The sequence below is a fragment of the Punica granatum genome, chromosome 8, assembly GCF_007655135.1.
Source record: "Punica granatum isolate Tunisia-2019 chromosome 8, ASM765513v2, whole genome shotgun sequence".
Classification (NCBI taxonomy): Eukaryota; Viridiplantae; Streptophyta; class Magnoliopsida; order Myrtales; family Lythraceae; genus Punica; species Punica granatum.
In genome coordinates this window covers 11655649-11716596 of record NC_045134.1, presented here as the reverse complement: position 1 = coordinate 11716596, position 60948 = coordinate 11655649, and the positions used below count along the sequence as shown (strand labels likewise).

The 60948-nt window shown below is 37.5% G+C and overlaps 5 protein-coding genes and 1 long non-coding RNA gene across 7 annotated transcripts; 5 read left to right on the top strand and 1 right to left on the bottom strand.

The window, feature by feature from the left end:
* Positions 1-4824: 4824 nt before the first annotated feature.
* On the top strand, positions 4825-6654 carry LOC116189439 (protein MITOFERRINLIKE 1, chloroplastic). The gene is made up of 2 exons (XM_031519095.1): positions 4825-5242; positions 5329-6654. The coding sequence occupies exons 1-2, from the start codon at positions 4906-4908 to the stop codon at positions 6168-6170; spliced, it is 1179 nt and encodes a 392-aa protein (XP_031374955.1). The 5' UTR covers positions 4825-4905; the 3' UTR covers positions 6171-6654.
* Positions 6655-8393: 1739 nt separating this feature from the next.
* On the top strand, positions 8394-10542 carry LOC116186972 (L-type lectin-domain containing receptor kinase S.6). The gene has a single exon (XM_031515535.1). The coding sequence runs from the start codon at positions 8419-8421 to the stop codon at positions 10540-10542; it is 2124 nt and encodes a 707-aa protein (XP_031371395.1). The 5' UTR covers positions 8394-8418.
* A 10905-nt stretch (positions 10543-21447) lies between these two features.
* Positions 21448-24419, top strand: LOC116188148 (serine decarboxylase-like). The gene is made up of 5 exons (XM_031517312.1): positions 21448-21979; positions 22618-22849; positions 22939-23132; positions 23265-23401; positions 23620-24419. The coding sequence occupies exons 1-5, from the start codon at positions 21463-21465 to the stop codon at positions 24187-24189; spliced, it is 1650 nt and encodes a 549-aa protein (XP_031373172.1). The 5' UTR covers positions 21448-21462; the 3' UTR covers positions 24190-24419.
* A 205-nt stretch (positions 24420-24624) lies between these two features.
* LOC116188149 (abscisic acid 8'-hydroxylase 3-like) lies at positions 24625-27483 on the bottom strand. The gene is made up of 8 exons (XM_031517313.1): positions 27278-27483; positions 26796-27114; positions 26565-26717; positions 26217-26483; positions 26047-26133; positions 25530-25715; positions 25268-25386; positions 24625-24879 (listed from the first exon to the last, which is right to left on the bottom strand). The coding sequence occupies exons 1-8, from the start codon at positions 27481-27483 to the stop codon at positions 24789-24791; spliced, it is 1428 nt and encodes a 475-aa protein (XP_031373173.1). The 3' UTR covers positions 24625-24788.
* Positions 25717-27555, top strand: LOC116188150. 2 transcript variants are annotated; one of them, XR_004152208.1, is made up of 3 exons: positions 25717-26122; positions 26206-26712; positions 26801-27555. It is a non-coding gene; the product is annotated as an uncharacterized LOC116188150 (long non-coding RNA). The 2 variants fall into 2 exon arrangements; XR_004152207.1 differs by having other exon boundaries at positions 26206-27555.
* A 19014-nt stretch (positions 27556-46569) lies between these two features.
* On the top strand, positions 46570-47573 carry LOC116187403 (vacuolar iron transporter homolog 4-like). Its single transcript, XM_031516070.1, has one exon. The coding sequence runs from the start codon at positions 46659-46661 to the stop codon at positions 47328-47330; it is 672 nt and encodes a 223-aa protein (XP_031371930.1). The 5' UTR covers positions 46570-46658; the 3' UTR covers positions 47331-47573.
* The last annotated feature ends 13375 nt before the right edge of the window (positions 47574-60948 follow it).

Genomic DNA, 60948 nt, shown 5'->3' with positions numbered 1-60948 from the left:
AAAGATGCTTTTCATCCTCAGGGCACATGCTAAATACGAGTAATTAGCAAGGAATCTCATGTTGTTGATATTTTAGATGCCGAAATTCAGGATGCGGTATTCTTAATCGATTGAGCTAAAACACCTAGACTGGATGGTAATTTTATTCACTTCTATAAAACATCCTGACACATTATTAAAGAGGATTTCTTAGCTGCTATTCAGTTTTTCTTCATCACAAGAAAGCTCAGTAGGGAAATAAATTCTACTATTGTGACCTTTGTGCCTAAGAAGGACAATGCTGATAGTATGAGGGATTTCATGCCTATTTCCCATTGCAATTTATTTTATTAATGTATAACCAAGATTATTGCTAACAGGTTGCAGAAGATCTTTCCTCAGGTCATCAGTCCAAAAATCAGTCTGCATTCATCAAAGGCAGGCGAATTGCAGACAACATATTATTAGCTCATGAGTTGGTAAGAAATTATCACAAGGCTAATCTATCTCCTAGATGTGCTATTAAAGTGGATTTGATGAAGGCATTTGATTCCTTAGATTGGACTTTCTTGTTGAATTCTCTTAAAGCCATGGGATTTTTGGAGAAATTCATTCGCTGGATCTGAGCACGTATCGCATCTCCATTTTTCTCGATAGCCATTAATGGTTTTCTTGTAGGATACTTTCTTGGGAAGAGAGGAGTTAGGTAGGGAGATCCTTTATCCCCATATCTTTTTGTAATTGCAATGAAAGTGCTCACTCAAATACTCAATTGAGCAGCTAGTTCTGGAAGGATTGGCTTTCACCCCAAATATAAGTCTATTGGACTCAACCATTTATGCTTTGCAAATGATTTCTTATCTTTTCTAATGGGTTAGAGTCTTTTCTACTGGCTATTCTGGATATTTTGTGTTGTTTTAATAAATTATATAGATTGAAGTTGAACCATGAAAAGACTAAATTATATCGTGGAGTGTTTTCTACTTCTGATGTGGATTCCTTAATGAGGGTGACTGGTTTTAAGAGAGGTTCATTGCTTGTGCGCTATTTGGGGTTGCCCTTAGGAACGAGGAAACTCTCTCATAGAGATTGTTCTACAATAGCTGAGAAAATAGCTAAAAGAATTAAAAACTGGACTTCTAAGCATTTGTCTTATGTTGGGCGGGTCCAACTCATAAACTCAATCATTTTCGGTTTGGTTACATATTGGTGATATAGCTTTATTGTCCCTAAAATGGTTATTAGTTCACCAAAAATGTATAATGTCCTTGTGGAAAGACACAGATCTAGTTGTGAGAGGTGGTTCGAAAGTAAGTTGAGAAGATGTTTGTCTGCCCAAGTGTGAGGGTGGGCTAGGAATTAGGAATCTTGAGATGTGAAACAAAGTTTGTATAATGAGAAATATATTAACTTTGTTGATTAATGCTGGATCAATTTGGGTTGCTTGGGTCCGAAACTTTCTAATTAAAAATAGGAATTTATGGACGTTAGAAGCTCTTGGGGAATGTTCATGGAGTTAGAAAAAATTTTATGGCTGCGTCCTCTAATCAAACCTGTTGCATGATATGTTGTGGGAGAAGATTTATTTCTGGCATGATACATAGTTGATTGATAAGCCTCACTCACTACACGAGGGGTTTTTTATGCTTTCCCACACTTAGCAAAGAAGCAAGAGTGAGCTTGATTCTTAAAGAAGGAGTTTAGGAGTTGTCTCATTCTGCTAATCCACAAGTCGAAAGTCTGAAAGAGTTAATTTTTGGGTTGCAGGATCATGATCATGTGACATGTACTCTCTCGAAACCTGGCGTGTTCACAATAGCTTCAGCTTGTGAGTATTTCCTACCAAAAGAGGTCAAGGTTCATTGGAGGCAAGCTGTTTGGTTTCCTTGGAACCTTCCGAGAGCTTTTTTCATCAGTTAGTTACCCATTAGGGATAAATTAACCATAAAGAATATGTTGCTAGCTTGGGGACTCACCAACAGTGTAGCCAACTGTGAGTTTTGTGGGTATATAATTGAATCGAGGGATCATCTCTTCTTTACTTGTCATGTCACTCAAGCTCTTTGGTTATACATAGTAGGTTCAAGGTGTTCCAGGAAGTTCAAAACTCGGAATCGGAGTTCGCTTGGGTTTGTCTTCTCAAGGGCAGAAAGCTTGATTCGATTATCCTTCGTTTGGCTTGAACTTGCTATGTCTATCAAGTATGAACGAAATGAATTCACGAGTCTTTCAGAAAAAATTCAGTTCGATTTCAACCTTGATGCAGCAGAAATTGGGCTTCGTGAAGCTAAAAGTTTGTTTCGTACCTAATCTTGAGGCTAAGTTGAAGGCTTCATTAGTTGCTAAAAGTGTTGTATTTTGATCTTCGATGTAAATGTTTCTTATGATTGTTCTTGGATAAGTGAAATTTGTATAGTTGTGTTTTTTTTTTATTAATAAGAAGGATATTTCACTTATCCAAAAAAACAAAAAGACGGGTAGTTTAGTGAGCTTTTGATCAATAATAAGGTAGATAAGTTCTAGGGGTCGATTTATATTGTGATTTGGTATTCGATTTTGGGTAGGATACACTAGACAATTGAGTTGCTTATGTGTTGCTTTTTAGGGGGTATTTAGTACACGGTAACCTATTTAGATTATCAATAATGTGCTATTTAAATTCACTGAGCTCACACATTACCATATTTTGCAACGACTCATTACTAATAATTTGAATGAGGGGTGACTATGTAGATTACCACTCAATTCCATGGTAATCCTAAATCCTAATTTTGTCACTTTCTTCATTACTTCACACATCTCTCCAATATGAACCAATCATCTCATCCTACCACCACGCCATCCTAGTCAACCCTATCGCCACAGTCGACAACCCATCTATAGCTACCACTGTCTTAGCCGCCACTGTCGCCATCCTAGTCATTGTTGCTAGGAGTGTGCATGGGTATCGGGTATACCTAGAACCGGTCAGAACCTACCCGTTAGGGTAGGGTCTGGTTTGTTCATATTGAAAAATATGGTAGGTTCCGAATATTAAAATCAGGAACTGGTGAAAACCGGTTCCGGTTCCGATTTCTGCCTACAGGGTATTCGAAACCGATTATTTATAATAAAAAAATAGAGAGGAAAGAGTAAAGTTACTATCTCCTCTAATAAATTAGAATAGAGACACTTTGTTATGTAAGATCGTATTATGGATGTTTAATTTTGTCATTGGATGGATGAGAATTATTATTTTTTTGTTGTTGTGAATTAATCTAAATTTTATTGATATTCTATTTGGCGTGATTACTAATTATGTATGTGACGTTTTCGATTTTATTTAGCAAAAGAAAAAAATTTACAAGTTCCAACAAGGTATCCGGAACCTGAGATATAATACAGGTTCCGGGTAGGTTTCGGTTCCAAGATTCAACATGGTAGGGTCCGGTTCCAAAATCTTGGAACCTGTCTCTTACAGGGTAGGGTCCGGATATCGTGAAAAGTACATGGTACTCGGAACTGATCACCCATAATTCACAACTGTCGTCGTCTTAGCCACCACTGTCATCCTGGTCCTCCTCCTCCATCCTAGTTAAACATTGATGTCAATAATCTACGTCATGGGTTTCATGATTCAGATTCCAACATAAGTACCATTTAAAGGAAAAACTATAAATTAAATTATAGTTTTAAAAAAAAGTTGCATGCGATATAAGTTAAATCTATCATACTTACGCATATGAAGGGTCGGCGAATGAGGAGCTGTGGGTTTACTTTTTTAGCCGTTATATATATTAACTATAAACTAAGTACATTCCCCCAAATCGTGCAGTTTGGAGAAATTATTTGATTTATGTATTTTTAAATTTATATTTTTAAAAAATTTTATTTTTTTTGCAAACCAAAAAAAACCTTTCATATTTACACATTTTACATTCATTTGCAATTTTTATATAATATTAAATGTAATAAAATTTCAAGAATAAAATAATAAAAAATCAACAAAAAATTAAACCTATGATTATCAAGACTCTTGCGTATTGCGTTGTATTTTTATGATTATTATATGTTTTTAAAATAGATAGTATGCCTAAGTAATATAGGAGAAGATGATATCGTAAAATATATAACTTTGGCTATTAATGAAAGAAAAACAATTATCCAATAAAACTAAGAAGAACAAAATTGTAATGATAAGAAAAGCTAAGTTGATTTGTATAAGATTATAATTATCGATATAACCTACACAAAAAAAATATATAAACAATATGAATAAAAACAAAGTAGAGATTGTCGTCATTGAAAAGAATAAGAGCATAAAAATCATAAGAGAAACGAGTTTGAGTAAGTTGTAGGGATAGATAAATGTAGAAATAATAGTTTAAAAAATAATTTTTTATGTTCGATTTGTAAGACATTTAGTATATTAAATTCAAGAATTCATATATCAATAATTTTTTTAAAAAGTTATTGAGACAACTTTTAATTTTTCAAAAGAGATATCTTATTATATCCACGAATACAAATAATATTACGAATATTAAAAAATTTGTTTGACCGAGCACATATAAAATCTAACAAAACATATTTAAATTAAACCAATGGATCCATAAAACTTTTCTTAATTTATTAGTTCACTTTTCTTAATTTATTAGTTCTTACACTTGTAAAGTCATGCAAAGAGTTTTATAATTTGGATCATGGGACGCAACGCAACCTCGTTATGAATGGTTGATCTTATTGTAGAATTTTGCTTTCTTTTTTTTTTGGCCACTTTTTGCCAAATAATGTCATTCCATTTTTTATTTCTTGCCAAATTAGAAAGTCAATATATTAAAAATAAAAATAAATTTGGAGGAAGACTCTGCCTTCCACTTCCATAGCCAACGGCCCAACAGAGCAGAACAGAGGGAGAAACCGGACAATACAAACCTATCCGCAGCAATGGAGACAAGAACCTCGTCATCTGCAGCTCTGTGTCTCCGACTTCCAAACCCTATCGAGCTCCATTCCCATTCGCAATTCAACTCCCACTTCTCCCAATTGACCTCGTCTCTACTATCATCATCGTCTCCCTCGAACCCTACAGGCCCTTCCCCGCCCAATTTCTCTTCCACCAGCATCTCCCTAAAACCCCCGAAATGGCTCAAGCCCACCTCGAGAAACTCCCCCCGTGCCCAATCCCTCATCAAGAACCTCTCCGTCCTCGAGCGGGCCCTCATCGGAGCTGCCGGCGGCGGCATTGCCGGCGCATTCACCTACGTCTGCCTCCACCCCCTCGGTTAGTACCCACTTCCTCTATTCTTGCTACCATCCCGGTGAAGCAATCGTTCTTGCAGTAGGTTTTACCCATGGTCTCATTCTCAGACACAATCAAGACCAAGCTCCAAACCAAGGGGGCCGCCCAGATTTACAGCAGTACCCTCGACGCCGTAGTCAAAACATTCCAGAAGGGCGGCGTTCTCGGGTTCTATAGTGGAATCTCGGCGGTCATTGTGGGGTCGACGTTCTCCTCGGCGGTTTACTTCGGGACCTGTGAGTTCGGGAAGTCGATCCTGTCCAAGTTCGAGAACTACCCTGCTGTGCTTATCCCGCCAACTGCCGGGGCGATGGGCAATATTGTGTCCTCGGCTATAATGGTGCCCAAGGAATTGATCACTCAGAGGATGCAGGCGGGCGCGAAGGGAAGATCGTGGGAGGTTCTGTTGAGAATTCTCGAGAAAGACGGGATTTTGGGCCTCTATGCCGGTTACTCCGCCACTCTGTTGAGGAATTTGCCTGCCGGGGTACTGAGCTACTCATCATTCGAGTACCTCAAAGCCGCTGTCTTGGAGAGGACGAAGCAGGCCAACTTGGAGCCGATTCAGAGCGTGTGCTGTGGGGCCCTTGCGGGGGCGATCTCAGCATCCCTCACGACCCCCTTGGATGTCATCAAGACCCGGCTTATGACTCAGGTCCGTGGAGAGGCTGTTAGTAAGGTTGCAGCAGTCATGTACAGTGGAGTCAGGGCGACGGTGAGGCAGATTCTCAAGGAGGAAGGGCTCGTTGGATTTACGCGAGGCATGGGCCCGCGAGTCGTCCATAGCGCTTGTTTCTCGGCGCTGGGTTACTTTGCGTTTGAGACGGCGAGGCTCTCAATCTTGCATCAGTATCTCAAGAGGAAAGAAGAGTCCTATGGCATAGAGGCTGCTGATGCTGTCTCCAATTAGCTTTTGATGTACTTATTCAGTTGTCATAATCCTTTATTGCAGGAGTTCATGCTGAAAGTAGGAATTTCTATGGATAGATTGTTGAATTTCGAGGTAGTTCTGTTTAAGTAGTGGCAGTAAGACAGTAGAGGTTATTCTGGTTCATTAGATTGGAATCAATAGAGCAGCATGAAAACTGGGTATTCTGTCTCAACTTGCTTTATGCAATTAAAACAAGAGAAGCTGCTTGGGAGCATATTCAAGGCCTAGAGAACACCATCTGATGTCCCAACAGACACTCGAGGTAGCCTTGAGCTTTATCTTCTTTTCTATGATATACATGATATGTGATCGCTACATGGTTTGCAAAAGATCCTCCATCAGGGATCAGTTTTTCTGTAAGTCAATGATAAATATAGATGGGGGAACTGAAAGTTACTGCCATTTGTTTCGGTGGGAGATAAGCAGAACAAGGTTTGTTCTTTTTACTGTAAACTGCATTACATCTCATATATGGTCAGCTTAATATCAAGCACCACTTGTGTTGGCCTCATTACAAAAATTCTCGTATCGCTAACAGACGTCAAAAGATTTAATTCCTGCTGACTGCTCCAAATAATGCCTGAAGTTTCAGCCCAGTTATCTGGGTCACTTTCACTGGTCATCATTAATCCTCTGGGTCATTTCCACCGGTCGTCATATAAGTCTGTCAGTGTTTCATCTTCACTGTTTAAGCGAGAAGGGGTTCGGAGTCGCTGAGGATAAGCATATGAGCTGCTTGTTTTGTTTGTGAGGTTTCAGGTTTGATATACCAAGTTTGTCTTTGTAGGATTAATGGACTAAGGTAAAACCTTAGTTAATTTTCAGAACTTTTGAAAGGAATTTTAAGCCTTCTTTAGCACTTCCTTTTCCAGGCGGACGAGGGAAATGGTAAAGATTGGGTTCAGTTCACCAGAGAAACCAGCATTGAATTTAAGATGGCTTAATCATTGGCACTGAATTTCGATGCAGCTTCATATCCTTGATCTCTATCAGATATTCAGGTTTAGCCATCATCGAGACGGGTGAAACTCAATGGTGTAACCAGAAATGCTATATAGAACGTTGTCTGTATTTGATCAGGAAAAGTGGAGAAACAGAAGTCATGCTTCATCTCCTATGAAGACTGCTTGTATTTGGCTTCAGCATATGCCCAATTCCCATGTTGGATAATTACCCAATTCAGCGTCCAAGCAGATCGACGATTCAAATCGTCGAACCTAACTGTGAACTGCTTTCATGGAAAGCTTGTCAAATGTCCCGTACTAAATGGGAGGGCTTCATGAGATGCAGAGAATGAGCGAATATCCGTTCTCCGCTGAAATTTGAATGTCATTCCAGAATCCTGTGCAGCTGTCTCTCTGCTATGGGTGCAGCCATTGATCTCGAGATCTTGCTAGCAGGATCATAGGTTTAAAACAGTCTAAAACATGACACTGGTCTTTCCGGCGATAATCTTAGCTGTAGGTAACACATCTTGCAAACGAATTTCGGACTCCGGCAGTGTTTCTTTGCCAATTTACTTGGCTTCAGCACAAAGTGTCTGTTTGAAAAAGCGGAATAAATAAACATCAGAATATCTGCTGAAAGCAGTCATCTGTAATCAGATTTACGCTCTAAAATTCAATAAATCCGTGATATTTAAATTGTGCGTCCAGAGCATATGTCTTCCGGAAAAGGAAGAATAAGGATGGACATGGTCATTGCGTCATCATATTCTTCGTCCTGTCGACTGTTTACTCATTCTCCTTGAAACTTGGATGGATCCTTATCACAACAAGAATGCACCTTTACTATCAATTGCGTAAACATTTATGCGGAATGGCATCGACTCTTCCCTGCGAACGGGACTACCCGATCTTCTGTCTAAGAACCCAAGGAAATCACTAGCAAACCACCATCCCCAAAGTATCTAACCGAGCCTCTGATTCTGGTCTTCGCAGACGAAAATGAAATTGATAAAACACTACTCCAGTTGCCAAAGCTTTTTCCGGGGAAAATGCTTACTGGGAAACGATTTTCCGCGAAATCATCGGAGCGAGGTCCCTGTTATGGCCTAAGCAGGACATATTATTAGAGTACATAGCCCTTCAGAACCTTATTGACTGCCCACCCAGACCCATTTAACTAAACTAACTGCCACTTTCAAGAATTATTATCTCCTTTCTCTCTTCCCAAATAAAGAAAAGAAATTCAAATGCCCACTCTTTCTTGAGTAACAGCCAAAGCCATGAAATTTTGCTCAGCTCCTCTCCCATGGCCGTGGCCACGATTCCTTCTCCTCCTCCTCCACCTCTTCTTCTTCTTCTCCCTCACTTCTCCTTCCCTCTCCTTGCATTCTTTGCACCCAAGCAACCTGACCCTCTACGGCGACGCTTACTACACTGAGAACTCCATCAGCCTCACCCAGAACACCAGCTCCTGCACTCCCTTCTCTCCTCCTACTCCGTCGTTTGGGCGCGCCCTCTACTCCCGCCCCATCCGGTTCCTCAACCCGCCGAACAACTCCTCCGCCTCCTTCTCCACTCGGTTCACCTTCCTCATCACGGGGTCTCCGCTGTGCCCATTTGGGGATGGGCTCGCCTTCTTGATCACTTCCGATGCAGACTCGTTCAGCCCGTCGAACGGGTACATGGGCCTCCCTGCCCCTTCCTTTGAGATCCAAGACTCGTCCTACGTCGCAGTGGAATTCGACACGAGTTTCAACCCCACTTTTGGTGATGTGAATGGGAACCACATTGGGATTGATCTGGGCTCTGTAACTTCTTTTGATGCAACCGACGCGGTCTCCGGAGGGATCGATCTGAAGAGCCGCAGGCACATCACAGCCTGGGTAGAGTACCGGAGTGCAGTGAAGTTGCTCCAGGTTTGGGCGGCGCACTCGAACTTTCGGCCTCAGAGTCCCGTTCTTGTTGCTCAAATAGACCTCTCCAAGCACTTCAGGGAGTTCATGCACGTCGGATTCTCTGCCTCTAACGGGCAGGGCTCAGCTAACCACATTATCACTAATTGGCGGTTTGGTACTTTTGGTTTCACGTCTTTAGGTGTCCCTGTCAATTCTCTCGAGGGAGGGGACTGCTTGATGTGTTTCCCGGAGCAATCGAGCATTGAAATGGATGGCTCTGATCTGCGCAAGAAGGGATCGCAGGTTCAAGATTTGGCCCTAGGATTAGGAGGTTTAGCAGCGCTTATTATCTCAATAATCTTGATTGTTGGAGCTGTCAGTTTCTACTTGATCAAGAAATCTAATAAGAGCAAGGAGAGGAGCAGCGACAGAGGAGCGGAGAACTGTGTAGTTGAAATAAACAAGGTCCCAACGAAACTGTCACTTGCTGAGATTAGGGAAGCGACTATGGGGTTCAACAGGAGCAAGATCATCGGGGAAGGAGCCTCAGCTACGGTCTATCAGGGGACGCTCCCAGGTGGGACTGTGGCAGTCAAACGGTTTGACCGGGAGAACCGGCTCGAGAATAACCGGACCCCCTTCACGACTGAGTTTGCCACAATGGTGGGTTGTTTGCGGCACAAGAATCTGGTCCAGCTCCAGGGCTGGTGCTGTGAGGGCTCAGAGCTTCTCCTCATATACGAGTATCTCCCGAACGGAAGCCTCGATAAAATCCTCCATGGAAGTTCGGGAAGTTCATATAGTTTTCTCACATGGGAGCAGAGGAAGAAGATCATCCTCGGGGTGGCCTCGGCTCTAACATACTTGCACGAGGAGTGTGAGAGGCAGATTATTCACCGTGATGTGAAGACTTGTAACATAATGCTCGATTCAGAGTTTAATGCAAAGCTGGGGGATTTTGGGCTAGCTGAAGTCTATGAGCACAGCTGCCGCACAAGAGCAGTCACTATACCCGCAGGTACAATGGGTTACCTAGCACCGGAGTATGTATACTTTGGTGTCCCGACTGTGAAGACCGATGTGTATAGTTTTGGTGTAGTGGTGCTGGAGGTGGCCACAGGGCTGCGGCCAGTAGAGGAGAGCGGCGGCGGGACGATTTTGGTCGACTGGGTGTGGGACTTGTGGGAGAAGGGGAGGACAATCAGCGCCTTGGACAGCAAGTTAAGGGGGAAGTGCAACGAGGCAGAGGCAGAGAGGATGCTTATGGTGGGGCTGTGCTGTGTGAATCCTGCCCACGATAAGAGGCCGAGTATGAAGGAGGCTGCCCGAATTCTGAAGGGCGAGGTGCCAGTCCCCCGCCTGCCTGCCAGGAAACCAACTGTCAGGATCGGTTCCGTACTGCTAGAGCGGTCTGAGGAGATACTGAACCTTGGCCTCAGAGACGGAGATGAAACTAGCTCGGGATATGATGATCTGCCTTACATGACCCCTAAGAGCCATTTCGGCTAGTCTTTCTGTAGCTAGAAGGAAAGCTAAGGATTTGCCTGTGGAAATTAATGTTCTTTTGTGTTGTTTGTAAAGCTTATAAGAGTTGTTTCATCAGCAATTGTTCTATTAGATTCTTTAGTTCATCATGAGATATGGATGATTGTCATAATTGTCATGAGAGTTTCTGCAAGAATGCGTATGCAGATATATCCGAAGATTTGCCCGAAACGAAGTCACATCATACAATACCTCTGGCATTGCACATGGTTCGGTTTTCAGGACGAACTCTACTGATGAATCCGGGACAACACAACCGTCTCGTTTTTCGGGTATGAAACTCATCGTTCTAGTGCAGAATTCTTATGACTCAGCAATCAATAATCGTCCATTAATAAAACAAAAATGAGTACAAGGTAAAATATTCAATGTGCTATCATTCATGTACATTCACGTATACTTCATTTTCTGTAGATTCGTTTACTTCGTTTATGTGAAAATTCTTCACATTATTTATCCAAAAAAGAAAAGGAAAAAAAGGATTCTTCACATTCCCATTTGTGAATAAACATCTAAAATATAGTCTGGTCGTGAAATTCAACCGATTTCCCGAACATTTTCCTCATAACTGTACTTGCAATTTTCTTCTATAACCCATTATAATATTAAATGGATTAAAAAAATGTAGAAACTTTGATATGGTTCACCAAGCAAAAAAATGATCAGATACACAAAACTTATAATTCTGATTAATATTTATTTCTACAATTTTAAAGCATGAGACCATTTCGTCTCACTTTTAATTTTCCAATGTGCCCAAATTAAATATACTCTAATTTATTAAAATCATTTGTATATAATACATAATTGTTGGGATGTTCATCATTTGTCCAAAAATTCGAAATAAAAGTTTCTTATTCACCGACTCTTCGTATGCCTAGTATTTCCATAACTTCCACTAAAATTATTATCATCGTCATCATCATTTATATATACATCCATATATAATTATTATTAAGTCAAATCTATATATAATATATAATTACTAGGGTGTTCACCACCATTTTGTCCAAAAATTTGAAATGGAAGCTTATCATTCCCCGACTCTTTGCATGCCTAATGTTTTCGTAACTTTCACTAAAATGATGATGATGATGATTATTATTATAAGTACTACTATTACTACTATTATTAATGTTATCATATATATATATTTATCCATATATAATCATTATTAAGCCAATCTATATATCTATATATAAGATATAATATATAATTACTGAGGCATTCATCGTTGTACACCATTTGTCCAAAAATTTGAATATATATATATATATATTATAATTGCTAGGGTATTCACCATTGTATGCTATTTATCTAAATATTTGAAATGGAAGCTTTTCATTCACTGACTCTTTGTATGCTAATGTTTCCATGACTTCCACCACCACCATCATCATCATCTTCATCATCAAATATATATATTTATCTATATATAATTATTATTAAGCCAATCTATATATATATATATATATATAATATAATAATAGTGACATTTACTGTTGTATGCATTTGTCCAAAAATTTGAAATGAGAGTTTTTCATTCACTGACTCTTCATATGCCTAATGTCTCCATAACTTCCACTAAAATGATTATTATTTGTATATTGTTGTTGTTATTATTATTATTATTAAATATTATATATTATTATTAAATTTATATATCTATATGTAATTATTATTAAGCCAAATGGAATAATTGTTGAGTAGATTAAATCAAATCTATATATCTATACATAATATATAATTGTTAAGGAGTTCACCGTCATTTGTCTTTTTCGATTACAAAGGAGGCCAAATGCCTAATACAATGAAAGATAAATTTAAATAACTAATAAAGAGGTATGGATAGTCCTACTAGGTACTCGAACTTGTGATATTTAGATCAACAGGCGAGGATGTGCACCATTGCGCTACACTATCTTTTGATGAAATAGGAGTTTCTCATTCATGAACTCTTCATAAGCCTAAAGTTTCCATAATTTCTACTAAGATTATTATTATTTGTATATAGTTATTATTATTGTTATTGTTATTATTGTTATTATTGTTATTATTATTATTGTTGTTGTTGTTTTCATCAAATCTATATATCTATATGTAATTATTATTAAGCCAAATAGGATAATTATTGGGTAAACTAAATCTAATGGGATAGTTGCCGGGATGTTATAATAATAATTATTATTAAGCCAAATCTAAATATTTATATATAACATATAATTGCTATGATTTTTGCGATTGTAAGCAATTTTCCAAGAAATTGAAATGGAAGGTTCTCAGTCACCGACTTTTCGTATGCCAAATATAATAAACTAGGCAAAAGATCCGTGCATATGCTCGGGCTAAAATTTATTATTATATATACGGTATTATTCATTTATTGTAAAACATTGAGCAATTCCATTATTGCAAGAGCATACTTTCTTAGTTTCTGTTTGGGTTTGTATCAATAAATTTTGCCGCTTAAGTTCCTTTCCTTGTTACAGAACACATTCAAAACTATGTTATTTTTCTTTGAATATGAGCTCCATTAAATTTCAATATCAAATTCATTTTATTATAAGATAAACATATTATAAATATGTGACTTATGATCTTCCATTAGAAGTGAAGTGGGAATATAATATCGCACCAATTGTCATATACTTATCGGTGGTGATTCGAAAAGTGACACAATCCAAAACCTTCTTGATCCTAGGTGGCATATCCTAGTTCTTTGCCCTGCCTTTTATAAGTCTTTATAATTTATATAGACTTATGTAACTTCCACAAAAAAGGGATATACTTCTTGACGACGATGATGATGATGATTATTATTATCAACATCTCCATTCCTCAAACCTATAAATTTTTTCTTATTATTATGATGATGATTTGTCAACTGTCAAAAGGGAGAAGTTACGGACATACATTAGCTGAATCAGCAGCCCCAAAAGAGAAACTTTTTTTTTCCTTAATTTTTTAATTTTTGCTTTTCATTCCACAGCCATCATTTGAAGCGCACTCAAATTGAGAGCAGGACATTCCAACTAAACCTACATTTACAATTTTATTTCTAAATTCTTTTACGACATTTTTTCCTTTTATTTGTTCTCAAATTTTTTTACTTAATTTTCTATTTGAGTCAATCAACTTTGAAAAATAAAATAAAAAATTAACAATTTAATTAGCTAGATTAACCATGAATTTGATTTACAAGTCAATTTTTTAATTCTCAATGGGAAAAAAATATATTTTATGGGTCATAAGCTGCATCTAAAATCCAATTGGCAAACATATAATAACTAAAATTTTGAAATAATTAATTTGTTATTCTTAATTCATGATGATTCTGGCCAAACCTGCCTTTTATAGTTTCATTTCCAAATTATTTTGCATGATTTTGTCTTTTTATTTGTTTACTAATATTTTTTGCTTAATCTTTTATTCAAGTAAATAATTTGTGAAAAGTGAAAACTAAAATGTTTATCGATTTGATTGACCTTGACGTATTTTGAATTTTATTTTACTGGTCATTTTTGTCAATTCTTAGTGAATGAAAATCTATTTATGAGGTAGAAGTGACATGTAAAATAACCGATTAATCTATTATCCATAATGCATAAATGTACACTTCAATAACCGACATTATTTTTATTAAAAATTTTACTTGAATAAGAAATTAAATAAATATTAGTAAACAAATAAAAAGACACAATTTTGCAAAAGAATTTCAAAAATAAAACTGTAAATGCAGGTATTTAATTCAAAATGCGTAAATAGAAATGCTAAGAAAATCGCGCCATGTCTAGAATAATAGAGTAAGTAAATTTAATTAAAATATTTATATTATTTTAAGATGAGTTTAAATCTACGAGGAATTATTATTGTACAAAAGCTGTTAAATTTCAAAATCAATGTATCTTCAACAGTTTCGATGTTAAATATTAAAAATCAATTTTAAAAAATTAAAAAATTAAAAAATTTCAATTACTAATCTTAATTTTAATTAAAATAATTTTATTCATTTGCTTCTACTAATTTTATTTATAAAGTATGTGAAATAATGTATTTTAAGTGAATAAAGTAGTGCTTTGTAAATAAAGCATCTAAAAATCTAATTCGATATGATGAATTTAACATTTTTTTGCTCATCATCGTTAGCTTAAATGTCATAAAACAATTAATTTTACTATAAAAAACTAATTCATATTTTTAAAGATCCAATTAACTAATAATATATATATATATTTATCACAAATAATAATATGCACAACTAGCATACGTCATTTGTCTAAAAAATTGAAATGAGAGCTTTTCATTCACCCTATGTTTCCATAACTCCCAATGGAATAATGATAATAACAATAATAATAATAATAATAATAATAATATTATTATTATTATTATTGTTATTGTTGTTATTGTTGTTGTCGTCGTCGTCATTATCAAATATATATATATATATATATATCTAAAATTATTACTACTACACCAACCAAATCCCCCCCCCCCCCCCCCCCCCCCCCCCCACAACCATTTTTTTAAGAAAATAACATGCTTGGCGTATTGAATTAGTACCGAGTACAAAGAGATAATGTCTATCTATAAAACAATTAATATTAGAACTCTTGTCTATAGGTGGGCGGGTGTTAACATTACATGAATGAGTTTTCTATATTCTTTAACAAGTAAAAAAGGGAGACAAAAGCCAAAAAAGTTGGTGGTGTACTAATATATGATCTTGTATTCAAATCCCACAATTAGCTTTCTCATTTTATTATGCTTTTCTTCTTTTATATATATCTGTGAAAGTTTTTTTCTTTTTTCTTTTTCCCATTTATTTCTTTCTCATCTTTTCTTCCCTTTCTTTGTCCTTTTATTATCATCAATACCTTCTTCTTCTTCTTTTTTCATATTCTCACATGCACTTTTTCACAGAGAAAACTATCAAATTCAATACTACCGTTAGATAATCCAATGAACCATAGACAAGGATGCATAGAATTGTAGAAAATTGATAAATATCTATTCTCTTATTAAATTTAGCACGTGAACATTCGTTTTGTTTTCAATATAATTTTTAATTTAAGTATAGCATGAATGGTACTACTTTTCACTTTTTCCTATACAAGATGTACGTTAATTTCGTATATATATATATATATATAGATGAATAACTTTATATACAATTTCGTATTTTTATGTAAAATAATTTTATTGATATAGCAAAATTGGTCTCAAGTAATTCATAAGAGGACCACGTGTAACTAAGATTTTTTTTATTATTAAAAAAAATTATAAAAAATATGACCATAATTAGTTTTTCTACCACAATTTTAACCTTTTAATGATTGGTAATATATCTAAATCACTCCAGATTAATCTTCACTCACCTCATTGATACTTTTATTATCATTTTTTTCTTTACAGAGTTGCCTCAGAAGTTTTTAGGGAAAAAAATGAAAAAGATCTTCGACTCTAAAAGAATATTTTATAATTTTATTATTTATTTACATCCTTGAACAAATTAAATCTATGATCAAATAAAAGTTCATAAAATTTGCATCCATAAGATAAAAACAGAAAAATAGGTATTGCCCCAGCGAAGCTGGGCTCTTGTGTACTAGTATAAATAGATAACTATAAATTCAAAATTTTTCATTTATGCATTATATTATGATTCTCTAAGTACTTTTTTTATAATTTATCTCTATGCGATTAAAAAGATTTGCTTATCCATTGTTAATCCTAATATTTGAAATATTAATCAATGTGTATCTTATACATTTATTTTTTATAATTTATTATAATAAAGTTTTTCTCGGAAGACATTTAATTTTATTAACAATTGTAATTGAAACTAAATATTGTGATTTTCCTTTCCTTCGACCCTTAGTTCAATAATTTTTCTGTTTGTCTTAAATATTATTGATTTAAATATCGATTTTGATTTAAATTTGTTTTCATTTAAATTACAACTGTACATATTTGATCATTTTTAAAATAATAATGAACTTTTAATCAAATCACGGCATACCATTAATGTAAATTAACAACGATTGAGAAGATTTTAGAAAATTATACACCAATAAATTTCTTAAACAAACTAAAAATAAATTCCTTGCAACCCGCATGCTTATAGGCTAATTAGATTAAGGCTCTTATGATAGATATCAACGTTGTCAGAATCGCTATTCTACCTAAAATAAGTCGAGGGTCGTAGAATCGTGAATCGTAAAATCGAATTGTGAATCGTAGAATCGAATTGTGAATCGTAAGATTCTACGTATAATTAAGAAAACAGTATATATATATATATATATATATACTTTTCATTTTATGAAATAAAGCAATCTTCATAAATTGTTATAACATCTCATGGCTCGATATTAGCTACTTACTAGTACCGAAACAAGAGTGTCAGCAAAAGCGGGATTTTCATCGCAAGGAAGTCAAGAATATACAGGAAGAACGAGTCCTACCAAATGTCATCTCCAAATGAATCACAGTTTTGAATCGAATGTTAATCAGATCGCTGATGCTTCAAAGTATACTAAATCGAGATGCCAAACCAAACTAACCATAAAGGAATGGAATCCCTGGACAAAACAAGCTAGGACTAATCAAAAGCCGCACAGAACCAAAATCCTATGGATTTACCGAAAGGAGCATCCTCGGAGCTCAGAGCTGGAACTCCATTGTACAGACCCGAGAAGAGGCGATGGGAGTAAGAGCTCGAGGACTGCGAAGTAGCGAAGCACCTGAAGCTGCTGGTGGAGCTGAGCTGGCGCCGTTGGGTAATAGTAGATTGTCGGAATTCAGAAAATTGGAGGTCGAAAACGATCAAGTTGGACCTCTACTTGTCGAAGCCTCGGAGGATTTGGGGCAAATTCGTCGAAGCCTCGAAGGTACCCGGAAGAAATGGGGAAAAGCCGACAGCCGATAGGAAGAAAGAAGAACTAGGAAAAGCCGACTGGAAGGAAGAAGAAGAAGAAGGGGGAGGGAAAAAAAAAACCAGGAAAAAGCCGACTGGAAGGATGAAGGAGGGGGGGGGGGGGGGGGGGTTGGGCTCATGGGCTGGGCTTCGGTTCGACTGGGCTGAATTTGGCCCGACAGTTGGCTGAACCCGAAATCGGCTCGATTTACAACTGATTCTACCTTTTCGATTCTTCCCGTGGAATCGGAATTGGTGCCTCCCATTTGAATCGTGATTCTGACAACCATGATAGATATTCTAATAATTTCTACTATTATAAAGCACAAATACCATTTTCATCTCACTTTTCCTTTCAAAAATTGCCCAACTTATATAAATTTAATTAATTGAAACCATTAGATTGATGCTATCATGATAAATTTTCTTATAATCTCTACTATTATAAAGAATGAATACACTTTTGACTCACTTTTCGTTTCCAAAAATTGCCAATTTAGATAGATTTTAAATAATCGAAACCATTAGATTGATATTATTATGATAAATTTTCTAATAATAATTATTTCACAATCACTGTCATATCCCTATTTTTTTCTCTCAATTTAATAATTCTTCTGCAATAAAAACTCTATGATTATTAATGTTTTCTTATATTGACTATTTATAGGGTGTTTTCTTTTTGTTATTTTATTTGAAAAATATTGATTACCTTGCAATTTTGTAATATATATTGATTAGAATGAAATAAATTAGTAAAGTATTCTCACGCTCTTAAAATCTCAATAGCAATCAAATGCGTTGGTAAATTTAATTACTAAATCTCTTTGATTATTTTACAATCACGATTTGTTATTTACATAATTCATCTATGGTAAAAGTTTTACTTTATATTACTAATTTTGTACTTAGATTAATTACGAAGTGATTCATTTTTTTTGCATTAAAAAGGGTGCATTTATTATATCTCAAGGCAATTTTACTATATATACATATGTATATATATATATAAACTAGGATATTGAACCAGTGCATTGCACATATTTTGTAAAAAAATTATTATAAAACTTATTATGAAATGTTATATATTAACACAATTATATTAATATCTATTTTTATGTTTTTATACTTTGTAAACTTTTAATACTATAAATTTCATACCCACGTTAGATAGTATTAATTTCAGAGCTCAGAAGCAAATAATTCATGTAAAATATTTTATAGATATTATCTCAATTATCAATCTAATTTATAAGAAAATCATTATAAAATTCATAAAATAAAAAATTTATAGATTTAATTAATGAAAGAAAGATTAATAATCACGGTCTATAAAATTTTAACATTATGTATTCGCAATTGTCTTTTTCTCATTCATATTTCATACATTAAATTTTATAAATTTAAATAATTTTAGATAAAATGATTAATCATATCGATGAGAGATTTATTTAATATAACTTTTATAAGTCAAATAATAATATTAAAATTAATTAAATAAAGTTTAATAATTCTCAATTTCTTTAAAATTATGTTTATTTATTTAATAAAAATGAAAATTACTTATAAAATAAAAATATTTAATTTAACTTTTATAAGGCTAATAATGATTATTAAAATTAATTAAATAAAGTTTAATAATTCTTATTTTTTAAAAATTATGTATATTAATTTAATAAAAAAATTGCTTATAAAATAACATTAAGTGATTAGAATTTTTCTTTAATGTTTCTTTTAGATAATTACAATAATTCAATTTCTATATAACATACTAATTTATTAATACATTGACTATTCTATCCCTATTAAATAGAGACATTTACTATTTTACCCCTATTTAATATGTTGTGATACAACTTTATATACACACACAGGAGAAAGAGTGAAAAAAGAAAGATGATGATCCAATTTACTTAATCATTAAGTCAAAAATCACTTAACGAGTGAATAATAAATGTTAATTTAATAAAGTTTACTCATTGGTGCCTTTTGCTAGTTTATTGGAGTCCTTAAACCCTTACAAAATATTTTTTATCCTTATCCTTTTCCCACTCTTTCTATAAGTTTCTTTATTTCTTTTGAATTCAATTTCATCATTTAATTTAATTATTTTTAAATATTTAATATTTATTTCAAAAATGGTTATAATCCTACTAGAAATATCAAAAGGTATTACATAGTAAAATCATGATGTTATTGAGATAAAAAAAGATATTAGCATGGTATCGCGCGTAGCATTAGTACGCGACGTACAATTCTTTGGTTGCTTTTACATAAATCTCTGGAGATCTACCGGTTAAAACACTGTCCTAATTATGATAGTATGTCTTTTGGATGGTGAAAGAGGTTAGAGGCAGGCCTAGAAAGTGAAAATAACAAATAATTATTCCCACAAAAAAAAAACAAATAACTAAAAGAAATGCAACAATGAGGTGTAAGAGCCCCAACAGAATTGCTATGTAGAAGCGTTTGAATATGGCTCGGAGGATGTTGATGGAATTAAAGTCCCGATAGGGCTGCAACGATTATTTTGCCATTCAATTTGTGCAAGAGTTCACCGGAACGTAAGTCGTGCCCGACTCATTAATAATTTCTGCCGTATCCACTTGTGCTCGTGCAATTGGCTGTCATGAGTGGACCAGTGGGGCCCACGGCCCTTTGGGGGAAAAATCCATTTCTTATAGACGAAGACTTGGTGACACGTCATCACGAGGTATCCAACCAACTATCGCCAGCAAAGCAAACGAGAATCTACTCATTTTTCCGATCCGATGGTGGGCCCAGGAGAATCTGGACCTTTGACCCGCCCCGATTCGTACGTTGTCGTTTTCCAGCGTCGATTTTTTTTTATCAACGCGTGTTTATTTAATCCTCTCACGCGCGTCGAATCAAACGCTGTCGGCTGTCAGAGCGCTGATTGGATTTAGATATTTGCCTTTGGCTCTGATTTTCAGAGGAAGGATTATCACCTGCTACGCGACTTCTGGAAGAGGAACCTTTCTTTCCTTGACAGCCTTAGGACCGGAAGCGCTCGCAAGGTGTCACGATCCAACGGCCAAGATTGTTTCAGTTGGTGCTCCTCTTCCAGTGTGATGCGGTGACCCGCCGCCAGGCAAAGGAATGGGAATTTGGCATATGATGATTATGACTATGATATTATTTATGGATACATTAATCCCTCATTGGCGAATAATTGATTACTTCTTTAATCCAAAAAAAAAAAATCAACCGACGTGCTCTGATTTTTCTGTCCAAAAATAGTAGGAAATTTGTTGTTTTTTCCTAAAAGTAAGAAATGACACCTTCTACTATCAAATCTACTGCCTTGCTTCTCGGCTCCCTACAGCTCCAGCCGCTTGCCGATCTAGCTTGCTCTTCTCGAGTGGCTCGCACCGGGGGTGGTGCGGCTGAGCCAGAATGGGCTCAGTAGTGGGCCTATGTTTTCGGGCGAATGCGTAAAGGTTTCTAATCGTTCTTAGACAGTTGAAATTCTTCAAAGATATGAGAAATTTTTAGGTAGTTGTGCTTTACCACGTGATTACATGGAAATAGGAGAATCAGTATGAATTTAGTTTTTTCTCAACACATTAACATGAGATTGGACCATTAATATTAGGTTGTTCAAACAGTTCGATACTTATTTCTCTTAAACAAGATCTTGAATTCGAATATTGTAAATGAAAAAATTCTTGATTGTGAGGATTTTACTCTTAAATTTTCGAATACCAAGTTATACACCGTAAAATTGTATTTAATTCTTTGCTAATAAATTCTTTTGTTTATTAAAAAAATTCCGTCAAGTAAAAAAAAAAATATATATATATATACGCAATTACTTTGCCTCCATTTATTTCATCTGATATTCCCTAAAATAGAATGAAATTAAAGAATAATTAAAGACAATCTCCCACATTTCCCTTTGTCCCAAAAAAAAAAAAAATTCCGACCTCTAAACCTTTCTATAAATGGGGAAGCGAGAGGCATCGCCCATTTCCACTCCTTCCTACCCTTCTTTGCAAGACTGCAACTCTTCCTCCGCCGATTCCGCCGCCTCTCCCCCTCGTTCACTCAGATCTGACGCGCCTTCACGCGCAGGCATTTCCTCCAAGGCTTCGGTGGACGTGAACGGTGAACCTCCATCCTTCCATCACAGCAGACAAGGTCGCTCGAATCTCGGTGAGGATATGAGCAACGGCGCGGTGGAGACGTTGTCAGAGGTGTTTGATCCCGTGGCCGCCTTGGCCCCGGAGCCGGTGCCACCTGTGGCCGGCGGCGGCGAGGCAAATGGAGCTCACTCGGAGGAGACGATCAGCAAAGGAGGAAAGAGAGAGATTGTCTTGGGGAGGAACGTGCACACGACGTGCCTGGCCGTGACGGAGCCCGAGGCGAACGACGAGTTCACCGGAGATAAGGAGGCTTACATTGCCAGTGTTCTGGCCCGCTACAGGAAGACTCTCATGGAGAGGACCAAGTACCATTTAGGTATCACTCCTGTCTCTTCGATGTTCGATCTGCTTATTCCTGCAAATTCTATTGTTGCTTATGGAGAATTTAGTCTCTGATTTTGCTTACTTTTCAAGTATACTGGTGTGTTTGGTTTCAGACTTAAAAAGTAACTTTGGTTTGGATGGTGAAAAATGACAAATGATTGTAGTGTGATAAGTTAAAGTTAAAATTTTTGTGGTTTTATCTGCCAAATTAACGTCGCAGCAAGTCAGGAAATGTTTATAGTTTGTATTGTTGATGGGGCTTCTTCTCTGGATTAGTGTCTCGTAGAAACGGATTATGCAAACTCCGTAATCTATTTCAATTATTAACTTGGCCGATGTTTAATTTCCTTGTTTCGGAACAGTTATCGATGGAATAAGATATTTCCTTGTTGATTTAGATTATCGGGCCTGTGAATGTGTGCCTGGAGATGTCAATTACTTTCCACTTGGAGACGGAGACATGTTTGTTTGTCAGCAGAAAGTGGTTCATAAAAGAAAAGAGGGAAACTTTCTAATTGATACTGTTTATCAGCAGTGGATTAAATGTTACACTATGCAAAGAACCTCTGACAAGTAATTTGTTGCTGAATTGTTTCGTGTTCTCATATCGGGGTTTGATTCCTTTTGCAGGTTACCCTTATAATTTGGACTTCGATTATGGTGCTCTGGGGCAGTTGCAGCATTTTTCAATCAACAATCTGGGAGATCCATTTATTGAGAGCAACTACGGTGTCCATTCAAGGCAATTTGAAGTCGGTGTTTTGGATTGGTTTGCTCGTTTATGGGAACTAGAGAAGAATGAGTACTGGGGTTACATAACTAATTGTGGCACGGAAGGCAACCTTCACGGAATTTTAGTTGGGTTAGTTGGAGAAATCTATCTGGAACATGATTTGTTGAAGTTGATTTCCTTGAGAGAACAGTGAAATGACAATAGTTTTTATCGTGCAGGAGGGAAGTTTTTCCCGATGGAATCCTGTATGCTTCACGTGATTCACATTACTCTGTTTTCAAGGCAGCAAGAATGTATAGAATGGATTGCATTAAAGTGGCCACCCTAATTTCCGGTGAAATCGACTGCACGGATTTCAAAGCTAAACTTCTGGATAACAAGGATAAGCCTGCTATCATCAATGTTAACATAGGTTTCTTTCTCTTCCACTCGCTCTCTCACCCCCTCTTCTTAGTGATTATGTGTTTTATGTTTATAAACCTATGACTATGTCTTCGATATATACTAAGTGGTTCCCCTTTTTTTTTTTCCTTCACATTTGAAGGAACCACTGTCAAGGGAGCTGTTGATGACCTTGATCTTGTGATTAAAACTCTTGAAGAGTGTGGATTCACACAAGACAGGTTCTACATACACTGTGATGGAGCGCTATTTGGGCTTATGATGCCCTTCGTCAAACGGGCAAGTCATCCTATTTGCATTCTCCTGTTGTTATCTTGTGTGTGTCATCATGATTGGTTAACATACGTAGTATTTTTCATTGAGCAAGACTCCCACCATCTCATACTTCTGTCCAATGACATAACTGCCATCCTCATACTTCTGAGCTTGTTCTCCTGCTCTTCTAATTTAGTTAAATAAGGTGGTTTACTTTAATATGTTACTTTTTGCATGAACAGGCACCAAAAGTGTCATTTAAGAAGCCCATTGGGAGTGTCAGTGTTTCTGGTCACAAGTTCGTGGGATGCCCGATGCCTTGTGGAGTTCAAATAACAAGAATGGAGCACATCAATGCTCTCTCGAGGAATGTTGAGTACCTCGCATCACGGGACGCCACAATCATGGGAAGCAGAAACGGTCACGCTCCCATCTTCCTCTGGTACACCTTAAACCGAAAAGGCTACAAAGGGTTCCAGAAGGAGGTCCAGAAATGCCTCAGAAATGCCCACTACCTAAAGGACCGCCTCCGCGACGCAGGGATCAGTGCCATGTTAAATGAGCTCAGCAGCACAGTTGTGTTCGAACGTCCTCTGGACGAGGAGTTTGTCCGAAGGTGGCAGCTAGCTTGCAAGGGAAATATTGCACACGTGGTTGTGATGCCAAATGTGAGCATTGAGAAGTTGGACATGTTCTTGGATGAGCTCACTGAGAAGAGATCAACTTGGTACCAGGAGGGAGGAGAAGCCCAACCTCCCTGTGTTGCTGCAGATATTGGGAGCGAAAATTGTGTCTGTGCCTTGCACAAGTGATACAGTGACTTGTATCGGCCGGGAAAAACTCCTTGTGTTGGTGCAGATATCTGGAACATCATGTTGTTGTCTTCGAATTGTGTTCTTTTGAGCCATGTGCTAGTTTAGGGCTTTGGTCCTCTGTTGTGTCCTGTGCTTTTTTTATTTTATTTTATTTTATTTATTTTTGGCTGAATGTTGTGCACTGTGCTTTGATAGTTATAAAAGATCGCCCCTTTTCATGTCTTAAAGTTGACCTCTTTCCATTGATTTTTTCGATTACTAATTTTTCGTTCAATTTCAGGTTACCATCTTAATAAGTTGAAACCCTCGCCTCGTTTTTAGGCATTGCTAATTTGGTTTTCCGTGGATTGAGCTTCTGCTGGAGTCCCGGCTGAGTTCTGATTTAATTTCTCTCCCTGCAGGTAACAAGTTAGCAGGTATTGATTCACGGAAAGCAGAAGCCGGAACTCTTTATTTAGACATACAAATCCTTGTTATTATCGGATCGGACTGGGGCAATAATTATGATTTCTATCTGGTCAGTATAAGAAAGGGCAGCCTATGCAAGATAGTCCGCTAATCATCCAACTTGTGTTTTATTGTGCTGCCGTCCAGATCTACAGCTCCTCAACGAGGACTGCGTACTTATTCTTTGGCATCCGGACTAGCGTTGGCTGAACTGAGTCATCTTTGTCCAACGGAATCCATCTGCAAGGACAACAGCAAGGTCAGCTGGGGAAACTCACTATATCAAACGACGTTCTATGCTAACTGTCTTAATTGATGTGATCTATTGAAGGCAGTTTGCAGATTCCTGTATCTCATAAGATATCAGAATCCGGCAGGGTAAGGATTTGTTGCCCTTGTCGGAAATTACTCCAATTATCTCATACTGAGGAACAAAAACACAGAAATTAAATGTTGAATTGCGCAATTTCAATCAGCAATCCTGCCAGCATATCCTGAACTGCACTTCGAGTTCGACACTTCTTTCTCTCATTTTAATTTCTTTTTGCTGGGAAATGGATCGAAAAACTGTGAAAAAGTCTTCAAGTTCTCCAAAACTAAATGAATGTCGAGGGCAGATCATTCTTACTTGTATCTGCAGACCAGGTGATGGATGAAGATGGAGATCTCTAATTTTGCGAGGTTCATTCCAGGACACATTCGAGGTCCGCTCCCAAACCCGAGAAAGGTGTAAGGCTTTGGGGGTGCCTGTGGTCGATCATTATCTCATCATCAAGTAATGAAAGTAAACACTATATCATTGTATAAGGCCCCAGGGCCTCCTTTGTAACCCAAAAAAGAAATGAAACACTGTGAATGACTGATTATGATGAGACTTAAAAGGAGCTCACATCAAATCTATGGGGATTGAACACTTCGGGTTTAGGATAAACTTCAGGGTCATGGTGGATGGACACCACGTCCAAGTTCACCGACCAACCCTTCTTGATGTTGGAGCCATCAATTTCGAAATCTTGAGCAGCTTTCCTTGAGAACCAAGGTAGAATTGTTGCTCTTCTGAGAGTTTCACTTATCACCTGAACTTTGTCAGAGGCCCAAAGGATCAAACTTGGGGACACAATTTATGCAGAAAGCTCTGATACCCGAAACCGGAAATTGAAAGAGACCAAACAGTGTACTCATGATATCGAATTTCTATGTTCTAATAGGACTTATCTAAAACATAACGATATAAAAATCATTTAAAAATCTATATGTAACATAAGTGAAATGGAATCTGAGAAAAAATCTGCCATTTCAATAGGTTTATATTAGATCTCGTGTTGTGGCAGAAAAGCTGGATGGGAATGGGACCAGTTCCCATTCGGACTGGTTGATTTTAAGACTAAGCTTAGCATATCTGCTTACTTTGGTGGTGTAGGGCATGTTGTTAACTTCGGGCCAAGTCAAGTTCTCTCCACCTTTCCCACTTTCTCGAATCCGCGTATGTTCCCCCTGCAAGAACACTCTGTCATCTATATTATGCCATTTACGTGTTGAAACAAGTATAAGAGCCATTGTGTGCAGATATGTATCACCCTTAGCTGATCGAGGACATCGGTATTTTCTCCAAGAAACTTGATGAGCCAGGTCAGAGCAGCAGTTGTCGTGTCATGCCCGGCAACTAGAAGAGTAAGTACGTTGTCCTTCAATTGTTTGTCTGTGAGCTTATCTTCGTTGGCTTTTTCATCCATTCCTTTGCTGTGTTTCATTATTAGGGACTCTAGGAAATCATCCCGGAACTCGTTCCCGCTCCTCCTCATGGAAATTACGGAGTCCAACATGTCATACATCCTATCGCGAGCCTGACACGTTGGTTCGCTTTCAGATGGTTTGTCATTTATACACATCTCTCCCAGAATAAACTAGAGCTTGCAAAAACTAACCTTTATGCCACGATGAAAGGCTGTTCCTGGTATTTTAAACGGTAGGGATGCAAACGATGAAGAGATGATCTTGAAGTTGGCCCGGAACTTCTCTTGCTCCTCTCCACTGGGCTCCAAGCTCATTATCATGTGGCCGATCACTTTCAAGGTAAACTGCAAAATCATGAGATCCAATTGTTACGTATCTGGGGAAACTGAACAGACAGTAATTCTCTGTTTTTGATACTTAACTGTAGAGGCCTCTTCAAGGACCAGAATTTTCCGTCCCGACCACTGATCTAATGTTTCAATTGCGAGGTTGTTTATGAACTGGAAGTACTTCTTCAATCCATCAACTGATAGCGGTTCAGCTATAAGCCTCCGAAGCCGCTTGTGCTCTTCTCCTGTAGTCTGAAGCAAGCTGGTTGGGCCAAGGACCTGCTGTCCCGTGTAGAATAGATTTAGGCTCACCAACCCATCTTTTCCCGTTAACAAGATCTTGCTTGCTTCTCTACCAGTCATGAATATCGTGTACCTTCCTAGGACGAATGACTTGAACACCTTTCCGTACCTACAGTTGAAAAGTATCGGTGACCCTTCGTCGCCAGATGACGTGACAAAAGCACCAATAGCAGTGCAGCATAGGGAAATGGCATAAACCAAACTGTGAAAAAGGACTGTCGAAATATTTTCATTTCATTAAAGTTTTGTTTATGGACTGGGATTAAGATTACCTCTGCTGCCTCTTCTTCATGAAACTGTAAATACCCGATGGGCTTGAAAAGTCTGACAAGAAAGAGAAGCTCTCGCCGACAATAGGCCATCCCAAGGTCCCGGGAATCACCTCCATTTCTTTTGGTGAAGTCCATACACGCAGAAACAGTGCTGAAACCACAAAGATGAATAGCAGCGCTAGACCAAGAATGACTCCGAACTCCATTGCAGTTCTTTAAGCTAAGAAACACACTTGAAACGATATGTCTTGAGGCGTGATCCCGATATTTAATTCTGATCTCCCATGGCCTTTGGTATATTCTTTCCTGTCCTTCATGCTATATTTAACAGTGGCAGTGATCTAAAGAACTCCAAGATGTATGTGTTGCTTTGGTTAAGCTGATCTGACAAGGACATCTCATATTTTGCACCATCGATGCTACAAAGCCCAGGAAACAAACTTGCATCGCTTTGAACGGAATTGGCATTATTCGTCTAAGCTCCAAGCTAATATGACAAGAACAACGCTAACGTTGTACAGGTTCTACAATGTTTACTACACAGACAGCCTTAATTCTAGATGAAATCGGCAACATTGGTCTAAGCTTAGGATATGTACCCAATGATGTGAATTTTTTCAATAAAGCCAAAAGCTAGATTACAATTCCATGCTTGTCGAAGGTATAATCTTCTCTGCTAGATGATTGGTAAGTTGGCGAATATATGGAGCCGTATAGAATACTCTCTCGAAGTGGCCTCCCAGTTTGCTGCCTTATGTTTGTTGTTTCTGATTTTGCTGCTATTTTGGTACCATGTGTATGAGCAAGCAAAGAAAGCCTGCGATATCAATCGAACTTAGAATACAATGGAGCTATGTTTCTTAATACCAAACTATGATTCTTTGCCGTCCTTGGCATTTTGCACACTGATCTAGCAGCTTATAACTTTCGTATTGCTGATGTCTTTTGTTACAGGCCTGAGAATCAGACCTTGGTCACGCGTTTTCCTTGTGCATGCCACGAACCACAGGTTGTGCATGGCGTGGACTGTTTCAGGGAAACTAATCATATACTTGCTTAACGTCCAAGTCAAGAACAAGAATGGGTCGAATTGGGCAGACCTGGTTGTGCATCGCACCCTCACTGGACCTCGTGGGGCCACTCGGCCTCAGCCATCCTTATAAAGGATTCATGGGCATCACCAAATTGGGCCCACAAACCTGGTCCCCAACATCTTTATCAGCAAGAAGATGTCCCAAATAAAAACATATATGGAAAAAAAAAAACAAGGGGGAAGAAGAAGATTATTGAGGCCAATTCCCCGTTGGAGTGCAAGTCAATGCACTAGCCTTGAATGAAGACATATACTAAGTAGTACCTAGGATGCGATATGGCCATTAACGGATGAAACGGCTGATCGATCGGGCCTCTGAAGCATCAAAAGCTCTGTTTAGGCCTTTGAGCAGTAGGCTTGAACCGTGAGTTTAACGTGTAACTGGATAGAAGCCTTGAGTTGCACGGGTTTGTGAAGCTATTTGATATATTGGGAAATTTCTTTTGTTTTTACGAATAACTTTTAAGAATTTGTTTTTTGCATATTGAGGAAATCTTTTATTTTTCAATAAAACTTTTAATCCTTTTTTTTGGGATAAGCAAACTTTTAACCTTTTGTTTGTAATTTTTAATATAATAATTAAATGTCATAATTTCATTAACAATAAAAACATGGAAAATTGATAGATTAATTTATAATTTTTGTATGTGTTTAAAACGGATAGTTGCCTAAGTAATATAGGAATGAAATATATAAAAAATTATAATGTAAAATATATAATTTGTATATGTAATGAAAAGAAGAATTATCCAATAAAACAGAAAAACATTGAAAATGATGAGAAGAAATAATTCGACTTTTATGGGATTATCATTGTCAAGGAAGTTTATAAAAAAATATTATATTTCAGAAAAGCATATAGTATACACAAAGTATGAATTAAAGGTATGACAGAAATAATTCTCATTTAAAATATTCATCAATTATACTTGTGTGGCGTACGAGATCACACTCTTAAATTTTTTTATTGTCAAAATAAGAAAAAGAAACAGTTTTGGTCCTCGTTTGGAGTTCTTATTTGGTCTTAATTAAACTTTTTTTCTCACGCTTAATTTTTTGCTTTTTTATCACTTTGGTTTGGTCGTCACTTTTTCCATAAAAGATAATCTTCTCTGTAAAAACGATTTTGATATTTAATTCAAAATTTTAAAAAAATTGAAAAGAAGCAAAAAACATAACGAGCAGAAGGGAAGGGGGCAGCGACAAAGTCATCTCCACCCAATCGAGGTTGCCGATGACAACTAAGGTCGCTGGTGACCCAAATTGGAGGGAGACGGTTGCTGACAAGTGCTTCACCTCCCTAAATAATAATAATAATAATAATAATAAGACGACGAATGAGAGAGAAAGGGGAGGGGCAGTGATCAAATATTAAAAGTCATTTTTCGGATGAAAATTTTTAGTTTTGACGGAAAAAGTGACGTTTGGTCTAAAGTGGCAAAAAGAAAAAAGGTTGAGGTCGAGAACAACAAAACAAAATAAGTTTAGGACTTAAGTGACAAAAACTCTAAAGATCAACGATCGAAAATGTCTTTTTCCCTTAAAATGGCCATATGAAACCCAAATTTGTGTTCCATGATAAAACATTAATTTCAGTCATTAACTTTCACCAACTTTTAATCTCATCCGTACATTATTTACATATTTTGTCCATAGTATTTTTAATTCTTTATATTTTCATTTTACAATTTTCGCCTACAATACTATACTACTGTTATCGAATCTTCCCGTCACGTTTACCAATCGCATTCCCCCACGTCACCCTTGATCCCCACGTCACCAATCTCGCCACAGCACATCAACATCTCATCCGCGTCACCGCCACTAAAACAAAAACCGGTTCAACCGGATTTACAAATATGATTGATTTAACCCCAAATCAGTTTCAAGCTATTTACAAGCAATTGACAAATGGCTTCCGACGATGCAATTTTTAACGATGACGTCCAACTACGCCAACATGCCAATGTTTGATCGGTGATTATTTTCGACGATTCGGTTTGGAACGATCATGTCCAGCTCGATCTTTTTCTTTTTCCATTAGTGGCTTTATCATTTGCTCCATTAGTCCAATGCGATAGCCAATGACTGTCAATGGCCGCGATCATTGATGGTCGCCTGAGGCCATGTCCTTTTTTTCGATTACACTTATGATTTTTATCCTAATTTTTACTCCCTAATCAAGGAAACAAAATCTGTTCAAAGGAAATTACTTGGGCTCCATAATTACCCCCTTTACTAAGAAAATCTGACCTAATTTGTCGGCACTCATATCGGTGCTAGTTCAAACCAGCTATTTTGATTTCACTCAATCGCTTTTGTCCTTATCTGAAATTGGGCGGGATTTCTAATTGGTTCCAACCAATTAACATATTGGTTTGAACCATAGATATGTTTTTCTTGAAATTCTCTAAGATTTATTTGTCAGTATTTATTCCCCATAATGACGGCCATTGTGCAACAACTTTCCCCTCCCAAATTTTCTAACTAAATTCTTAACACGACATACTAGTTGGCCACTAACAATAAAAAAAGATGATCAGTCTAGCAAAGAAAACCTATATAAATCAAAGCTAATCCAACTCTACCCATTGCATTCTTCATTGTACAACCTTATTGTTTTGAGCCAATGTAACGGGATAACATAGCATTCCGGGACAATAATTTTGATTTATGCAAGTCAAAGAAAATTCTGAAAACCGAAAAGTACTAATCTTGATCACATTGTACATGTACTAGCTCTTGGTTTAAATAAGCGTCTTTTCCCGATGATTCATGTCTGTCCAAATCCTACCCATTGCATTCTTCAATTATACAACTTTATTGGTTTAACCCAATGTTACGTGATAACATAGCATTCCAAGAGAACCGTTTCGACTTTTTTCTCATCATAAAAACTCGTAACTACAAATCTTGATCACAATGTACATGAACCGACTTTGAGATAATCTGAGCATCTTTACCTAATGATTCATGTGCGTTCGGCCGATATAGTAGGTTAGTTAAAACCAATTATACTCGCTATAAGTTAAAACTTTGTTTCGTCCTTTATTAGGCCTAACTCATTAACTGGGTCAAGCTAACATATGTAGCTGGAAAATAATAGAGTAAAATGCAGTTTGGACCTCACTATCGAGCTTAGTGATAAAGTGCCCCCAAACCTTTAGACTTTTGTAATATGCCACCTGACCTATTTAAAAGAAGCAAATTGCATCCCGAGTTACTTTTTCGACCACTATTTTCGGCCAAAAATTAATTTATCATTAATTTCAATTCCAAAATTTTAAAAATAATTTCAAAAATTAAATAAAAAAACAAAAGAACGTAAGAGAGAGACCCGCTGCCAGTTTGCTAGGTGATCGGGCGGCTAACCACCACCTCCCCCTCTCAGCCCAAATCTCTCGCATATAAGATCCTTGCTCTTTGTGTTTTTTTTTTTTCACATAACTGTGATTCAATTCAACCTATGTTTCTCCTTACAATTCAGCCTTTTCGAATTCATCCTTTTCGAATTCATCCTTAATTCAATTGATCGATTAACCAAAATCCACAGTGACAGCTACTTTGTTTGGTTGCCCCCACGTAGCAGATTGTGCCTGCATGCTTCAGCTTCATTAGGTTATAAGGAAATGAAATTTGTGCATAACCTTTTGATCCTCTATAACAAATCAAATACCTGCAATTTTCGTATTGAGCTCGTGGGTGAGAGTGTAAGTATTGTCTTGTTCGTGAATGGTTGCGTTTGTATTAGAGAGAGATTTAGAAAGAGAAGCTCTCTTTTCCGTTCATGATTTGGGGTTTCTTCCTTTAATTTTAAATTTTAAAATTTCAAATTACATTTTAAAAATTGAAATAAATAAATTGATAATAAATTAATGTTTGACCGGAAGAAGCGATTGGAAAAGTACCTGAGATGCACTTTGCCATTTTTTAAATAGTTTAGGTGGCATAGTCCAAAATTTTAAAGGTCGAGAGGCATGGGGGTGCAAACCACATTTTACTCAAAATAATATGTACTTTATACGTTGGTCTGAGCCCGCTTTTTATTTAGATCAAACGAACATCCTTTGCAAAAATAAAAACAATTATTTTTCGTAAATGGAAATAAGAATAACTGATTGCTAGTATTCCCTACTTTTAGGGAGGCTGGTTCCCAATTTTTTTATGGGAAGTTATTATCCCTTAATTTACGGAGGTTAATCGTGGAAAGTTATGATCTCACTGAAAAAAAAATCGGAAATTGAGAGAGTGAGGGAATTCACGGCGGACTCAGGTGGCCAATACCGTTGACCCCACTTTGTTGTCATCGCCTTCGTCATCATACGCCACCGACAACCAGTGGTCACCGCTAGCCTCGCCGGCTGTCTTACCTCAAGATCGATTAAACCGGTTATATGAACCAATCAATTGAATCGTAAATCCAAATGATTGAGTTTTTATATAAACCGATTGTTTTACAAGAAAACCGGCCTACAAAACCTGGTTTTAAAAGAGCTCCTTGTCCTAGTAATTCATAAGATGGAGTTGATGGCTTATGAAATTCAAGCCCGTTTATATTTTTTGTTCATAAAAGAGTAATAAGTGAATTTAGGTTCATGTACTTCTTTGTTTGTGATTATTGCCGCCAAGATGTGCCGATTTTGTGATCTTCATTTCTGCTTATCACATTTCGTGAATTTCATTGCAAGAAATTCAATTGATTTCAATTCTTGTAAGAAATGATTTGAATTCAATTGATTTCAATTCAATTCAATTGTAATCGAATTATGTTGTTTGGAGAATCAATGGATTTTACTTAAATGAATTGAATAATCTTGTTTGGAATCCATTAGAATTGAAATGAATTATTTAATAAATTTTAGTAAATTCACTTTATATATGTATATATATATTGAACGTAATCAACTTGAGCTTGAGCATAATCAACTTGAGCTTGAGATCCCAAGCCATGCCATAATAAAAAAAAATAATATTAATGTAAAAATAACAAAGATATTATTGAAAAATAACTTCCTAGAACCTATCCTAAGCTTCATAAATAAAAATAAACAGAACACTCCTTGTTCAACCCAATTTCTTGCTCAATCAGTCCCCTCGTAGATGTGGAGGACATTTCAAGAAAAAATCTGCTTGTTTTGGATCATTCAGAAGAAATTCAGCTGTTTCCAACAACGTCGATGAATCCAATCTCCTGCAGCTCTTTAAAAATTTCTTCTTCTTTGTTCACACGACGAACAACAATAACGAGTTCTTTTATTGCACTTGTTGCTTCTCTAATGACCTCACTCAAAACATCCGATGCCTTTCTTTTTCCCTTGCGAGTAGAAGATTATGATTTGGGTTGACTAGATGATGCCGGCGGTTTGGAGGATGGATGAGAATTGCTTTCAAATGGTGCTGTACAACTCTCAAGACGAACTTCATCTTCTTCTAGTAATCTATCAATATCATTGATTTCAGTGAGCCTTTCCTCTTCCTCCCAACGCTTTAGTCTTTCTTTTGCAGTTTCAATTTTTTCACCATTAGCTCGATCTTTTTCAAATAAATCCTGAATGAGATCCAAATTATGTAGTTCATTTCCTCTAACGAACCTCATTTTATTGTTTCCAAACATAACAAATTTGGGTAATACAATAAGTAAATATTAAACGTAACAAATTGGAGCAATAAACTGATATTAAAAACTAGATATGGAATAAATGAAATAGTACTAACGTTAATTAATATCTTCCCAAACTGCACGTTCTGCTTCAACCTTTTTCTTAATGTCATTCCAGCTAAAACCACTTTTTCATTTAATAAATTCTAACGCTAATCCCATTTGCTCTTTTAAAGTTTTCAAGCGGTTAACAATCTTTTTTGAATTGATATTCATATTAAATTGCTTGTTAATCGCCTGAACGGAGACCCGATACACTTCAACTGTGAAGCCTTTATCATCCTTCTGGCCTTTTTCCTTTTGCTCCTTCAAAATTTCCAAGAGAAATCCGTCTAATTCGGAAGTCCATCTAAAGTACTTATCAAGAACTCCATGACCGCCCGCAACAAGTTCATCCACATCTTCATCGGCATGCATCTTCAAATATCAGATACACAAAATTTTAAGTAGTAGTATATACTAAAAAAAAGATTCTCCAAATATAACATAACAAATGTGTACTATAAATTAAAAATAAAAGAAAATGAAAAATAAATTCATATTTCTAATTACAGTGGCAAATAAATCTAAAAAACATCAAATGACAATGGAAATTCAACTATGCACTATTAACAAGGTAATCTTGCCACATCACTTGAGCAATGCCATCTCTTAGGCGTTCTCCTTCCCTATTATCCGCATCAAAAACTCTAGATACATCTAATGTATTAGTATCAGGATCACGATTCATAAGTTCTCTATCAACTTCAGCAATAAGGGCATCATAAGGATCGATTCCCATCAAGTAATTATGCAAAATACAACATGCTAGTATGATTGAATGCACCGTATCCACATGATATTGGGGCTACGTTCCACTTGCAATAATTGGGAATCCCGTTTTCAGCACTCCAAAAGCTCGTTCGATTGCGTTTCTTAATGATGAGTGCCTTAAGTTAAATAACTCTTTGGCATTTTGCGGGCAGTAGGGGGGGTGGGGTTTGGGGGTGGGGCAAGAATACTCCTTCAAATGGTATCTAGTACTTCGGTGAGGAGTAATGAACGTAGATCGTAGCATATATCCAGCATCCACCAAATAATATTTACCTAGATCCACATAAAATTTTAAGTTATTATTTTGCTATTATTTTATATGTAAAATAAAATTGATATTATATTGAGGTTTACCCATAGGAACTTTCAATTTATCAATTCTTGTTCTTGCATCATCTAGAATTCTTGAATCTGATGCAGACCCTTCCCAACCAGGCAAAACATAGGTAAATTCAAATCGAATGTACATGCAGTTAGCACGTTCATTGTTGGGTGTCCTTTTCTTCCTCTATATCTTGGCACATCCTCATTAGAAACCTTGACCCGAAAGTGTGTTCCATCTACGACACCTGTACAATTCTATATATATATATATATATATATTTCATATGTTTAAAAAAATTTATATATAATTATTTGCACATTAATTTGAAATAATCTAATAATACCTCAGAATGGGGATAAAATCTTCCTCCACTGTATAGTATCTCCTCTGGGATTGTTAATCCATCTGGTTGTATGTCCGTGCCTTTCGTCTAGCTTTCGTAAATATGGAGTAAAGCTTAGTTAGCTACAAAATAAGTTTTACTTAATTATGAAAAAAAGTACAAAAAGAGTCTAATTTGAGTCCTAACACTAATGAGCAGTGAAAATTTGATCCAATATAATTCAATCTTATATGTGGTGGAAAAATATATGCTTATACAAAAAGAAAAAAATTATATGTGGTGGAAAAGTATGTAAATAGGGAGCATTACAACGAGACTCCAAATGCGTTAAGTAAATAAAATAAATAAAAATAAAAATTTAAAATGAAATTAAAATAATATTATAAAAATAACTAAAAAATTAAAATAAATTAAATTAAAAATTAAAAATATTTCAAAAATTAAAATAAAAATGAAAACGAAAATTGAAAAAAAAAACAGAGAGACAGAGAGAATAGAGTTGATCGGAGAAGGGGATGGGAGCGCCATTGCTGGCCCCTACTCCTTGTAGGAGTCGCATCCTCTAATCTTGACATGTCAATAGCCGTGTAATAGTCAAGTTAGCAAAACTTGATGGAATTAATCCAAAATTAACAGTTTGTCTAGCATTGGAATAAATTTAAGAAGTTACATACAATATTATTATAATTTTTAACTTTTCATGCCAAAAGCGTTATTCTTGTTTGACAAATACTAAAGTGTTTCTCGAAAGAAAAAAAAAAACCAAAGTATCATTTTAATAAAAGATTTTGTAGTTAAAGAATTCGGCGCAGAATGGTTGAATCCTCACTAATGAGGTGAGATGTGTATATTCGATTATATAGGCAATGTATATGACTATCAAGGAAAGTACATAAATGTGTATTGATTACATGCCTAAAATACAACAAGTATACAAAGAAATCTATGATTTCACATCATCCTTTATTACTTCCCTACAAGCCGAACGGGGAATTCTCCACGTGAAACTTGGATCGAATATCAGCAAAGTCCATCAGCTAGCTGATCAGTGGAGTCGATAAAATGAATAAGAAATTGCATGCATAGGAATATCTCTCGCACAAAGTGATAATCAATCTCAATGTGCTTAGTTATGGCTTGAAAGATGGGATTCACTATAAGATAAATAACCGAAATGTTGTCACACTAAAGAGTGGGAGGGTGATGCTGCGAGATTCCCAGTTCTTGAAGAAGAGATTGTAACCATAAGATCTTAGCAGTGGCGTTTGCAAGACTTTTATACTCAGACTCAATACTGGACCGAGCTACGAGTCCGCTGTTTCTTGGAGCTCCAAGATACTAGATTGGAGCCAAGAAAAATCACAAAATCACTAACTGAGCGACGATCATCAAGATTCCTGGCCCAATCAACATCAAAGAATCCATGAACAAGCGACATAGAACTAGGATGAATATGAAGTCCATAAGTGATGGTTCCTTTTAGATACTACAAGAGATTCTTTTCACGACCTGCCAGTGAGTGGTGTAGGACGATGCATGAATTGACAAACCTGATTAACTGCATAGGCAATGTTAGGTCTAGTTAGAGAAAGATACTACAAACTGCCCATTATACTTCTGTAGAATGAGAGATCTTCGAAGGAGCATCCATTATGAAGAGATAGTCGAGATGTTGTAGTGACAAGTGAGCTAATAGGCTTGCACTCTAGCATAGAGGTGCGAACAAGAATATCATGGATATACTTGAACTGAACTGAGTGAGATAGAGTCCAGTGGAATTCCTGCGAGCCTCCATGCCAAGAAAGAAATTTAATGAGCCAAGGTCTTTCATAGCAAACTCCTTCTTCAAGGCAAGTGATTATGGACTGAAAAGGTGCTCCTGGAGTCCCGGTCAGAATGATATCATAACATAGACCAAGAGGTAAACAAGATATTGTTGTCCCCGGAGTATAAAGAGAGAGGAGTTAGCCTTGGAATCAAAGAAGCCAATATGATGGAGATAGGAACTGAGTCACTGAAACGATACATCAATAGAAAGAATTGTCCGAATAGTAACTAGCTTGATGGCTGGACTGAAGTTCTCTGAATAATCAATCCCTTATCGCTGATTGAAATCCTTTGCTACTAGGCGAGCTTTATACCTATTAATGTTGCCATCGGCCTTCTGCTTAATATGGTAGACCCACTTGCAACCAACTACATTCTGAAATGGTGATAGTTGAACACGATAATATGATTATGAAGTAAGACCATATATTTCTCGTGCATTACTACTCTCCAATGATGATGTTTGGAAGCTTGAGCAAACGTCTATGGTTCCTGCAGATCAGCAGGCACAGTGAAGGCTGCAGGACGATGAGAAATAGTAAAACGAGGAGGAGGTAGAGTTCCATCCTTAGATCGCATCACCATCATATGGGTGCTATGTGGAGCAAGCATGGCATCAGTACCCGAATCACCCTTAGACAGGGCTTCAGAACTTGTAGACTACTCATGAATCTCAGGAGCGAGACCTATATGAGTAGGAGGTGTAAGAGTGAAGTTATGGGATGCAAGAGGTTGGGATAAGGTTGGTGGAACTAGAATATGAATAGAGGAATTGGATGAAGAAGAAAGAGGTATATCAGGAGCAGATGCAGAACCTGAAGAGAACCTCTCCACTTCTACCGAGATAGGCATACCTGTCCTGTGTGGAAAACAAGACTCATCGAAAATAACCTGAGTGGATTTAAAGACACGACCAGTTTCAGGGTTAAGACACCGATACCCTTGATAGTGATAAGGATATCCAAGGAAAACACAGGGTTGATACCGAGGTTCTAGTTTATGCCATGTGTCAGGACGCAAGTATGGATAGCAAAGACACCCAAAAACTCATAAATTAGAGTAATCGGGTTTATGATGAAGAATCTCATATGGGGACTTGAAATTGAGAGATTTTGTGGGTAGCCTATTGATAAGATATACAGCTATTTAAAAGGCATAATCTCAAAATTTTGTAGGAGTGGAAGAATGAAAAAGGAAAGTCAAACCCATGTCAACGATGTAGCAGTGTTTACGCTCAGCTGAACGATTATGTTGGGGTACATGAGGATAAGAGATTCTATAGAAAATTTCATTGTTCTGCAGTTCAGCCTGAAAATCTACAGTGAGAAATTCCTTTGCACCACATGACTGAAAATATTTGATTCGATGTCCTTAAATATTCTCAACTTTAAAACGAAACGTGCAAAATACGTGAAGTACATCAAATCGAGATTTTAGTACATAAAACCGAGATAATTTATTATAATCACCAAGAAAATGAATATAGTAATGATGACCAGTATAAGAGGTAATTGGTGCAGGACTCAAATGTCGATATCAACAAGCTCAAATAGGGAGGTTTTATTGAAAGTTGGTGGAAATGATGTATTTATTATCGTTTCTTATTGACATGCAGAACTTACATGATAAATATGATCATTATTAACGGAGCAAGAAGAATTCAATGCATGACGAACTACAGGAAAAGATGAGTGACGAAGGCGTTGATGCCACAGGACGCTAGAACGAGAAGTAGAAAGGTGAGCTTGAGGATTGTCAGAATGCATGCCTCTCAGGTGGAAACAGTAGAGGTCGTCCTTAATTGGTCCGCGCATAAGCTCCTGGTGAGTGTGAACATCTTTCACAAGAAAACAATCCGGGTGAAGCTCAAAAAAACATTTATTATCCTTGGAAAACTTGGATATAGAAATTAAATTTTTGAAAATATGTGGTGCATAAAGAATATGATTCAAGTGCAAAGAACATTGGGGAAATTTAATGGTGGAAGAGCCAGATGCTAGAACCAGGAGTGTTTTACCATCACCTATGAAGACATGATCCGAAGTGGGGGTATCATCACGAAGGTTAAGAGTGGAAAAATCGGATGTCACATGATGAGTTGCACCTGAGTCCATATACCAGTCAAGTTCATGAAGCCATGGAGAGGAACCATGGGTCAAATGAGCATGAGCTCCACAGACCTGACAAACGGCGCGGTATGACCAGGCCAGTTGCACATCTGACAAAGGACCATGGATTTAGGCCCAAAATACTGAGTTTGGCAGAAGGAGGAGCTGCCAAATGGGATTGGGCCGCGAGTAGGTATGTTGGGCCTGTTTGAGAAAGGGCCCAGCGAGGAGGCGCAGGTCACGAGCCTGACCCGTGTGCACTTGACCCGGACTGGAAAAAATAGTTGACCCGAAACTCTGAATCTTCTGCCCATCCGACCCGAAACCTTCTCCTTGTCTACCTAAACTTTGATTAGCGTGATGTCCTTCTTTGCTAAATCCTTCACCAGAGAAATTTCTCCTAGAGCCGCCCGAGCCACCCTTGCCCTTCCCTTTTCCTTTGTCGTTTCCTTTACCGCCTCTATTTCCATGACCTCCTTGATTATTACAGTCACTAGCATAATGAACTTAAGCTGGAGCCGAACCAAGAATTCCCGAGAAAGAGGTTGACGAGGTGTGGCAATTTGTGGATTCTGAGCTGCAACATAGGGACGTCTCTCCTATGGTCGACTGAAGAGATTGGAGCTCAGTAGTGCTCATCGTGGGCATTCATTCCGACTGGGCAAGCACAATCAATTCCCAATTGGGACCAAGACCCACGTAGATGCGTCAGTTGATTTTAGTAGGTGACTTCGGCTTTCCTCTCTAAGCATATCTCAAAGCTGGTTCCTTTACTGAGCCGATCGATTTATCCATTAATTGGTCTCCCTTCTTTAGGTCTCGCCACTGTTGATCAAGAGTGTCTTATTGCACTGCAGTTTGGTCAGGAATGAGGTGGCTAAAGACGTCCAGGCTTCATGGGATGTCTTAGCAGAGAGAATTATCACCGTAATTTCTTCTGTGACTGCTAGCATTACACAGGTAAGGGCAAAGTTATCTCTTGACTGCCAACTGAGATACTCGGGATTGGGCATGATTACTCCATCTGTTCCAGTAATTGTTTTGCTTGGTGCCACGACTCTGCCTTCGACATAATCAAGAAGTCCATAGGTAGTAGGCAATGGTGTCATTACTCCTTTCCAATACATATAGTTTATGTCGTTAAGTTTGACAGGTATAGTTGGAAAGGATGAGGGAAGGACAAGGGACATTGAGGAAGAAGAGGGAAGGATAGTGAGAGTTGAGGAGGATGAACTATCAACCATTAGTGCCGAGAGGAGAGCAGATAGATCGGGGAATAGATAGATGAGTTAGGGGAATGAGTGTAAGCGAGCTATCAGTTGGGAGTTACTCGGTGTAGCTCTGATACCGTAAAGAATTGGGCACAGAATGGTTGAATCCTCACTAATAAGAGGAGATGTGTATATTCAATTATATAGGCACTGTACAAGACTATCAAGGAAAGTACATAAATGCATATTGAATACACACCTAAAATACAAGAAGTATAGATGGAAATCTATGATTTCGTATCATCCTTTATTAGTAACAACTATGCAATTTTACGGAATGTAGTATAACTTTGTTCCTTTACGGTATTTAAAAATTTGATCCCGTACATTCTCGGTTATTTACTAATATGTTATAATTGATGCCGGTTTCAATCCCTTTGAAAAGTTCATTACCAAAGCAATTGGTTCGTCATGATCAGGAAGTTTCAATTGCCCCTTAATCATCTCGATACCTTGAATTTGACATATCTAAAGGAGACGCGCTATCCTGAAAACATTACATAAAGACCTGGTGATCCCGAGAATATTGAATTCCCGAAGAAACAATTTGTGGAGAGCACATCAAACTATATACGACCTTTATAAGATGTTCCGCAAAAATATTTTCGTCTGAAGAAGCCCTCTAAATTATAAAGCATAATCCGATATCAAAGGTGCTTCATTAAATCCAAAAATTACTGGTAAGGAAGGCCCTAAAGATCTGGACAAATAATTCAAGAATTCTCATAGAACAGTTGCATTGTTAATGATAGTATAGTCTTACAGATTATTAAATTAGTTTCAGTGGCATTTTCATCAGGAAACCACACTCCCCAAAGTATTTTCAATATTTACTTAATTCCCACTTTATGCGTGCGTGTGTGTGTGTATATATATATATATATATATATTCCTTCCCTCTGATCTATATTGGATTGGTGCTCTTCTCATCAGACTCCATTAATCGTCTCAACGTTTTCAAAATATAAAATGGGAAATAAAAGAAAGTGGCCATTTAATTAATGAGCACGATTAGAGAAGCGTCGTATAGAATATATAGGATGATGAAGGAATTGGGTGGACAACTCCTCTTTTTAGCAGCAGAATCCATCCATCCTCCCAACTTAATTTCTCTTAAAATTGTGGCCTAAATATGACACAGCTGGGGAAGGATGCCGAATTGGAGATAAACCGGAAACATAAGAACTATGGATTCCATATATAACGTGGAGCAATTCTTAAAACCTAGGGAAACAATCGCGGATAAAGTAGGGGGATTCTCTACTGAAAAGCCGAAGATTACAAACTCAGAGGTATCATTCATCTTTCTTTCAACCGCCGTTACAAAAATCCAACCCAAGAAAATCGTCACAATCATATCAATTCTCTCCATTTTTTTACTCTACAAATCCAATGATTCCAATCAAGAGAGTAATCCAATTTTTCAAGTATACTACTTGGGATTAATTCCTACGTAACGTCTAAACTCGATACCAAACTTTCCAGTGCCTCTCAGTACTTAAAAATTCAGAACCCTCAAATATATCTGAAATTCATCCAAATGTCTCGTAAGATATTTCCCAATTAAACTAGAAAAAGAGATTACAGGGAAAATCCATCGAAATAGGAAACTTTTTATCCATGAAAATCGCCCGAACATCCTACGACCGCTGTCACGGTCACTTTTTTACTTCTGATCATGGTCAAGGCCATCAGATCGTGGTCTGGTTGCTGATTCCACGCCTGGCCTTCGTGACCAAAGTTACCACCTCTGTTGTCTCCGCCTAGATTTCGCTCCTTTCGCTTCTTCTAGTCGATTTTACCTTTTTTCTTCCGTGTCTTTGAATTTTCTGATCTTTGGCTGAATGTGGGACACCTCAACATAACCCTATTGATTCTAAAAGATTTTGCTCTTTTTTGCAATATAATGACAGCTTTTTCTTTGGTGCAAGGGATGTCTACGGACCTATTAATAGGAAACGTGATATAGAGGCTTTTATAAGTGATAGTATAGGAAAATGAATAAAATATAGAAAGGGAATGAGTGAGGGAATTTACCTCGTTGGACGGGCATTGCATTAGATCAGGTCCACAGTCACCAAATAAACTTGATAATTAGGGTAGAATCCGTGCCTTGCTGTGGATCAGAAAATTATTTATTAATTTTTTTTATTCATCATAGTAATTTATATAATAATCGATATAGAGTATAACTACAACTAATAATAATAATATTTATGTGTAGAACTTATGAGCTCTCCATTAATAGTAAATAATTCAGATTTTTCAAAAAATATACTAATTAATATTTCATAGGTTGTTAAAACTAACATTTCTTCCAATTAATTTTAATTTTAATTTTTCCATATTTCCGATTAAAAAATCATGATTGTAATATAATAGGCCTTAAGTGGCCCTCGAATTTTAAGCGAACTAATTTTATTTGCAGTAAGGTTAAAAATTCATTAAAAAGCATTTCGTAACCACAGCCAAGTCAATGCCTGAGCGAAAATTAGTCTCAGTCAACAGACTTGCGTAACTTTGAGGTTCATCGAAAAATAAGAATATCTTTATCATCATAAATAAAAAAGACTAATTAAATTGATGACAAATAAAAATAGACTTTTTTTCCCGACGTGGGTTAACTTTAGGTGATTCGGTATCATTCCACTAAAGTAAGATTTCAAGTGCGAGTCTTGTGGTCGGAAAAAATCTACAATCATGAGAGTTCTATCCCTTAGAGGGCTGACGTCGCTCCAACCTAGATCAATTGTACCAATTAAATTTTCGAATATCATGTGATGCATATCAGACTCAGTGTCCTGACAAAATTCGAATCTAGATTAATTAGACTGATTGAACTTCCGAACACCAGTTGATGCATATAGGGGAAAAAAAGTGCTTGTATAGCTAAATGAAATCAAAAATTGAAAAAAATTGAAAATCAAATTCTTTTTTTAAAAAATTGAAGATTAAATTAATTAATAGAAGAGGAGAAGGGTGGGTCCCTACGGGTGGGAAACCCACCCTACTCGCTCCAAAAGAGATTTGACAAGAGTTTTAATTTAAGGGCTTGTATAGTTAAATGAAATAAAAAATTGGAAAAAAAATTTGAAAATCAAATTCTTTGAAAAATAAAGAGAAATTTGAAAATTAAATTAATTAATAGAAGAAGAGAAGGGTGGGTCACTGCGGGTGGGGAAACCCATCCTACTCACTCTAGGGGGAGGTTTGACAAGAGTTTTAATTTATCTTATGAACTTATGATTTATGATTATGATTTTATGATAAAGATCTACGTTTCTTCTTTATTTTCCTCCTTAATAAGTTGACAAGTACAACCATATATAAATTCTTATGACTTCTAGAATAGACTATTATTTATAGGTCCCTTGGACTTGGTTAGGCCTAACTAAGGACCACTTGGACTCAGTACAAGAAATATCAATGGAAATCTGTCTTCTGCAATAACAGAAAATAAATTATTGGGATAAATTTTTATAGCTATATCATATGAAAAATCTGTTGGAAAACACTTCTATTTTTATACGAATAGTCAAAATCTGTTGGAAAAGACTACTATTAACAAGACTTTTACCAATGACAAGTATATATTGATTTCTATAGGAATAGATTTTCAAAACTTACACAGGAAACTCGTGTTGATAAAAGTCCTTTCCAATAGAGTGTAATTGACTGTTGATATAACCTAAAAAATCTATCTCAATAGACATCAACATATGCTTCTCAATATAATTCATTAGTAAAGGATACATGTATACCAATGATTTGTAAATATGTTGATATAAGCTCTCGATACCAACGGTTTAACTTCTCTTGGTATGTGTTTTTTTTTTTTTTTGGTCTCCACTGACTATGATTAATGACCTTGGAGCTAGTTTGTTGATTGATACTAAGATAAACCGGAGGAAAGATTAAAGATTGGACACTCTGGAGTTATCAAACTTTATAAAAGACTAAAATCCATAAAATTGATAATGGAGTTCTAATGCAATGACACAAGATACCAATCTAGAATCAAAAGGTTTTGGGCCAATCCTCACAGATAGAATTTATGTACTCCTTTATTTCTTATGTCTGTACTAATTTCTTGGGTCTCTTTTAACGATCATAAAAAAAACTAAAATCTATTAATTTAATTTAATTATTCTCGCATGATCGGCCTCCTCCGGTTGGGATGAGCTCATCTGCACGAGTAAAGCATCGATGAAAGAGTTTTGGATCGGATCGCACTTAAAATTTACAAGAAAAGAGGTGTGAAATAATCTAAACTACCTCATATTAATAAAGAAAATATGTGTGAAATAATTTGAACTAACTTATATTGATAAAGAAAAGAGGTGTCAAATCTGAACTATCTCGTATTGGTAAATATATTTTATTTTCAAGGAAGGTAAAAAAAAATTTATAAGTAAAATGATGGGCAGTAGTAGTGGTAACATTGTTGTCCCCGCTATGCAATGTTCGGACTCTCGTATTTAACCGCGAACATATTGGACGAATTGAACAATCAACGCGAACACTGGCTCCGTCAGCATAACACCACCCAAGGCCTATTATAGTTTACAAAAAAATCCGATGTCGCACAAGCCCAAGTCAAAGGGCGCACAATTAGCAAATGTTTTCTAACAAATGCACTAGAGAGAGTTTGAACTGGGACTTTGGGATTACCAAATCATATGGGAGCAAGTTTGTTAATCACTAGACCCATTATTTTTGGTGGTTGAGAAAGGTAAAATTAGTTTGTCTTTTAAGGAAGCTTTCTCCAGATAATACACCTCTTTTGATTGAGGAGGTAAAAGTAGAGTCCCTCTTAAACTCAAAATCGGTATTACTGCGCTCCAAATTTACAATTAGAAGAGGGTGAAAACAGAGTCCCTCTCAAACTGGATTGATGAGTCGCCTCCTATAGAATTGAAATAGTCCGGCCCGTGAATACCCTGGTATACACACCAAAAATAGAGTCCTCTTAAACTCAAGAAGTATTACTGCGCTCCATATATATCACACTGAACCCTTAGATGGATGAGTGAGAGACCTACCGCATTGAACCCTCATAGCGTCTTAGATTATAATTTCTATTGATTATCTTCTCTCCCGATTCAAATCCTTTATGCTAGGTTCTTCAATAAGTTTACCTTCTTCTCAATCTCAAAGATGTTCACGTGAGGAAGATGAAATATCGATCTCGGATGAGTCATTGCTAGTTGAAATTGGCTGAACGGAACAACTCGAGTTTTCAAAGATATTAAGAGAAGATTCTACCGGATTAAAAGATATTAAGATCCTATACAGCTAACCATTTAATAATGTACCAATATCGATCTATTGTCAATGAAGTTTTTTCTTTTTCTTTTTTTGGTATGCCACTTGATATGCTAGGTAGAGGAAAAGGGATCAGAGTAGTCTACCCATTGTTGACTCAAAATCATGAGGTTCTGAGTTTGATCCTCGTCAATAGGACTTCTGAATCCATTTATTTAGCTTCTCTATTGTTATACTATATTATGAGCCTACTCTATAATTGAAAAACGAAAAAGAAAACTCCATCATGACTTTTGTAGTTTTTTCATTGCACGTACTTTTCATTGAAATCACTATTAATCGTTAGTGGCCATCACCTTTGCTTCCACCACGTTTAGGGCCTCTTTTCCCTCCCTATAAAATACCCGCTTCAGGGGAGTGTGTCCGCCACACTTTTCCATATTTATAATCTCGTCGGCGTGGCTTAGCGTTGGTGATAATTGCATGTACTTTTCATTAAAATCACTATTAATTGTATATCCTTAGTGGCCATCACCTTTGCTTCCACCACGTTTAGGGCCTCTTTTCCCTCCCTATAAAACACCCGCGTCAGGGGAGTGTGTCCTCCACACTTCTCCATTTTTATAATCTAAACCCTAATATTCTTAAATCCACCATCCTTCAATATCTCTTCCATTATGGCTTCCAATGACCAAACTTCTCGCAACAGTGCCAAACTCCAGGTACCCGCCCTCGACATCGAGGGAGAGCGGTCCATCATTGCACTCGAGGACGGCAGTGATGATGACTTCGACTACTCGAAACGATCTCAGTGGCTGCGAGCGGCTGTCCTAGGGGCCAATGATGGCCTCGTGTCCACCGCATCACTCATGCTGGGTGTTGGCTCTGTGAAGCAGGACATCAAGGCCATGGTCCTGTCAGGGTTCGCCGGCCTTGTCGCCGGGGCCTGCAGCATGGCTATAGGAGAGTTCGTCTCTGTGTACTCGCAGTTGGACATAGAGCTGGCCCAGATGAAGAGGGAAGGAAATCACCGGGATGCTTCAGGAGCCGAATTGGAGGCTGAGGACTTGCCGAACCCGCTGCAGGCTGCCTTAGCGTCAGCGCTTTCCTTTTCAGTGGGTGCGCTGGTGCCACTACTGGCAGCATCATTCATAACTAGGGACCACAGGGTCAGGCTCGGGGTGATCGCTGCGGCAGTGACCGTCGCTTTGGTGGCATTTGGGTGGCTCGGTGCAGTGCTAGGGAAGGCACCCGTGGTTAGGTCTTCGATCAGGGTCATCTTCGGAGGATGGCTCGCTATGGCCATCACCTATGGGTTAACCAAGTTGGTAGGGTCGAATGCGCTTTGAGGGGGATAATGCAATCCTATCTATCTATGATATAATAAAAAAAAGGGTAAATAACCCAAAAAAATGTTGTTCTTGTCATGTGATCATGAAACTGAAATTTGTAATACGTACTTATTGTAATGAGTCAACTGTACGTCTATGTGCTTGTTATGTTCATGCATGTATCATCGAGCTGAAATATTGAAGTGAAGCTCGTCCCGATGATATGCCTAATAATTGGTGTAACATTGTGTTGTTTAATTTTGTTTTGGTGTAACATCAAGGTTTTAACTTATTAAATCCACTCTATTTACTGCATGAGTGGGTCCAAGCGGGTTATCTAACATCCATCTACTCCCGCATATGATTCATGAGAATTGTTCATTACTTTTAGAGCCATTCCAACAAAATCTGAATTTAAGACTTCAACGAAAGAAATAAGCTCTCTTACTATATGAGTCAATTTTTTTTTTATATTAATTGATTCTTATTTTATTTATTTTGACTTTAGAACGTAGATACTCTAGCACTGCTTCTAATTTTGTGAGCACCCTTTTGCTTGTTGGCCAGTATTTTAGGGACTATATCGCGTGCTACTAGAGTTACATTACATGACGAGTCCTATTCCACACCAATTTCTCTTAATGCTATTATAATTTGATTTTCTTTTATTACTATAGAGGCCGTCCTTAGTTTGCAGAGATAATAAAAAGGAATACGTTCACCAGGGAAAAAAAAGAAGGAATATAAAATAGTACCAGAAGTCTATAATCAAGATAAGAAAACTTATGATAATTAAAATCAGAATCTCAAAATAGTGCCGGGTGAAGTTGAAGTGTTATTTTTTTTTTCGGTTATTAGAGAGGCTACAATAAAATAAGAATCCAAATAATAATTAATAAATGGACATAGATAATTTCACGTATATCGAACTTGAAACCCATTAATTAATAAGCGAAGACACGTGCCAGAGAGGAGCGTTATCGGCCTATTGAACAATGCGTCCCCGGGATTGTATTATCGGCCTATTGGGAAGCTGCTCCCCAGAGAGGATATCCCGCTGATTGTCAGCCCGGGAGTTAGGGCATGAACCCAATTGCCCGGCCCTCAATCCAAGGTTTAGTGCATTCTTCGTGGAATGAGTGCAGACAGATCGGGAGAGTTGTGATGGGCTCTCCGTCCACGAACTCTTCGCGACAGATGGTGCAGTTAGTACCCTGGCCAATATCTAGGGCACACACGGTGACATAATTCGCAGTGAGAAACACGATCTAATAACCTCCTCTCAGACACTGACGCTGACAAAGATAGCGAGATTGAAAGAAGGCCGAGGTACGGTGATTTCCGGTGATCGGAAGGAAGAACGGAGTTTTGTTCGGACGATATAGGTCGAGGGAGAGGGGGGAGAGAGAGGGAGAGAGGAACAATTGGGCAATTATGGGTTGTTAATGGGTCTGTCATTTCTCATTCGGCTTTGGCCTATTTATAGTCATTTGAGCACGGTCTTTAATTCGAGCCTGTCTACACTAATTAGTAATTTGAACCCATTCCATATTATTTGTTCCCTACTTTTTGAGCGAATTTATTCGTTCGAAAAGAAAATATAATGCTACGTTTGGCTTATAAGTAAATTTTTAAAATTAGATTTTAATTTTAAAAAAGAGTGGTATAAATGGTTATGTATGTAGCCCACTTTTTGACTTTGCATGAGTTATATGATTTTGATTTTGAAAAAGAATGGCATAAATAAGACTCACACTTTGACTTTGTATAAATTATTTTGTTTTGTTATTGGTAAAATTTTGTTTTGTTATGAGTATAATTAAGTTAAAGTAAAATTTTAAAATTCAACTCAGAATCCAAACAAAGCATACATGTAAAAATTTTGATTGGATACGCTGTGGTGCTGTCCCCCTGTTCTTGGGGTGTAACTTATTTATCGGCTAAGAATAATACTTCATTGTCCCCTAATTTTTATACGTAATAATCTAGGTAATGCATTATTGTCTCATAGCTTAGTTGTCCCCTGCTATTGAAAAGTTAATTCATTATCGTTCAATAATATTTTGTAGAACATATATTACAATGAATCCGTTCTAGTCAATTCGTTTAAGTAAACGAAATGAAGAATAGGAATTGGAGTGACTTTACTATGCTATGTAAGAAAAAGTTGCTCGGGATTACTAGGTTCAAATAGTTGGTGAAATGGGTCGGGTCCTGAAAGTTTAAAAGGGTAACCTTAAAGTGCAGGTATGGTTGCTCAAAGGAGTGTAATACTCTTACATACCCATAAATGACTAATATGCTTACGTTTTTATTCACTTTTAATCATCGTCAAGGCTAATTCGCACATAATCTGATGTGGACTAGGCAAGTTATTGATATAGATTGGGCTTCCGTAATGGGCCTGGACCCAATAAGTCAAGCCCACAGACTCGATCTATCCAGGCAAAGACCTTGCCCCGACTTAGTTCACCCGACCCATTGACTATAAAATGTAATCTCCCAAAGAGGCAAGCAGCTTTCAACCACCATTTTCCCGCCTTCAATTCTCTTTCTAAAACTCTCTCTCCATCCCAATCTTCTCCATTGGGGCCAAGCCGGAATCCACATCTCTGACAACTTTTTGGTGCTTGCAACATCAAGATGGTGCTTTCATTGAGAGGTTGAAGCCGTTCAGAAGTGGAATGTTGATATTTTTATGACGAATTCCTTATGATGAATATAGATATTTTTGCCTAGAAGCCCGCTGACTTGCTAGATATCAGTGAAGATGTAAGCACACATAAGCTGGGGATCCTACCTATATACAAGCCTATCAAGCAGACCAAGAGGTCGATGTTGGTAGCCTGCTTGAAGGCTATAAAAGAAGAAGTTTGTAAACTTAGAGAAGCAGAATTTATCGGAGAAATCCACTACCGCGACTTGGTGTCAAACGTCATTCTTGTAAGAAATTCGAACGGAAAGTGGCACATGTGTGTTGATTTCACTGATTTGAATAAAGCGTGTCCTAAAGATTGTTACCCACTGCCTCGAATAAATCACCTAGTAGATGCTAGGTCCGGCTTTGCATTATTAAGTATTGAAAGTATGGCATAAGAATGGCTGAATCCTCACTATTTAGGTGAGGTAAGTATATTTTATTATATAGACACTGTACCTGATTACTAAAGGAAAGTACATAAATGTGTACAACAATTATACATGGAAATCTATGATTACTTATCATCCTTTATTACTCCCCGGCAAGCCAAACGGGGAAGTCTCCACGTGAAGCTTGGATCGAATATCAGCAAAACGGGATGAAGATAAACCTTTTGTGAGTCCATCAGCTAGCTGATCACCGGAGTTGATAAAACGAATAAGAAGTTGCTTGCTCATGAATCTCTCTCGCACAAAGTGATAATCAATCTCAATGTGTTTAGTTTTGGCATGAAAGATGGGGTTCGCTGTAAGATAAATGGCCAAAATATTATCACACCACAGAGTGGGTAGATGACGTTGCAATATTCCCAGTTCTTTAAAAAGAAACTGTTGCCATAAGATCCCCGTAGTGATGTTTGTAAGACTTTTATACTCAAACTCAATACTAGACTGAGTTACAATCCACTATTTCTTAGAGCTCTAAGAGACTGGATTTTTTCCAAGAAAAATCACAAATCCACTGACTGAGCGGCGATCATCAGGATTCCCTACCCAATTAGCATTAGAAAAACCATGAATAGACGAGGTAGAACTAGGATGAAGATGAAGTCCATAAGTGATGGTTCCCTTTAGCTACAGCAAGATTCTTTTCACGGCCTGCTAATGAGTAGTGGTGGGACAGTGCATGAACCGACATACCTGATTAACTGCATAGGCAATATCAGGTTTAGTCAGTAAAAGATACTGCAAACTGTCCACTAGCATAGAGGTGCAAGCAAGGATGTCATGAATATACTTGGACTGAGTGAGATAGAATCCAGTGGAATCCCTACGAGCCTCCATGCTAAGAAAGAAATGAAGCGAGCCAAGATCCTTTATAGCAAACTCCCTTTACAGGGCAGTGATTATCGACTGAAAAGGTGCTTCTGGAGTCCCAGTCAGAATAATGTCATCAACATAGACAAGGAGGTAAACAATGTTTTGTGGTCCCCGAAGTATGAAAAGAGAGGAGTCGGCCTTGGAATCTGAGAAGCCAAGACGCTGAAGATAGGTGCTGAGTCGCTGGAACCAAGCTCTAGGAGCTTGCTTAAGCCCATACAGAGAACAACATAGTATGCACACATGATCTGGACGAGAGGGATCAACAAAAGTAGGAGGTTGGGCTATATAGACTTCTTCATTGAGATAGTCGTGGAGAAACACATTCTTGACATCCAGCTGTCGAATAAACCAATGAGAAGAAACAACAATGGAGAGAATTGTCCAAATAGTGATCGACTTGATAACTGGACTGAACATCTCTGAATAATAGACCCATTCCCTTTGATTAAACCTTGTTGCCACCAGTTGAGCCTTGTAGCGATCGATGGTGTCATCAGCTTTCTGTTTGATATGATAGACCCACTTACAGCCAACGACATTGTAAGCAGGAGATGGTGGAACAAGATCCCACGTATTATTCTGAAGTAGAGTCGTATACTCCTCCTTCATTGTTGCTCGCCAAGCCGAATGTTTGCGTGCCTGAGCAAACGACTGAGGCTCCCGTAATTCTGCAGACATAGTGATAACAAAAGGATGATAAGATATCATAAAACACGGAGGAGGAAGAGTTCCATCCTTGGATCGTGTGGTCATCTTGTGTGTATTCTGAGAAACAGGTACAACTTCAGAACCCACAATATCCTCAGCCGGTACTATAGAACCTGCAAATCGATCAGGATTCTCAGGAGTAGGCACTGTTGGATCAATGGGAGAGGTGGTAGAGTTATGAGAATCATGAAGTGGTAGTGAAATAGATGAGGAAATAGAATATGAGTGTTGGTGGTACCAAAAGAAGAGGGAATAGACATACCAACAACACATACGGGCCATAAAAGGACCCTATAGCTCTCTCTAAAATAGGCAACACTGTCATGTAAGGAAAAGCATGCTCATCAAAGACTACTTTAGTTGATAGGAAAATTCGACTCGTGATAGGATTAAGACACCTATATCCTTGATAGTCATAGGGATACTATAGAAAAAACAAGGCTAAGACCGAGGTTCTAACTTATGACGAGTGTAGGAACGGAGATATAGATAACAAACTCGTAAATTGGAATAATCAGGAGTACTACCATGAAGGACTTCATACGGTGATTTGAAACCAAGAGACTTGGTAGACGATCGATTGATAATATAAACAGTGGTTTCAAAGGTGTAGTCCCAGAATTTCGTTGGCAGCGAAGAATGAAAGAGTAGCGAGAGTCCCACATCGACAATATGACGTTGCTTATGTTCAACAGACCCATTTTGATGAGGTACTTGAGGATAGGAGATTTGTGAAAGAGGCCATAACTCTATAGTTCAGACTAAAAATCTACAGATAAATATTCTTCAGCACCATCGGATTGAAAATATTTGATTCGATGTCCATAAATATTCTCAATTTGAAGACGAAATGAATGGAAAACACAAAGCAGATCATGTCGAGATTTTAGGACATAGAACCATGAGAAACTTACTATAATCATCAAGAAAATGAATATAGTAATGATGCCCAATATGTGATGTAACTGGTGCAGGCCCCCAAATATCAGTATGAAGAAGCTCAAATAAGGACATGCTCTTATGATGAGTCAAAGGAAATGAGTTATTTATTATTTTCCTTTGTTGACAAGCAAAACAAACATAGTCAACATGGTCATTATTGAGGGAACAAGAGGGACTCAAAGCAAGACGAATAATGGGAAATGATGACTGACCAAGACGCTGATGCCATAAAATACTAGAACTAGATGTGGATAGATGAGCTTGAGGACTATCAGTGTGCTTGTCTCTCTAGTGAAAGCAATAGAGCCCGTCCTTAACTGGACCGCGCATAAGCTCCTAGCGAGTATGAAGATCCTTCACAAAAATGAAAAAAAAAATCCAGGTGAAATTCAAAGAAACATCTATTATCCTTGGCAAATTTAGATATAGAGATAAGATTTTTGGAAATATGTGGTGTAAACAGAATATGATTTAAGTGTAAAGGGCGTGGAGAAATTTTAATAGTAGAGGAACCAGAGGCTAGAACCGGGAGTGCTTTACCATCACCTATGAAGACATTTTTCGAAGTCGGAATATCATCACGGAGATTAAGGGTGGATAAATCGAATGTCACATGATGTGTAGCCCCTAAGTCCATATACCAGTCGAGGTCATGGAGTCCAGGAGAGGAGCTCTAGGTTAGATATGTCTAAGCCCTAGAAACGTGACTGAGTTGACAAAAAGGTACGGTATGGCCGGGACGATTACACAGTTGATAGAGAATTGCAGATCTTGGCCCAAGGTGCTGAGCCGACCCAAGAGCATAATTACTAAATAGAGCTGGCTCGCGGGTCGAATAAGCTAGCATGGTGGGCCGAAGTTGGAGAGGCCTAGCTAGCCTAGAAAACACTAGTCGATCACAAGTTTGGCCCGAGTGTCGACTCGACCCGAAAGCCAGATTAAGTTACCTGTTCGACCCGAAAGCTTCTCCTCCTCCACCCGACATCTAATTAGGGTTGAATCCAGTGTCTCTCTTCGGCCCTTCACCAGGCGAGTTCTTCCCCGAGCTGCCCCTGCCTTTCCTCTTCTCTCCTTTGCCATTTCCTTTTCCATTCCAATTGCCACGACCTCCTTGATTACTGTGGCTATTCACATAATTGATCTCCGCCGAAACTGAACCAAGAAGACTTGAGGGATGAGCTGAAGAAGGCACGGGTAAGGGCGTCATTTGGACTGCGACATAGAGTCAACGCTCTTCATGGCCTACTAGAAAGGATTAGAGTTCCTCGGTAGTCATGGTGAGCATCCTCTCGGACTGAGCAATCATAATCGGTTTCCAATCGAGATCGAGTCCTGTTTAGATACATCTGTTAATCTCTACAAGTGTCTTCGACTTTCCAATCTGTGCATATCGTAGGGCATGCTCATTTACCGTGCTGATAAATTTCCCTATTGCTTGGTCTCCCTTTTTTAGGTCACGCCATTGTTGATCAAGGAGATCTTCATGTGTAGTAGTCTGGGTAAGGAAGGCATTAGCAAGAGTTGTCCAAGCTTCATAGGACGTTTTTGCATAGAGAATAGTGACACCGATATCTTTGGTGACCGCCAACATTATGCAGGTAAGGGCAAAATTATCCCTTAATTGCCAATTGAGATAATCGGAATTTAGCATGATTGTTCCATCTGTTCCTGTTGTGGTTTTGCTCGATACTGTGACTTTGCCCTCAACATAATCGAGCAGTTCATATGTATAAGCAGAGGAGTCATTACTCCCTTCCAATAGAGATAATTCCTGCCATTAAACTTGACATGTATGGTTGGAAAGGATGAATGAAGAGTAGTGGAGTTTGAAGAAGAAGAAGGAAGAACCATGACGGTTGAGGAGGAAGAAGTGTCAGCCATTGATGCTGAAGAAAAGAGATAGAAGATAGATGAGGAAGAAGGATAAGCGGAAGAAAGAACCAATTGGGTGTTACCCTGTTAAGTGCTCTGATACCATGAAAGTATGGCACAAGAGTGGCTGAATCCTCATTTTTTAGGTGAAGTAAGTATATTATATTATATAGACATTGTACATGATTGTTAAAAGGAAAGTACATAAATGTGTATCAATACATGCCTAGAATACAACAATTATAAATGGAAATCTATAATTACATATCATCCTTTATTAAGAATCATGGATGTTTATTCCGACTACGGATGAAGAGGGGACAACATTTTTCACTCATGACTCGATTTATTGTTACAAGGTCATGTCATTTGGCCTAAAGAATGCACTTGTCACCTATCAATGCCTAGTCAATCGACTCTTTGATAATCAAATTGGAAGAAATGTCGAGGCATATGTTGATGATATGCTAGTGAAGTCAGTTAAGCTAGAAGGCTATCTCACTAACTTACAGGAGACATTTGACATGGGGAACTTGGGACATATGGCAATACATGGCGTAACCTAGAGAATCCACGGTACACATGACGAAACCTAGTGAATCGTGATATATATGGATATTATAGATTATATATAGATTCAGATTGAGATTTCTCATTAAAAAAATCTTGCAGCATGAAAGAATTAAATTAGTGATGGTGATTGCTAATTTTCATATTGAGATAGAAATCAACGAAATAGAAAAAATAAGGAAAGAATCTCTCTTGTTGACTCAAATCCCTAGCAATAGAATCATCCTTGATATTAAGAAAAAAATGTTCATAACCATAGAATTTCTAAGATACGATAGAAGAAAGAAATAAAGGGAAAAATGTTTAATCAATTGGTTTAGGCCCCATGGGCCTCAAATATTACATAAAAAAGTATCTTGTCTATTATAATCTCCACAAAAGGCAAAAAAACAAAAAAGGTATATATATATATATATATATATATATATAGTATCCATGACTTTTTTAGTTTTTTTTGGAGTTTTTAAGTTTGTATAATAATATAAATTATAAAAAAAATTAAAATTTCTAAATGATATTTTGTGATAAGATTCGACTAAGGAAAATAAGGTAAGAGTCTCTCATTGTAACTATAAAAATTCAATGTGTAATAGCTTTACGGGAACGATGATGAAGCACTGTCAACAATTAGCAAGAGAAAAGGGCACAACGGACATAAATTTACATTAATATGGATCAATAAATCTACGAATATAATTAGGAGAACAATTTTGAAAGGAACTAATATGTGTAGAGCGTAGGAAGAGAAAAAAACCCATTCACTGAGAGGTAGAAAGAGTAAAGGTAGAGATGTTAAACTGGATCGTCTGGCGCGCTCTGTGGACACCCCATTTTGGCCTGGGACAAAAGACGAGTTTATCCAAGGCATAAGAGGACCGGGGACAAAATGGTCAAAAGTCAACCAAAAATTCAACCAGGGGTATCATGAAGGGAACGCTCAGAATTGAATCCAGCAAGTCATAATGAAGTCAACTGTCAGAAACTGTGCATAAAAGAACAAAGAATTAGAGAATAATCGGCTCGATCAAAGACGACCAATGATGGTAAAAGAAAATAAAAGTCAAACACGTTGAAAGTCAAAGTCAAACTTAATTATTAAAATTGTTGACCAACAACTACGATCGAGCATATCAAGACTCGTGGCATATGTTGTTTTGGCATTTGATCACTCCTCGGGTCAAGTCAAGGCCGGTCAAAGTTGCAATTGGACAAGGCAAGTCAATCAAACTAAAAATTAGTCAAACTTTGACAATAGCCAATTGCATGAATTCAAATTGTCAAACCTTGACTTTGACAATGCAAGTCAGTGAACCAGAGACAACTCAATTTTGAATTCAAATGCATGTCTTAGGGGTTCAACTCAGACCCAAATGGAGCAATCCTTGAGCCCATAGCATACATAATCGAGTTGGGATCGATTTGGCGGGTGTTCTGTCCCAAGATTCAACTCAAGGAAGGAGAACGAGAATATAAAAGGAATTAAGCATGTAGCAGTGAACTATGGATAAATTCAGGATATCGAAGGAAATAATTTGTCTAAAATTCCTCGGGTTGAGTTTATGTGCAAGGCCAATTCCTACAGGTTCCCAACTCATCGAATTACATGTCCATGAAAAAATATGGGTATGTTATCAAGGTAAATTTTCCCAGAATTATCGATAAACCCGGAGCAGTCCAAAAATGCACCGTTTCACGAGAGAAATTTAAAGGAACACTTTTCGAAATTGAATCTAGTTCAAATTTAGATGGCGCAAGCCTCTATCAAGGAAAAATGAGTTAGCAACCGAGGAACATCTTACTCATTTCTTTTAATTCGGACAAAGATACTGCCTTAATTAGAGAATCATAGATAGCCCTTAGATCAAATAAGACTTCATTTCTTCACCCACCATACCCAATATATAACATAAAACTTGCCCAAAACAAATCCTCAGCAGTTATTGATGATCCCCATGCCCATTTTAGAAGCTTTCCTCTATGGAAAAATATACTTTCTCATCCCTTTCCTCAAGTAGAAACCGCCCCAGCCCAACGGCCCTTTTTGGCCGTCCATGGCTACTTCTGGTGGCCCATCTCCGTCACAACCACCACTCCCAGCTTCCTCCCTTCCTCCTTTATCACCCTACGATGGCTATCTGGCCATCCGAGCTCCCTAGGACCCCGAGCCACAAGAGGCTGAGAACCTATCACAGCCTCTTCTCTTCATCTTCTTGGGTTTAACTCCCCAGAGCATTCATCCCCCCACTATAGCCTCCTTCACTTCCATCGGAGCCTTCTCTATCTACATTTGAGCATTCTTCATTTCCCCTTTGGCCTTCTTTACCTCTCTTGAAGCCTTCTCCTAAATACCTTTAAGCCTTCTTCACCCCTAGAGACCTCAGGTTCCGAAAGCAACAGCAGCTGCGGAAGCTCCATCACGTCAATCTCGAGCTTACTATCGCAGCTCCGACTCTCTCCTACCCTGAGCTTTACTCCCTGAGTTTTTCCACAGCTTCCCCAAACGAATATCGCTCATTTCAAGCTCCAGCAGTAGGGTTGCCTTGATCTTCCTCGCTCATCCCCGACGAACGTTGTTGCCGTCTCTTTTCCTAGCTACTCCAAAGGCCCCTAAGCTCAGTCCCAAGCCTCCTCTACCCCAAGCTCAGCCTCGACCGTCACCTATTCCATCCTCGCCTCTTACCTACACCTCCATAACTCATCCCTTGAGCCAAAATGGTGAGGTTTGGTGAGACTCTTTCCCTCGAGCTTGGATGTTTATGAATGGGCTAAATCATGCAACGAGCTTTGGCTGATTTAGGAATATTTCACCCAATTTTTATGGCTTGAGATCATGTTTGAAGTATGGGGTGATTTGTAGTTTGGTTTCTTTGATGGATTTATGGAAGCCTGCTTGATTCTAAGAGCTAAAATTCACGCATAGGGTGGCGGCTGATTTATGTTACAGTTTCTTGATTAATTCGAGCTCTTTTGGCACCATTTTGCCGACTTTGAGTCGGGCTTATGATGAAGGCAGAGTAGGATGAAGATTGTTTGATCAATTCGAGTATGCTTAGCTTAGTTTAGATGATTAAGAGATGGGTTTATGTTGCGGACTAACTTGCTTGGTGATTTTTGTTCGATCTTGGATGTTTGAGCTTGATCTTGACGGCTTATTCTCATGCCCGAATGTGTGGCTACATTAAATAATAAAGGAAGAATGATATTTGCTTAATCTTGGAGAATGAATGATATGGAGATGGGTCATTTCAATTCATTAACCTCTTGTTTTGATCATTTCAGTCTTGGACATGAACTGGCATTGAAACATAGAAACTTATAGGCTCATTTCTTATCGATGCGAGCTCCCTAAGATTGGTTTATGACGCTTTTACATTATGGTCAGATTCAAGTAGGATCCTTAGAGGTTTGATTTGGTCACCCTCTTGCCATAGAACGGGTCCTTATCATGTCTAGATGCCTTGGGGTCGTATTTCCTTGCTCTTCACGCCACTTTGGGTGTTATAGAGTTCAATTATAGGACTTTTAAGTCATGACCAGATTCGAGTTGACGTATATCTCTTTATTCTTATTCATGACTCGTGTATTTGCATTTGCCTCGATTCTCCCATCCCTCTTTCCTTGTTTTGCATGTCTTATCGAGAGTGAGGAAGAGAAACGAGGAGAGACGAGAAGATAGAAGACCAGTGTCGGTGAGACTTGAGGACGACATGGAGACCGACCTAGGCCTAGGTTGGTCCCGACTTGAAGACCGCCTCGGTCTGCGGTAGACAAGGATTCTCCCGAGCTAAACTCTCCTAAGAACCTCTTAGAAGCAAGGTATAAAAGCTTGAATCTTATTATCATGAGATACTCGATGAGCTTGATGACGGGTGCTTGATTACAATTAATTAGGTGATTAATTCTAAGTGGGCTTTGAAATTAATTCATGTGCTTAATAAACCCACCGCCCCACATGAACATGGACTAATAAAGGTTTGGACTTAAAATGGATTGAATTGCACAAGAACGAACCCACACGAATTGAACTTATAATGGGTTGGGCTTTAATTAGGCCTAATTGGACCTAAGAGAACTTATTTTGTATGAATGTGAACTAAGGGCTCAAGGCCCATTTTACTTGACCCATAATTTAAAAAAATTGAAAGCCGATGTATGTGATTATGAGTGCTATCATGACAATTGTGTGATTGTTTGTATTAGTTATAAATTTAAACTATACGAATTGGACTAATCATGTACAATCAACTTAAATCACCTAATTGATTCCAGTTGGGCTCGAATCCTTAGGTCATGGTGAGCAAGAGAGGTTCGTGTGCTCTAGCCTTGGGATTGCAGGCCCACGACCCTCGAATCGAGGTCTCGTTTCGGTCACGAGGAGCGATCCCAGGTTAGCACATGCATGGTTTGGAGAGTGAATAAATTATGATAACTTGATTCACGACGAGCCCGAGAAAAAGACCTACTTGTACTAGTCCAGGGATCCCCAATTCTTGTGGACAATTTTTATGTAATTTTGAGAGGTCTAAGATGGGAAAATTGAAAAGAAAAGAAAATGAGTGAACTTATTGTAATGGGCCGATTAGTTGAGAGATGTTTGCGGGGCCATTCCTTGTAATTTTAATGAAATTCATATATATCATGGGTCTAATGCAAGTGAGCGAAGAGAGCCTGAGAATTGATTTAGTTAAATGAATTTAATCATTTGAGATGGCCCAAGACATGAAACTAGTTACAAATAGATTAATCCAGTTGACATGGGAGGAAACCTATAAATAAGAAGCACGAAACCTTGGTCTTATAAATCATCTAATTGGATATAGGCTCATCTCATGAAAAATTACTAAGATGCATTTCTAAGGCTCCATAATACATTTGCATGATGAATGAATAGCCTCAAGATCAGTAAAGCCTACATGATCACATGAGAATGAATTAGGTCGATTTGGGGTCCATTGTATACTTGAGCTAGCTTTTGTGATTAAACTTATCCACTTAAATTGATTCTCTCAAATTACGCTGTGGGAGTTGTGAGAGACCATTAATCACTCGACACATAAATGAAAATGTGGCAAACCATAGACAAGTGGAGTACCGAAAGGGACACAACTTGGAGATCATGTGTAATAGAACCCCTCGAATCCAATATTTGATTCAAGACCGAAAAATAAAGGCTTAGGAGGTGTAGAGTTGGATATTTTCCTAGTCTTGAGCAACTCACTGGCCCGAGGTTTCGATGACCCCAAATAGATAGTGGCGACTCCCTTCATTACGATTATCCTATCGAAGTATGACTCAAGTTCCATTCTATGTGTGGATCCAACGTTCGCAAAGCCTAGTCGATGTCGAACGCGCCAATAAATACGATACCTAATGAAAGACTATATCAAGATCTTGGGCTCTGATACCATATAAGATTTCCATAGAATAGTGAAATGGATAGAGTGGCTTCCACACCAAATAGTGTGGAGGATGCCGTTTTTATAGACTGGAATACATCGTATATAGAGAAATATTTCAACCA

What these genes read in the sequence shown, in the direction of transcription:
- LOC116188148 (XM_031517312.1), top strand. Translation starts at nt 21,463, where the DNA reads ATGGGGAAGCGAGAGGCATCGCCCATTTCCACTCCTTCCTACCCTTCT. An exon ending in GAGGACCAAGTACCATTTAG is followed by an intron (nt 21,980 to 22,617) that starts GTATCACTCCTG and finishes TTCCTTTTGCAG; the next exon opens with GTTACCCTTATAATTTGGAC. An exon ending in TGATGCCCTTCGTCAAACGG is followed by an intron (nt 23,402 to 23,619) that starts GCAAGTCATCCT and finishes TTGCATGAACAG; the next exon opens with GCACCAAAAGTGTCATTTAA.
- LOC116188149 (XM_031517313.1), bottom strand. Translation starts at nt 27,483, where the DNA reads ATGGAGTTCGGAGTCATTCTTGGTCTAGCGCTGCTATTCATCTTTGTG. An exon ending in ACATGCCCTACACCACCAAA is followed by an intron (nt 25,716 to 26,046) that starts GTAAGCAGATAT and finishes GACAAAGTTCAG; the next exon opens with GTGATAAGTGAAACTCTCAG. An exon ending in CACCTGGTCTGCAGATACAA is followed by an intron (nt 24,880 to 25,267) that starts GTAAGAATGATC and finishes TTGTCCTTGCAG; the next exon opens with ATGGATTCCGTTGGACAAAG.
- LOC116186972 (XM_031515535.1), top strand. Translation starts at nt 8,419, where the DNA reads ATGAAATTTTGCTCAGCTCCTCTCCCATGGCCGTGGCCACGATTCCTT.
- LOC116189439 (XM_031519095.1), top strand. Translation starts at nt 4,906, where the DNA reads ATGGAGACAAGAACCTCGTCATCTGCAGCTCTGTGTCTCCGACTTCCA. An exon ending in CGTCTGCCTCCACCCCCTCG is followed by an intron (nt 5,243 to 5,328) that starts GTTAGTACCCAC and finishes TCTCATTCTCAG; the next exon opens with ACACAATCAAGACCAAGCTC.
- LOC116187403 (XM_031516070.1), top strand. Translation starts at nt 46,659, where the DNA reads ATGGCTTCCAATGACCAAACTTCTCGCAACAGTGCCAAACTCCAGGTA.